General features: G+C 43.1%; 1 protein-coding gene across 2 annotated transcripts; it reads right to left on the bottom strand.

Annotated features, from left to right (window-relative positions):
- Positions 1-561: 561 nt before the first annotated feature.
- Positions 562-43,165, bottom strand: ADGRF5 (adhesion G protein-coupled receptor F5). Of its 2 annotated transcripts, XM_027641061.1 has the most exons (23): positions 42,802-43,165; positions 27,207-27,339; positions 26,912-27,012; positions 25,731-25,858; positions 23,508-23,568; positions 22,587-22,751; positions 21,136-21,315; positions 19,512-19,639; positions 18,983-19,041; positions 18,180-18,322; positions 17,142-17,348; positions 15,287-15,514; positions 13,729-13,893; positions 13,379-13,597; positions 12,900-13,118; positions 11,569-11,730; positions 10,137-10,333; positions 9,361-9,540; positions 7,209-8,579; positions 6,197-6,238; positions 6,040-6,099; positions 2,616-2,700; positions 562-1,569 (listed from the first exon to the last, which is right to left on the bottom strand). In XM_027641061.1, the coding sequence occupies exons 4-23, from the start codon at positions 25,830-25,832 to the stop codon at positions 1,490-1,492; spliced, it is 4,053 nt and encodes a 1,350-aa protein (XP_027496862.1). In that variant the 5' UTR covers positions 25,833-25,858; positions 26,912-27,012; positions 27,207-27,339; positions 42,802-43,165; the 3' UTR covers positions 562-1,489. The 2 variants fall into 2 exon arrangements, with proteins under 2 accessions (XP_027496862.1, XP_027496861.1); XM_027641060.1 differs by lacking the exon at positions 26,912-27,012.
- Between the last annotated feature and the right edge of the window lie 12,537 nt (positions 43,166-55,702).

The following is a 55,702-nucleotide window of genomic DNA, read 5'->3' as shown; positions in this document are numbered from 1 at the left end:
ACTTATCAGATACCTGTCACAAGGGACGGCAGTCAAAGCAAAATGCACTCTCATGGCAGTAGTAGTACGCAGAGGGCTGTTTTCCACTTGGGTTCATCCTGGTGCTCAGAGCAAGCTTGTGAATAGGGACAAGCCATCCATTTAAATGAGGGATTACCAGCAAGTTAATACTCTGCATTTGGAATGAAATCAAAACAAACACTTATATCAATTTTTCTTGCAACGCACCTGACTGGCTGGACTCATAACAGGCAACAGATAATTACAGATTGGATTACCTTCTGCCAGATTCATCCCAAAGTTCTGGGAATAACTTCACCATTGGTAAATATAGGCTTGATTCCCTGACAAGCAAATGGGGCTGTACCACCTCACAGCAGTATTTGAAACTGGCCTTAAATCTAAATCTTCATGATTCCATCTATCATATTTTACATTAAATTTTGTACATTTGTGTGTGTTATAGATACTTTGCAGGCTCTCTTATGGCCCTCTGCTTAAGACAGGAATCCTGCCTTTAAAGGTATAAAGGTTTGGAAATAACTGGTTCCACAAATGCAGTGTTAGAGCAATAATTTATATCAAACCATTCATCCTGCCTGGCACATAGTGATTTATATTCACTGCAGAGCTGACTCTCTGAGCCCTCCAAGTGTGATTCTCCTCTGAGAGGATACCCAAACATACAGACTTTATACAAGACACTCCTTGTAGACTTAACACTACTATGCATTAAATAAATGCAGTCCTCTCTGTGGTAGAGGGCAGCAACCATCTCTGTCTTATCACATTACATATCAAGGGAAATATACAGGACAAATATTGTTAAGGATATAAAGCTTCCTTTTCTTCAAAAATATACCACATATGGCTTTCAGTACATTCCATCTGAACGAAGACCACGCAGGAGTCATCACGGTCTTCACTTTAGCTCAGTCAAAAGTGAAGATCTGAAATGGACCTTCTCAGTTGGGAATTTTTGGTTCCAGAAAAGTCTTAAATAGAAGGTGAAGACTACTATACCCTGTGGCCTTTCCAGGCTGTAATACAAGGGCAGGAGAGAAGCTATGAGGTACTTGTGTATCTACACAGGCCTTTGGGATCATTCAGAGGGTTGACAGGGGAAATACCCAAACCACTGGACAACAGCTGTGCATAGCACTGCAATTCATGGCTCAGTACTGCATAGTGCTAAGCACCCGCTCAAGGGCTGAGAATTCATCACTCCCAATGTCCTTTCTTGCACTTGAAGGCCTTCAAATCTTTGTCATCTCTTCTGAGAGATTGGCAGACCCCGTAAAATTCCACCTCTCACAGCTTCCCTGCCTTACACATTAACGAGAAATGATTGTTCCAGAAGAACGCACCAAGGCACAGTTTAGTCAAAATGAAGCAGTCCACTTCTCCATGACTCCCAGGTACTTTTTGTGTGTGTCTTGGAAAGGGCAGAGGTCCTTTCAGAGTTATGTGATTTAGCATTTGCAGTGCTTCAGTTAAGCAAAGAATATGCCTTGGAAGTGTTTTCAGAGGAAGAGGTGGATGGCTCCGAAGAAGATACTCTGTATTTTCCTGTAAAACAAAGCACAGTGATAAGACATTAGGACAGATACTCTGGAACCTGCTGGCAGTGTAAAGTAGGGATAGTTACCCTTGTGCTGATGACCCGGGTGGCTCGGCTTTGCCCTGCAGCCCTGACACTGCCTGGATTACAGCAATACCAGCAACCACAGAACTCACCGTGTTTGGTGACACAGCCAGGATAAGTCACCTTGGATGGCCACTCAAGTCACAGGACAGTGATTTACTCACAAACAGAGGGACTTAGCGGTCCTCCTTGAGCATGAGGGTGCATCCAGAACACAGGCTCTTGAGATGAATCCCAGCTCACTCCTCTTGTGAGCACAAGGCTACCTAAGACCCAAGTGCATGGAGCCTGAGAGCAGAGTGTGGAAGAGGTATAATAACAGCGGAGTTTCAGGTGGCAGAAGCATGGAAAGCAGTTGTGGGCAAGTCTCATTCTTCTGGTGGGAGGCTCCTGTGTCTGGCTAATGTGCTCATGTCTCCTTGTTCCATTATCTGACTAATAAACGGGCTTTTAAAAAGCACATGCTTGTCTACAGTAAACTACTTCTTATCCTGCTTTGACCTTATCTCACCGTCTTCTCTGGACAATGTTTGGTTGCAAAGACTACCCACTTAGGAATGAAATTATATTTCCAGCAATGCTTTTTGCAAAATAAAGTCATAACTGAAATGGTGATGTCCATAAAATGATAGCCAGAGAGCCTTTGCAGAGGTACAACTTTAGGGTGGTGAAGAGTACATGAATAATAAATGAACTGTGTCACAATCTTATTAAGATTAAAACAAAGCTCAGTTAGTGGGTTTTAGAATTGGTGAAACATGCCACCTGTTTCAGAGACAGACAATTATACTGCTATCATTAAGCTACAATTGACTTCTTACAGCTCCTTTGCATTAGAAGATTAAATACCATTTATAGATGCATGGAGAGACAAACAGGCTGATAGATATCAGGACAGACAGACTGACAATGAGAACACAGGCAAAGCCCCTTGTCTGTGCTTCAGTAAGGGAGGTCTATTGTCACATACCTGTTTTCCCACATAAGTTGTTAAAGGTTCTTGAAAACGGGTAGCTCATAGCAAGCATTGGTGTCACCAGGATCAGGGAGGATGACTGTAAGAGAGAAAATTGTTCTTCGTCAAAAGCCTAGAACTTTTTTGTAGCTGCATTTGAGGAAGAAAAATAAAAGCTTCCAGTAAACTGTTGCTCAGTAGTACAAGCAAGCAATTCACAGAGGGCCAAGTTTGTGAGGCATCAAGGTCACACATTTGTGTGTTTATGGTGGTGATGAAGGAGATCAACTTTAAAAGAAACTACAGGACACAAATAGCTTGTCTCTAACTTTTGGCCAGGGAAGACATCTTAGGCTCCAGAGCTATATCAGGTAGTACGGGGTTCTGGTCCCTCATCTGAGGCAGTATAGCCATTAAGATAAACAGAAAAGCTAAGATTTATGTGAATGGGGATTGTCCTTGATGGTCAACAGCCTGAGATAATCCGAGGCAAGTTTAATTTGACACACTAGAGGGCATTAGAACACAACTCACTGCAGTCCTGATGGGAAGGAAGAAAGGAACTTTTTGCTGCTAAAATGAAGTTTCTTTTTAAGTTCTGGAGTGGTTTGAGAATTTAATTAGATTCCTCCAAAAGTTGTGTTTAAAAAAAGGCACGGAAAACACATCTTTTTCTGTTCGGTCCCTCCTCGTTTGTTAGTTGTACCATGGTGGGGAATTGAGGCAGTGTTGTGTATTGTCACATATATCATAAGGTGGTAGAGGCAAAAGGTAAATGAATCAAGTATAAAAAGTTCGACAAAAGACTTTACTATTGTTTTATTTGTTAATTATCAGACCTCAACAGGCTGGAGAAATAAGATGACATGAATCCTATGAAGTCCAGCAGAGGGAAATGCAAACTCCTCCTGCCCCTGGGGAGGAACAAACCCACATACCAAGACATGCTGGGGGCTCTGTGACTGGAACAGAGTGAAGGTAGAGCCAGACTTTTCTCCTTGGTGCCCAGTGAAAGGACAAGAGGTGCTGAAACAAATAGAAATACTGGAAATCCCACTTAAGAGGAAACTTTTCCACTGTGAGTGTGGTCAAACATAGGAGAAGGCTGCAGAGAGAGATTGTGGTGTGTCTATCCTTGGAGCTACTCAAACCCCAACTGGACAGAGCTCTGTGCTCTAGATGACCATGCTCTGAGTGGGAGGGTGGTACTAGATGATCTCTGGAGGTAATTTCCCACTTCAGCCATTCTGTGATTCCTGTGGAAGCTGGAGTGATTTGATCCAATGCTGCTCTTCTGAACTGACAGTTCAACCTTAATGGACTCCTTAATTCCTTTCAGCCTATATACTCATCTTCTTAATTATCCTTGCTTTTAAGTCGGCTTCCTAGTCCTTTAGCAATACCTGTACAGGCTCTTCTGAATAAACCCTGTTCAGATACCAATATAAAATTAAGCTTTATTGTCATATAAGAATGATGGTAACACCATTGGGGGAGAGGAGGAGGTGGGTGTTGGAACCAGATGATCTTTAAAGTCATTTCCAACTCAAACCATTCTATGATTCCTTCACATCCTGGCATCTTTGGTAAATGCAGAAGAGCAAGTGGAAACAAACACTTCTGTGTCAGAATACACAGTTTACCCATCCTCATGCATCAATCTCAGATAAAGGTACTTTATTCCTGTCGGCTGAAACTTTTCTACGATCTGTGTCTGGGAACGTGGCTCCTTTTGTGCAGAACCGGAGATGAACACACCTTTGGCATCAGCAAGAAGAGGACAACGAACAACTCTGCGGGCAAAACATGTCCTCAACCAGCAGAGCTCTTTGTGAGGTGAATATCAGTCCACAGCCTCAGCTCTTGGCCCTCTCCTTGGGCTGTAAGACACATCCTGGGTCACTGAGGACATGAGCTCCCTGTGTGATCAACCTGCCATATTCTGCTTGAAAAGTTTTCAAGCCTTATTGTAAAAGCCTTTAATTCTGTGCTTTTACTCCTTTGCTCACTCCTCTCTCCTTTGGGAGACCATTCCCCATCCTTTCTAATGGGTAGTAGTTGCTTAATGCCATAAGCAGATTTGCCCTTGGTTGGATCCAAGGATCATCCAGCCAAGTTGTCCCCATGCCAGCATTTTCCTGTGGCTTAAACAGCTCAGCTTCCCTTTAGTTATTTTGGATGAAAAGCCTATGGTGCTGTGAGATCTGTGGTGGTGAAGGACACATGGAGAGAGGAACGAGGAGCTGCTAAAGTTGGAAGGTGTGAAGGGAAAAACATGTGACTGGCACAGGACAGTCCAGCTCCAAGGTTGCCCAGTAGCCTATAGCAACTGAGCCTTTTCAAACAGCTATGGGACATTTTTCTCAGAGTCTTGACCTCTGCAGTACAAACCAAATGGAAGAAATTCCCCTCAATCATAAGAAAAAAATTAATATTTTTTTATACTGAGGGTGACAAAACACCATAGTTTTTGTGTCAAAAGAGTTAGTGTGTTCTCCAGCTTTAGAGATACTGAAAACCTGATGAGACAATGTCCTAAGCAACCTGCTCTAATTTACCTTCCTTTGATGAGTGGCCAGCTATTTTCCTGAGGCACTGTGTAAACTTTATTTTTCTTGTAAAGATGGTAGTGGAACTGGTTTCCCCCTTTAATGTGAATGCCTATCCCAAGCAGAGGTATTTTCAGATGCCTGTTCAAGCTGTGGTTCAAAGCAGGGAGGAATGCAAGAGCCACTGGGCCAGAGAAACACTGTGGATGGAAGAGAAGCCTTCCAGGATCTTCCTTAAGAATCCAGTCCTTGTTTGCAACATTTTTTTTTATTTTTTTTTTTTTAGGCACTGAATATTTTGTGTTAAACTAGGGAATTTGCAGGGTGTGGGACCAAAGTCTCTCCTCTTCCAGAAGCACATTCATTTACATTCTATCATTTGCTCATTAAAACATGAGTCTTTGCAACACATAGACATGCTTTGACAAAAGATTCATACTTTCTCCTGTTTTCTGTTCCCAGAAAAAAGGGGAGGCTAATCTGTCTCCTTGTCTCATGAGTTCAAGTCACAGTAACTCCATCCTCTCCTGCTCATAGGTGAAGGGGATCTTACCCAAGAAGTCCCCTTTGCATTTCTCTCACATTGTGAATAAGTAATAGAGCCACATAAATTTTCTGTTTACTATCTAAAGTTTCAGTTACATTTTATATTTTTTGTTGTGGAATTTAGAGCAAATGTCCACCAACCTCCTTCTTATTTTTTACCAATTATAGGTAAAATAATGAACTTTGAAAAACAGGTGTATGTTCGTATTTATGTTGTTAGTGTCTTCTCTGACTAGTTCTAATAAAGAATCCAAAATATAAAGTGCATTTGACTTAAGAGACACTTGGAGAATGTTAGACTATTCAGCAGTAACTGAAATACATTCTTAGGTCTAGGTTCTAACCTTTGATTGCTGTGAACTCCATTTGGACGTTGAATTCCTCTTCAGCAGGGCTTCTTGTATCTATTTGTTAAAAAATTAATCAATCAGTAAATACAGAGAATCTGTTCAAATTCCGACAGTATTTTGACATAATTTAGGAAATAGTTTGAATCCTTACCTTCTTGTCCCAGAGAGTCCCAAACACCAAAATGAATAATCCCTAGGAAACAGATAATTACATGCAGTTTGATGACACCAACCTTTAATTGCAGCACCTCATAATTATCTCAAACATTGTCCATGGTGACTATTTAAACTCTGAACTCTTTCATAGAGGGCATTTTTCTAACTTCATATTACATAGTGGACTGCTGATGTGGTAGGAGTTCACCAGGCCTGGTCTATTTAAATTCTGTGTATATCTGGTCTACGAAGTAATACAGACAGTTTCCTTGCACTAAATATATTTGGAAGAAGGAACCTTTGTTTATGGAAGACATGTCCTGACTATTCTTCCCAGACGAATCAGCAGGTTCACAATGTAAAAAAAGCAGGTTCACAACGCAAAAGGTCAATGAGTCTGGTTTGAAGCACACAGTTTTGATGCCATTCTTAAAGAGAGAGAATAGACATAACTATTTTATCATCAAGAAACCTTGTTGTATTGGGATCCTACTGGCCACCTAAATAGGTTGTTGTAAAAATCATACGGACAGAAAACTCTCAATCATGTGTGTTTTGGTTAGTTCCCCTCTTTATTATTAGTACTGCTCAACTGTTTTTGGTGACTTTTATGTTGTTTATACTTGAACCCACAGCTGTAAAGAGTATAATATGATGCCTCCAGGTGCACTGTAAATGAGACCAGAGATGCTCAAGCTTGCCCACTTGAACATAATAGGGCTATTTCTGAACTTCAGAAATTAAGATCTTCCCAAAGCTACTGGCAAAGTTGGAAGTTATCTTTAGGTCAGCTTTATCTATAAGGCACATCTGATAAGGCAGATGAGAATATGAAATACTGCTGAATTCCTGGAATGGGTTTCCCAAAGTGCCCTTTTGGAATAAGGATGTGTAAGGCAAATCTGAGCATTTCCTCTGAGCTGGTTTTATGCCCTGCCAAGCACAGCACTGCAATAATGTCACTATATTAAATGATCACAGAGGAAACAAAAATATGTCTAACTCACCTGCAAAGCATTGAGCAGAGCAAAGAGGATGTGGAAAGCTCGATGACTGTTTTTGATGATGGTGGCAAGGCCAAACCCCCAGGTGAGGCCTAACAGTGGTGTCAAGATGGCCACACTTTTGCCAATTTGAAACAAAGAGTTCCTCTCCTGCCTGTTTGACCTATCCCCAATAGTTGGCCTCAGTATTTTTATTATAACAACTGCAGTGATGGACAAATTCATGGCCACAATGATCAAGGCAGGTATGACGAAGGCCAAGAGAGCTTTGCTGTCCATCCAGTTGAGCCAGCAGACGTCCTTTCTGGTGTAACTGTTCCTTGGCAGTGTGACAGCGATGGTGATGACTGCAATGACAAAGGGGCACACGTATCCCAGGCAGAATGCCACTGCTTTCTGAGTAGTCTTACTTGTGTTATGCAAGATGAACACCAGTCTGTAGAAGAGAATGAGGCCCAGGCTCAGCATCCAGAAAAAGACACACAGGTAGAATAAATGGATGAAGAACGTAGCCATGACGCAGATATCTCTGCTCAGCTGCTGGTTTTGGTCATTGAGGGAGGCAGTGACAATGAACCACACGTCAGCAATGAGGAGGGATGCAGCTATGTTGACTATACAGACGTGGCGCATGTAGGAGGTTGTGTTGTTTGTCACGTATTTCCAGACCAAGGATTCAATTATAATGCAGATCACCAAGCTCAAGATCGAAATAGCCAGGCCAACGTAGGAAATATAATCTTCAAAGATTAGCTGGGAGGATTTATCAGGTGACATCAGAATGGAGAATGATGTCAAGTGACTGCAGGAGCAAATGACATAATCTTCTAACTCTGTGGGTGTGCAACCACGAGTATCCCAGTCCCCACCATGTTTGTTGAGTGTGAAGTTCCAAAAGACACATTTGGGCATCTTTAGAGATGAGTTTTTCTTTGCAAATGTCATATTAACCTCAAACTTCTGGCTTCTGTTGCTGCTCACAGTTGTTGTTACCAATAAGCCGTTCACATATTCAGACTCATTCCTGGGCAAAATATGTCCAAGTTTTGAGTACATCACACTGACAATGGTTGAATTTTGGGTTAGAGTTTGAATTTCGGTTTCACCAATGAGCACATTAACCGTGAGGTTTTCTGTACTGCGGAAGCCCTTACTATAACCTGTGTTGCTGTTTTCTTGGATAACTGTGCCTTGCAGCTGCACGGTGTTTGCAGAGACAGAAGGGATGGTGTTATTAACTGGTCTGAGGTGCAGGGAAAAGTTTTCTACTGACTGCAGTAACAAAGAACTTTTTAGCGTCTTCTCTTTATTCAGCTCTTCCCAAGCTTCAATTGTGGAATCACCAAGAATTAAGTCCACTGTGGAGAGGAAATTCTGGAACAACAACAGAATAATGTAGTTACTGAAATGCTACACAAATCATTGTTGTTTCTGATGGTAATTTATGCATGGTCCTAGAATTGCCTTTTGAAAAAGCCCAGCACTTTCTTATTTTGCTCAATACATGTGAAACCTTCAGTTGTTAACCCTCTGCATGCTCTGTTTTCAAGTTAAAGTTTCCAAAAGCAGATCTGTATGACTATTTCTTTCTACATATTACTTAGTATTTTTTCTTCTCCAACCTTCTTTCCCTTCTTTCTCAGCCTCTGTGCTATCTTTGATTTCTTGGTCTCTCTTATGTAGGGTTCTCCATCTACAAACTGCCAAGTCCCTTTGCACTTTTCTGTTCAGAAGGACGGTTCTTTTCCTCTGTACCTCACAATCAAGGTTCTCAATTATTTCTTAGAGTTCTTTTGTTATTCATTTGTTGTAACATCCGATTTCTTTTCCTTGCTTGATCTTGGTTCCTGGAATTTAATATATAATCTAAACCTACCCTCTGTCTTAGAATGCTGGAGACTTTTGTGGGTCATTAGAACATTTCTAGTTGCTGAGCACACAGCAGTCTCTCTTTCATGCATAGGCTGCTTGTCCTCATAATTTTGACTTTTTATAAACCCCTCTGTATCTTTGCTGCCATTTTACCTCATTTCCTTCCTTTCCTGCTCCTGATGCTAACTAATTGTGAAACTTCTTCAGGAAGAACATCATCCCCTGTGACAAAAGGAGTCAAACGGCTTGGTAAGTGTAGGTAAGACTTAAAATAAAACGTTACCTGAATAGTGAGCTCGTCTGCATCTGCCGGGATAGAGGAGACCATATCCAGGATGGAAACGACTGCACCTAAGTTTGCAGGAGAACTGTTTATTGTGTTTAGCTCCTTTCCAATCTGTTCCTTAAGCTCTGCAAGGTAGTTAGGCAGTTTTGTTTTTGACTCAGGGCTGTTGACCAAGGACTGGAACAGAAGATAACAGTACATCACATATGTGAAATTTGTCTCTCTAGCCTCACTGAGAGAAAGGTAACTCTGGATGAAATAAAGAGTACTACGGTAGGATACCAAGGCTGAAAACAGAAGCCTGGCACCTATCCATAAAGTGAAGTGACCAAGAGAGTGGGCATTGTAAACAGGGCCTGGGGACAAGGTTGGGCAGTAGCCTGGAGTTGTTGGTGTGCTCTGCAGCTTGCTCTGGGCTTGTGCCAACCAGCGTTCATCGAGGCAGTCCCTGAGCATGGCTCAGGGAACACTCCAGGTCAGCAACTGCTCCTTATGGATGCTATGAACAAGGTCACCTTGCCTGGGAGACAGAGCATTCATGTGTGTGCATATGAGCCATGCAGTGCCACACGGCCTCTGGGCCAGAGGAGGGGGACCTTGCCTCTTCCACTGACTTGTGTAGATATAGCCAAACATTCCTTAGCTTTTAAAAGAAAGTTTTAATGCTTCATATGTTTTAGATTATGATAAGAAAAACCAGGCAACAAAATTTTTTGCTCTTTCTTCTCCCCCCACCTCTCCACCCCAAACTCTAGAACACCCATAAATGTTACCTCGGCTCTACTCAGCAGATTGTTTACTGATACGGACAGGCAGTCATTCCTCGCAACCTTCCATGAGTTGTTGATGCACTTGTAAGTTGTACTGCCTCGGGTAAAACCATCTGGAGTATCTAACTCACGGCATGGCTTTATCAATGTGCCCCTTTCTATTCCAGTGCCTAATCTGTCTAAGCAGGAAACTTGCTTATCTGTACAAAGAAAAGTCATAAAGGCAAAAAACAAGAAGCAGAGAGATTAATAAATTTCCCCCATCAAACCTGTGACTTCCTGAAGTTCAGAGGTCTTTAAATCAGGACTTCAGCTACCTCTCTTCATTAATTACGACCTTTCAGGATGTATATGTCTTGCATTCCAAATTTTTTTATGAATAATGAAGTTAAAAAGGATATCTAATAAAGCTCCAGTTTTTGAGTACTGAATCAAATCAACAGACCAATACCAAAAGTTTTAGGATTTATCTGTTAGATTACAGGGTTGGACAGAGGTGGAGTGAGATTATATTGACCACTAAGTGAACAATAATTCATACAAAATTTGTTCTGCTAAGGGACTCAATGCTGCTGTAGCACTAATAGGAAATTCATTAAGACCTTGATAGTGAGGCCTCAACGCCTTTTTGACGAACAGTGAGTCTTGCTAATTGGCCTTGATTGGGTTAGTCTGATTAAAGTAATTAAATTGTCTGCATATTTATTGCCCAAGAGAGTGAAATCTGGCAGATACACTGATTCAACTGTAGGCACCACTACTGCGGAAAAAACAAAATTTCTGCCTTATGGGAATGGCCAACATTACTTTCTTTCCAATTTAGAATAAAAAGCTGAAATATCCAAACACTTGTCAGAACTAAACATCAAAGCTGGATTTAGTGATGCCGAATTCTAACCATCAAACATTCCCTTCAGAGCTGAATGCAAGCTGGGTCTGCCCTGGTCCCTGCAGCACCTCATGGAGGTTGCCCTTCTTGTGTTCCAAGTGGATATGCTCTCCCACAGGCTGATCTCCTGAGTCAGATGACTTCTTGAGACACCAAAACATTTGATCTTTGATAAATTATTGGTGCAAGCTGGGAGATGCATGATCACATTTCAACACAGGGGATGATACTTGGTAGGGCAGCCTACACCAGAAGGAAGCAGGAACAGAAGATGACTAAACTATTGCTGCTTTGAACATACTGGGATCACTGTCAAATACAGCGAAGACAAAATACCTTGTCTATTTATTTTTTAAAGTTACATCAAAACTGATGTTTTCCTCTGTATGTAATAATTTCTCATAAAGAAAAGAAAGGAATTAAAAATTCTTAGCTAACAAAAACTGTTCCTGTTAGATGTCACTGGTGATGAATTTGTGGCATCTGATTTAACAAAGACAATGGGATCTCCAATTTAACAGTTATAAATAGTAACTTTTTCCTTACCAGGTATCAGGTGCAGTCTTATATGTGCACTGTCAACTCCCTGTCGATTTCCAAACTTGTGGTTTTTAAACTTGCAATATGCTGTGAGCTCTTTCTCTTTGCTACAGTCACTTCCTGTGTAATTGTATGTGTAGCAAAACAAATTTCCTTTTTTCTCTTTCCCTGTATGGACGGATGAAGACAGGTTAACACAGATTTGGGGTCAATCAGCTGAAAACAGCAGAAAGCTTCAGCAAAACTTTCCTTTCTGTGGGTCCTACAAAAAAGAATTCCTTTGTGAAAAAGCTCCCTCTCTGTACGCTGATCTCTGTCTCTTACTCTCCACTTAAAAAATCTGGAAGCTGCTGCATGATCAATAAGTTTTCTCTTACTGGCGTATGAGCAAATCCTGCCCAAAGCCTTTTAACTGTTCAGGAACCAAAATTTGCTTTGGAAATTATTTTGGAGAATACTCTTTCTGCCTCTACCACAGGTGTTTCACAGGATAGGATACTTTTTTGCTGTTCTTATGGTTCTTTTGAAGTCAGGATCTGTACCACACTCCTGCTGCTTTTCAGTATGCCTGTGCCTGAGGGCCCCTGGCTGAAGTCTCTTCCAACAAGATCTTGGGATTTTTCTTAGCTACCAAAGGACTCCTCAGTCTCTACCTGCTTTACTCTTCAGCCTGTTGTTTTTGCACTCCTGCATGTTGTTTTCTGGTTTTTTAAAATTAACTGTCTTGTAACTCACTTGAAAACTTCTATTATATAAAAACCAACTCACTCAAAAACTTACAGTATATAAAAATATGTGAAAGAAGCTGCAGAATTGCCCTTAATTTTCAGATGTAGAAACTTGGGTTTTATGCTGTTAAAGACCATGTTACCTGCATCCTTGAAGAAAACAGAACAGTCCTTGAAATTGCATTCTTAATGGATTAGTCTATATTTTTTGTGAAGTAACATGTTCTCAATACTCCGTTCAGAAAAAGTGGCAGAGTGGAAGATAAAAGTGAATAAATGGAGTTCAGCAATTTCTAATCTGAACACGGGTAAGAATGCCCACTTCTCCCTGCCTGGTAAGTCAAACCAAGCATTGAGTTTACCCATTATGTCTTTATCACTACAGCAGTGACTTCAGTTGCTCTTCTATTAATCCCAGCCACGTTCTTCAGGCATGCTAACCATCCTACAAAAAAGTCCATTTCCCTTTTTTTACACCCTCAGGAGTACTTGTGGGTTGTCCTAAAAGCAGTAAGTATGAACTGTTTGCACAGCTGAAAACTAAAAACCCAGAGACTGGGTTATAACATACAGTGAAACTAATGATTCTGCAAGTTTATTGTATCTTACCAACTGGAAATCCATTTTGTCCAATCACAAACGTAACAGAGAAATCTTCCATGGTGTTCGCACTTAGGCAGCACTCGAGGGCTTGTGGCTTTCCACAAGGTATCGATGCTGCAATGGGGTCTATCAGGATGTTCTGCTTCAGGGGTAAGGAAATAACCTCGATTGTCATATTGGCAGAGCTCTCCAAGTTTTGCTGGGAGACTGTGCAGATGTGGGTGCCTAAAAGAAGTGGTACAAAGAAACATGTCTCAGTCGACAGAAGTGCTCCTCAGGTTTTGCAAGGTGATGAGCCCTAATGCTGGACAAGTAGAGTGCTATTGGCAGCATCATGCCTTGCTGTCCTCCAACACTTATAATTTTAACTGTGGGCTTTTTATTTACTGTGGCCTTCACACTGATTTGCAGGGCTAGGGATGCTGTGAAAGATCTGGCACAGAAATTTCATCGCCTTTGCAGCCATTAAGACCATATTCACTCACCGCTCCAGTCCTGTGTGGCAGACTTCACTGTGAGCACAGATGTGGCTGGGAATTTGCTATTTTTGATGCACATATCGCAGTCTACTGTTTTTGTGTCACTTCCAGACTGGATTTTCCAACTGATACTGTCATAACTGCTCGCATCACTTTCGCACGTTAGATTGAATGGATATCCCTCGGGAACTGGTGAGTTTGTACTTGAAGATATTGTTACGTGGGCTGAGACAACACAAGACAAAAGTCACATTATCGAGAGTCACTTTTAATAATTTTCTTGCAAATGCCATGTGCCACAGAGGGCACCTACATGTTAAAGAGCTGCTGGTCTGTCACAGCCACCTGACTCTCACCTTTCCAGAGGTACGTCACTCTGATGGTTTGACTGGCCCTGGCTCCGTGTTTAGTCTGCAGCTCACATGTATATGTTGTCACTGTACCTGACTTCTCAGGTGGGCATAGTGACTCCTCGATTTTGAGCTTGTATTCAGTGCAGTTTCCACTCGAACTGGAGACTCCTAGAGACAAATAAACATCCCCTGAAGGGTTATAGATGTCCAAAAACACCTCTGGAAATTACAAGCAATCACTCCAGGTAAAGAAACCCTCACGGGCTTCTATGTAATTGACAGCATGGCACTTTTAACTCCTCATTGCTGAAGTTCATTCACATCTTTTATTCTGGCAACACTCACAGTGGTTTTCCAAGTACGTGAAGACGAATTTCAGCACAGTGCTGGGCATCTACTGCCAAAACCAGTCAAAGAGTAACAGCATTGCTTGGAAACCCCAGGGTAAGACAAAACAAAGAGCATTTTGGTTTAGCCTAACCTCATTATCTGTGATATTTAGGATGAGTAAAGGTAAGTAAACCAGGAGTAAATATTGCAGATGTCAATGTCATCTAATTTTGAAATAAAAATTTGTAGGTACTCGACAGTCATTTGACTTTAAATCTGAAGAGTGATGGTTTAGCTGGAAGCACTAAATCTGTCCTATGCTGCAGCTGACAGTGCATCTGGCATGAAAGAACAGCAGAGTTCCTGAGGGAAAGCCTGGCCCAGGGAATTAAGGGCAAAACAGCTCATTGCAGAAGGCCAGGATCTCCTCCTCTCTCTGCAAGCACTGCTGTACACCAGTACCTGTTCTCTGTGGAAATGACTGTGTGCATGAGCTTTGAAGGTTTTCTCTCATTTTGCTGTCCTGCTTTCTGCTAAATTTCATTTATAGCAAACAGTTAACAATAAACAGTTAATTTATACACATAAAATATTAAGAAGGCAACGGACCATTTAGGATGATGGTTCAATAGACATTTATGAGCATTTCTGTTTATGTCATTTTGTAACTCTTTGTAGCACATTTACTTGGTCCTTTATTAAATCTTTATATTAGAAGTAAAGCCTTATGCAATGCCACTGACACAACTGGTATGTGCTGAATCACAGCTACAGGTGGAGAGGGAAACTGTGCTCTCAGTATTTAGCTGTGCTGCAGCTGTTTCAAAGCACCTCCCTCTCTTGGTTGCCAAATCATGATATATAGTACACAGAAGCTCTTTGTACCCCAAGGGTGATCCTGGAGATAGTAGTAGAGACTGATGCACCCATCCTTGCTCCCAGAATTAGACAATGCAGAAATAAGCTTTTTGGAAGAAGTTGGTGTGATTTTGGTCCAGGGAGCTGTTTCCATCCAGGATGTCACAGTTTAAAGTATCAATGTCTGCACAGTGCATGGAGATGCCGAGAGCCCCACTGGCACCTGCATGGCACATGTGGAGTCTGCACCTCCTCCTGCCACATCTTTGGAGCACACCCTATATATATCCTAGGACTTTGTGGTAGCCAGTTAGGAGGAGATTAAATCATGAACAAACTCAGCAGGGGAAAGACAGCCTTTTGTTAATCTTACCTGTAATATTGATTGTTCCATTTACGTTCCAGGAAGCAGTAAGTGATGGTAAGTATCTGTCAATGCAACAGGACAGCTGAGGACTGTTCTTTTGCGTTTCAGGACTGTTACATATAACTTCGATGTCCTTTACATTTGGAGTGATATGAAGTGGAAAGACAGATATTGTTTCTGTGGCCTTCAATCTGTAAGACTGACTGCCATTTGTGAAAGTGCATTTATAGGAACCTGTAAAGAATAGACAGTATCTTAGCACTGAGAACAGTTCTTTTGGTTTTGCCTCTATATTTGGAATTAGGATCTACTTCCATATCTAGTTTTCACATCTCCCTACTCTGCAGTGACTTTGCTACTTGCTGATCAACATGTACCCTCAGGCCACCTGCAGGATGCTTTCTGCAAACTTCTGGTGCCAAATACATCTAGATTAGGAGGGGTAATGTTGAGGGATACTTGAAAAGAGACCAGTGTTCTGGGACTGAAATACTTAAAATCTTGTGGACTTGGTGCTTTTGAGACCTGTATATTGCCCATAGTCCTTCTGACATCAATATGTCATGGTAAGAACGCAGACCGTGCGAAAGTCTCCTACACAGAATGGGTGAGAGATTAAGTGCCCAGGGTGGACTCCACTAGAACTGGCCTTGGAATGCAGGTTCTTAGGCTGCTCAGAAGGTACTGCCAAAGAGAGTAGAGTATTTATCAAAGAATGCCCCGAGCAGAAGAGACCCATCAGGATCACTGAGTCCAACTCCTGGCCCTGAGCAGGACCATTCCTAGGAATCACACCTTGTGCCTGAGAGTGTTGTCCAAACGCTTCTTGAACTCTGTCAAGTTTGGTGCTGTGACCACTTCCCTGGGGAGCCTGTTCCAGCGCTCAACCACCCTCTGGATGAAGAACCTTTTCCTGATATCCAACCTAAACCTCCCCTGATTCAGCTTCATGACTTTTCCTCCAGTCCTGCTGCTGGTCATGAGAGTGAAGAGATTGGTACCTGTCCCTCTGCTTCCCCTCACCAGGAATTTGTAACTCCAGTGAGGTCTCCCCTCAATCGCCTCCAGCTGAACAGACCAAGTGCCCTCAGCCACTCCTCACACAACTTCCCCACAAGGCTCTTCACCGTCTTCATTGCTCTCCTTTGGACAGTCTCTAATGGCTCAATATCTTCCTTATATTGTGGTGCCCGAAACTGCCACAATATTCCAGGTGAGGCCGCCCGAGTGCAGAGCAGAGTGAACAATCCCCTCCCTCACCCAGCTGGTGATGCTTTGCCTGATGCCCCCCAGGACACAGCTGGCCCTTGTGGCTGCCAGGGCACTGTTGACTCATGTCCAGCTTGCCATCGACCAGGACCCCCAGGTCCCTTTCCCTTTATCAGTCACTCTCTCAGGCACAAGTGCCCTGAATGCAGCCTGCCTTGTTTTTGAAACTGGCAATCAGGGCTCCAAACTTCCTTCATACTTTAGGTATGTGGTTCCCCTTCCCCACAGGAGTAGCCAAGTGAGTAGGCCACTTAGATAGGAATAGAGACACCAATGTTCAGGGCATCCTCAGTCCAAAGACTTTTGGACTCATGATTTATACCTCACATATGTGTGCCCGAATACCTGACCACAGGCTACCCTTTTTGGAGTTAAGCGTATAATTCATGGATCAAAGAGAACTGAGCGGGAACTTGAGTCCAAACTCTGATAATACATAATAATTCCCCTAATAAGTCTTCCCAGCAAACTGCCACCAGTTTACATGTTTCTGATTTTCAAAAAACCCTAAATGTCAACACATGTAAAACTGTAACTCCGAACTGGCCCCACTAGAGGCTACATCTGCTGTTTTAATGATATAAAATCATACCAGAATCCTCCATCGTAACATCGGTGATTTTAAGAATCGACCTTCTGGTTTCTACAGTCATCTCTATTGAACGCCGGAAGCTGGATGAGATGATCTGATCCAAGTGATACCAGGTCGCACTGTGAAATGCTGAATTTATCTCACAGGTCAGTGTCACTGTATCCCCTTCAAAAATGTTCAAGGGTTCCACGTTGAAGTTTACCTGATCTGGGAAAACAGAGAGAAACATTCTGCATTACTGTCATTTCATCTCACGACTATGTGGTGTCTTTCATCTTATGGGGTTCCCAGGTGCTTCACAACTAATATGCACCCAGCAACAGTTGCAGGGCACTACCTCTGATACAAGCCATGAGATTTTCCCTCTATGTATTCTTTTCCTATCTTTTTCGGCCAAAGATATCAGCAGGTTTTATGCAGAGAGCTAGAAATATCACCACCACTGCTTTCTAAGCAGATAAACTGGGAGGAGAAGCAACCAGGTTGAAGTAATCCTCTGAGACAGACATTCCAGCACTCTGAGAGTACAGCACCTCTGGAGCACTTGATAAAGCAACTAAATTGTAACACATTGTTCAGCAGCAGTATGGAAAATGTGCCAAGGAAGCCAAGGGGAATGTGTTCTCATGTAAACTGCAAGAGGTTTTCATTTTGCTCCAAGGAGTAGGAAGTGCTGGCAGCCTGACATGCTAAGAGCTGTCTCAGTTCTGGAGGTGAACTTAAGGGTGTTCAATTTCTCTCCCTTTCAGAGAGACTGCATCAGGGATCATCGAATAGTTTAGGCTGGAAAAGACCTCTAAGATCATCAAGTCCAGTGGAGTAGCTGGAAGGCTTTGGTTTTTCATGGAAGGTACTGCATGCATGGTCCTCTCATGAAAGTCCTAAATTTTGATGACAAAGGATGAAAAACAGCCAGAGAAATAAATGGTTTTGAAGGCCATGTACCAAATAATCAACAGTATAAGGAAGCTACGTGATTTAGGCTAAAAATACTAAAGTAGAAGTTGAAGAAAAGTACTGAGAGAGCTTTAAACTTACAAGGCACTTCTGTTGTGAAGGTAGATGGTTTTGGCTGGTAGAACGGTTCTAGAACTTGTAGTACAGCTCTGTTGGAACTATCAATCTGACTGGCGCTTGCTGGTCCTGCTTTTACTTCATATTTCACAAAAACACTTCCAGGACTAAACAGATACAAGAATGAGAAAAGCATCACAATTAAATATTCTTGTCTGTTAGTGGTTTTCTATTTGTGGTGACCCATCTTATATGGCTGGGAACGCTTCACTGGGCTCACCTGCGAAGGCTTCTGTTGGGACTCAAGACTTGCTCTGATATACAAGAAGGTTGTGCTACAGCTTTTTCCTAAGAACAAACACCTTTATGTGACATCTTCCTTGTCTGGTGTTTATTTCTAGTAAACTCCCCTTAGAAAACCTAAAATACAGCTGCATTTAAATATCTGTGGGCACAAGTAATATGTCTTTTACGCAATGTTGCATCCAGAGTCAATGTACTAATTCATCTTCCTCATGACCTAGGAAAGGATGTGAAGATTACTCGCATCCTTTTCCCCTTTTGGGTGGAACTCAGTCTTTCCCATAAAAGGCTTTGAATTAGATGGAGAATGATTATGCTTCTTGGACTCTTGCAGAGTGTTGAATTTTACCCTATTTCCAGGTTCATAGCTAGGCTTTCCTTTGCAGCATTTATACTGTTATTCAGTCTGTGTATAATAGGAGTGGGTTCTAGCCAGAGTGAATGTAGCCTTTGCCAACTCGTGTCTCCTTGAGACTGGACAGAAAGATTGGTATCTTCGGGAAAAAATGAAACTATTTACTTACCTGAAACCAGTTACTGTTGCCGATACAAAGCCTGGTAAACACCTGTAGCTGGCATTAAACTGTAAACAAAGACATATGACATGAGGTAAGTGCTTTGTATATTACTCCAGTGTGCTTAAAATAGGAAACCCTCCACTCAAGACTGATATGAGTATGGGCATGTAGCATATCTGATAGAACGGGCCTGATGCTCTCACCACTGTCATGGGGTAAATGTCTGTTGATGGTTTCATTCCATGTGTGTTCCCATGGATTTAATCTTGGACAAATAACGTGATTTTTTTTCATGCTTTAGATAGAAAAGATCCCTGAATACTTCCTGGTTGGCCAGCGTATTAAAAGCAATGGAAATACTGTTATTCCTTTCAATGGAGTCAGCTTTGGCCCACCTTGTATCCCCCACTGCTGCATACTTCCCAGTTCCCCACAGAGACAGTGACAGGCCACCCTATGTCCCAGACACTTAGGGTAAACACCATACTTCTTAGAGGGCTCTCTACCTTCAGAGATGAAAAACTAAAGTCATTACCGCTTTTTCAAGGTCAGCTTTGTATTTTTGGTATAATACAGAGGAAGAATCCCTGAGATCATCCAGAAAGTCTATGTCGAGTCTGACTGACATATACATTACAATGGGCTCTCCCATACCACATGAGTCTGTAAGGAAAGACATAAAAATAAAGGTAAAATAACCAGAAGCAATGCTTCCAGAGTGATTTCTTAGCTTTTTTTTCTAACTTAATAATCTTAGAATCATATAATGATTCTGAGTTGGAAGGGACCTTTCAAGATCATCGAGTCCAACCCCCCAGCTTGGCCTTGAACACTTCCAGGGATGGGGCATACACAACTTTTCTAGGCAACCTGCTCCAGTGTCTCATTACTCTGATCTTAAAAATTTTCTTCCTAAATTTAATCTAAATCTACCCTCTTTAAGTTTAAAATAATTGCAACTTGCCAAGATTCATCTGTATAATAAGAAAGTTGTGATTCTTCTAATTTTCTATGTCTAATTTAGGTGTCTGCCATCTGCTAGATACCTAGACTCCCTTTCCAGTCGATGCAAAGCTGTAGACATCTTTAGAAGATTAAACATTCAGAAGATGATAGCTTTCCTGAAATGGTTGAATTCCTAGATTGCTCTAGATATGAGGATGTTATATGGAAGAATAACTGATCAGAGACTTAACTTTTACATAGTGAAATGTACACAGGATGAATCTCCACCCATGTTTCCCTGCAACGAATGGAAAAACCCCCAGTGCTTTGGGAGGGTAATATTCTGGGTGGAGACTCATCAGTGAGCACAAAATAATATAAAATGCTTAGAGAGATACTGGAATTTTCTATGCTGGGTTCATTTAAGGACATGTCCATACCACATGTGAAGGAGCTCTGGATCCAGAGGCCTGGACTTCTAAGGGGTGTGCAACCTCAACATGAAACAGGTGTTAGCTCTAGTACTGGAAATAGTAGGTAATATGGATATGGGACTTTCAGTAATAGAAGCATTGCCTACAAGCAGAATTAATTAGAATGGGCATGCTGACAATATTGGATTGCTTCCATATCTAGTGCTGCCTCAGGGTGTCTCTGCGTGCTGCTCCATCACAAATAAGAAGCAGAGCCTCGTGGGTGTTTGTCTTGGACTGCAGAGACAACATGTAGTGCTCCACCCCAGTGCTGTCAGGCCTAAGTGTCCATCCTTTTGTCACCAGTCATCAGTCAGGTTCCTAAAAATTCCTGGGCACCTTGTCACGGGACTCATGAAACAAAATCAAACACATGTGCTGGGCTTTTTAGTTCCCTCTCTTCTCTTGAGCACTATGGCACACTTTGGTCACATTTGTGAAAATCTGATGAGATGAAACTTTCTTTGCTTGGCAAAAGCAGAAAGTCACAAAGAGGTATGTGATGACTCCAGGAGCTGGGGCTCCAAATGGCACTAAATATCTGCAAGTAAGTCGGGTCAAGGTGGGCCCATATCACAAGGAGAAGAGCTCTAGACCATCTCTACAGTTTCCACCTTCGCAGGCAATGTAGTAGCCAGCTCAGTCCTGACATGCTGCTTTATCCCATCTTTTAGCACTATTCTGACTTCTAACCAGTATATGAGTTGTACAGTGATGGAGTTCAGCACTGTGTCCCCTTACCTTCAGTCTGGGGCTCACAGTAAGGTCCATAGAAAGGCATCTTCTGTATGTAGCCACAGGGCAGGGCAGGTTCCAGGCTGAGAGAAGGGCAGGGTATCATGTCACTGCACACCCTGCTCGGCCAGGCATATCCCTTTTCACAGGAACAACGGCTGCTCTTCTCACCACTGGGCAGACAGACTGTCAGACAGACAGACAGAGAAATAACATGAGAATGGTGATAAGTATTTACTCTTCTGTATCTTCATGACAGTAGTCCCAATTAAATGTTGCCCTTCTTGTGAGTTCACTTGAATGATGGAAACAGGATGAGCAGAAGACTTGCAAATCTTACTCTACTGATTGCAAATCACTAAACAGAAATGGGAACCAGACTGGTACAGTGATAAGCCTGATCAATAACTTTTAAGTAACTGAATGGAAATGTGAAGCCCGATCCTAAAAATTTACTTGGCATACTGACCAGGGTCCTATGATACTTTTCAGATTGGATATTTCTGTGTTACTTGGGCTGAAAGCAAATATATCAGCTTTTAAAGACTTTAAGAGCAAGATCATTCAGAATGCAGCTGTTGTGTTGTTCTGACTATGTCCCGACAGATGCTGTGTGACAGAAGGTAACATTATCACAAAATGCTTTAAAGCACTACAAAAAAGAAACCAACCAACAAAAAACCCCCAACAAAACGCTTGACTGTAACTTCTTCTGCTCCTAATGTGTCATTTATAAAGCATGATATTAACAAAATTACTTTTACACATTGCATGTGACCCAGAAGGCCTTTAAAAGATCCATTTGCATGTTGTTTTGGGAACTGCTAAACACTTCCTTTCACTGCTTTATGGGCCAGCGATAAGGAGGTACCAAATCTCCCCTACTATTGTAAATGATTGGTGTGTTTGTACTAGTTACTCAGATATGATGTTGCACAACCCCAGCTTATATAATAAAACCTGCCTGATATCATGCCCTGTAAGAATAAGTTAAGTGAGTTATACAGGAAAAGACTGCATCTCATGTAGCCTGTCTCTGTCAGGGTCAGAGTACAGCCTCTTGCAGCGAATTACGTCCCAAATACAGGAGGACGGAAGTAAACAGTCTGATAACCACTGTCCCAGCTTCCTGAAACTTGAAAGTAACTCAGACTGCTTGTTAGTCAAACTGGAGCAGGATCCTTTGGCTCAGGTTTCCTCTGGCTTTGTCCCTTCCTTAGGAAAAGAAAAGCATTCAGAGCTGTTCCTAATGCCAACATTATATAAAGAGCACTGGTAAGACACAGATAACAAAACATGCTGCTGTGTGCTAGAGCTTCAGTCTTGCTGGGTCTTTCAGTAGCAGAGATGGTTCAGTTTTGCTGATTTCTAAGTGTGCTGGGTGGTAGAAGTGGGAGACATCAAATACTGACAAAATAACACATCATCCAGAATATTAAAATCAATAACCAACGCACCTGTTGTAACGTGGATGTTTGAAATTGTTGTTTGTATATTTGAAATGTTTATTGGAACTGTAAGATTTTTGAAATACTCTTTGATTGGCTGCAGGTAAGATGAATCTGTAAGGCTTACTTCAATGTCAACTGTGTACTCTGGAAGGGGAACGTCAAAAATATACTCTGGAAGAGAAATAGAATTTCACTGCAAAGCTGTGTTTAAAGGTAAATCACAAACTGATTTGACATTTGGGCTCTCGGTTGCTATTTAATGGTAACTTTGGTGGTATTCCGCTTAGAGAATCTTCATACTTCCCCCTCAGCAGACATTCTGTTTTATCTGCTACTTGTCTGAGAAAAGTCAGACTTCTTTGGTCTCAGAGCAGTAGGAAAAGGATATAAGTGGCATAATATATACAGAGAAAAATTGTCTCATCTCGTCTCTCCTTTCAGTCAGTAAGTGGATGAGCTGTCAGCCACAGACTGAGGTGATATAGGATTATCTTGTGGCCCCTGTCCTACTAAGAAGCTTGGGGAAGGTATTTTCTACACTGGTATTTCAATTGCAGAGAAGCTGTGCTGATATATGTCATCAAAGGGATACCATTCAGAGGGACCTGGAGAGTTCTGCTTTCCTGGAAATGATTGAACACCTGCCCGAAAATGGGAAGTAGCAAATGAATCCTTCTTTTGTTTTACTGAGTAAACTGTCATTATCTCAACCCATGGGTTTTCTCACTTTATCCTTCTGATACTGTTCCACATCCCACTGAGGGAGAGTGAGTGAATGGCCCTGTGGTGCTTTGATGGGGTTAAAGCACAACACCACCTCCCCCTTGATGTTCCCAGTTCAGTACATCAATAGATGCTGTCCCTAATAGTGATTTCACCCTTGGTTTACTAGAAAACTGCTCTATTATCATACATTTGTGTACGTACCGTTTCGCTTCTGCCTTTGCATATCTGGGTGGAAGCTTTCCTCTCCTAGTGTGCTGTCAATCTGTGGAAAAAACAGAAAGTGAAGCTCTGTGAGAAAAACAAAGTAAAGCTTTAGCTGCCATTGTTGGCAAAAGAAATTAGTGAAGAAGATACTGACATAGGCAATTTTTTCCCACCACTCTTGGTCCCAACTCTCCAACCTCCCACCCCATCTTCCTCTTTAAACAGAATATTTCTATCTTCCTAGCACGGAAGGGTTAAACACCAGCTGAGGGATGTACTGAGTTTGCAGATGCCTCTTTGCATATCTCTGCAAGGCAGAGGCATATCTCTGCCTCAGCTGAAAAGGATTTCTGTGTCTGAGCTTCAGTCCCTGCTATGGTGCAGATACGTGCCCTAGGCCTGGGCCAGACTTGTGCAGGTGGTCCCACTGCTTGGGAAACCCAGCCACTTGGCCTTTGAATTCAGAAACCAGACTCTCATCACCCTCTTCTTTCCTCTTTGCACTGAGCTTCCATGTCTGCAGCAGCAAAGCCACCCTGAGTAGGAAAAGAAAGAGGATTGAAAAGTCTTGGCTCCAGCTCAGTTGCCAGGTCAGCTACTTTGGGGCCATCAATAACACACAGTTGACCAGGGCAGTGGTGGCATAGCTTCAGTATGACTGGTTTATGCAGGCTGCAGCCAAGTGAGATGCAGACCATGTTATCTTTTTCAATCGTGCCCTAAAAATACGTTGGCACCACCGTTAGCAAGAAAGGCTAAAGAACAAGCACAGACGCAGGCAGGAAATTTGCAGCTTTGCCAGTTTCTTGATTCCTACTGAAACCTTTATTTACAGAAAGGGTGAATAGCTTGGCAACTCTTAAGTCATCTCTTTACATAAAGGAACCATCTGGTGTGTGATTAGAGCTGGGCTTTGTGCCGCAGCTGTGCCGGAGTGAAGATCCCAAGGCACTCTGGCAGTCTTTGCACTGCCGGGGTATGACCTCTGTGTTAGAGGTTGGCTGCAAGAGAATTACAGAAATCCCAGTGCAATCCATGTCTTACTCCAGGTTTGGACTCAGTGGTTTCCTTTTTCAATTATTCTCCCAAATAATTGAAGGGTATTGCTACATTCCTAAATACTTCACATATTTCACACCATTAAATAATGACTCATTTGCAGGGTGTACCATGGATGATTAAAAAAAAAAAAAAAGGTTCTGCTTTTTTCATGAAAACTCTTAAATGCTGAGATGGAGACTGCTTGAAAAAAACAGACCAAACAAGATACTTGGTCACTATTAGACATCTGCTGAAGTGCAGGTGAGGCTGCTGGAACCAGACATATCTTGGTTTGCCAAGACAGGAGATAGTGGTAGAAACAGCTTAAGGAGTTTCTATCCTCCTCTTCATGTTTCCACTTTTCAACCTGCTCAATAAAGGAGGTTCTCCCATTCTCTCACAATGGAGAAGACAACCAAAGTATTTTCTGGTCTAACAATAATAGTGATGACCAAGAGTGGGTAGATTTGTAGACTAGTTTTATTTACCAGACTATATTAACTTCCATTAACTTGATTTCTCTGTTCCTCTTTTTGTTAGGGACTACTTGTGCAGAAACTGTCTGTTAACAAACCCATACACAGGATGAAGCACAAAACAGCTTTCCATAATTCACACTACAGATGAAGCAAAAGAGGTATGTGAGGATTATCAAGAAAGTGGGAAACTGAAGCGAAATCTGAGTCCAAGAGCAACATCTAAACACAAATCACTCAGGAGTGGCATTTTGGTCTTGTGGACTTGTCCTGTTGTCAAGACAGTGGTGAGACACCCATCACCCACCTGTAACACCTTTGTGCCTGAGCTAGTTTTGTTGACATGTCACTTCTAGGCAAGATATATTTGGATCCTCATAGGATGGGTGAATTCCATCCAGGAGCAATGCCCACGTAACTGTTACCTAGGCTTAGCTCCAGGGACAGCAATTGAAATCCCTTGCAATACAGGTGAGAAACCAGAAGTGGTTTTTTTCAGTGCCTTCTGGAGAGGCTTTAAGACTGGGGAGCAAGAAGAGCCCAATTTCTGGATTTCTCGATCTCTTTTACACACTCTGGGTTCAGTTTCTCTACCTGGTCTTATCCTGACTTCCTCCAAGGTTTTGTGGATGTGAAGGAGAGCATCAGGGTGCTACAAGCAGAGACCAAATGAAAACTAATGGGGCTGGGAAAGAATACTCACTATGTATCGGAATGGTTTGAAGTTTGAGTCCTGTGATGTCTGGCAGCAGGCTGAGACCAGCAGAACCAGGCAGTGGAGACCTGCAGTGATTGGGGATGGCATTTTTTCCAGTGACCTTGCTGTGTGACCTGAAAAGATAATGAAACAAAAGGGAATTTTCAGCTGACTCACACAGTAGGAAATATCAGCATACTCTACAAAAACAGTGTGTTCAGATTCCTTAGCACACTCTGCCTGTTCACGCCATCCAAGACAAGGCATGGAACAAGGCCTGTAATTATTCCTCTGCCACTGCCATCAGATGGTTTCCCTCATATTTCCTTTTTTTCATGTTGGCTGTAGCTACTCAAAATAGGAGAAAGAAATCACTTGGAGAAGGCAGAGTCCTAAGCAGGTTCCTAACAAGAACAAATGAGGTGCTGGAAATCCATCTGCCATGAGGAAAGTTGACTTTGGATCTTCAAGTATTCCTCACAGTGGTACTTGGGAAGTGCACAGCCAGGACATGAGGGAACAACTAGAAATGTTGCTGTAAGTGAGGGCCTGTCCTGTTGCAGTAGGGAGAGCTCTGCTACTGGCTGTATCTCACTCAGGAGAGGGCTGTAGCAACACCTTGGACTCAGTTAGAGATTTCTGCATGTTTGTTATGCCTTGGATAACAATGGAAACAATGAAGAGTGGTATCTCCTTGGAAAAAAATACCTGTTATCTTGAGTTTTTAGTATACATCTCCATTAATTGCACTGGAGTTAATAAATAAGTAACCTAGAACCCAAGAATACTGACACACCAGAATATAATGTGGTGCCTGAAATCAAAACTCAGAAAAAAAAAATAACCTTTTCCAGCTCATTAATACCTAAGCTAATTTACTCACACAGTAGATCAGACGATGAAACACAAAGGAAGAGGTAAAACAAGCATGGACCCTCATAACAGATGCTGACACATTTATGCAACCAAAGGGAATAGAAAAAGGGAGGTGAAGAATACATAAAAAAATACATATTTTGCTATGAATATGCACTTTCTGGCTATTCCTAACAAAGCACTTCCCTACCTTGAGAATTAATGGCTAGTAGAGAGCTACAGAAAAAGGCAGAACCCAGGCAGATTGTGAAAATCATTTTGAGAGAGGAAAGTACTGAGAAAAGACTCTTAAGAGTAGTACTGGACAGTACCTGAGTGGATAACAGCAGTCTGATTCAAGTCATGAGCTTTTGTAAAATTATGACCTTTTTGCACTGAAGAGGCTGTTCATCCAAACTCAGGCTTTGCAAGGCTGTGAATTATAAGGTGAAAGCAGAAAAATCAGCACCTCCTGAGATGATAATGAACATTGGCAGTGGCTGCTTACTGCCACTATTGCATATCAGAGCTGGTGCTCCCAAGCAATCAGGACACTTTGCTGTGACTTTCTAGCTCAGAAGAGCCCATGACAGAAAACTGTAATATCAAAATGATCTCTGGTCTCACCTTGGGAATTGAAAGAGGATGGCAATGAGTTATAGTACTTGATGTCACCAATGTGGGTATCCAGCAGGGATTTATCACCGCATGTGGTTCTTAGGGAGATCCATCTGGAGTGAGACTTCACCTGGATACTGACCTGGTTGAAACATAGGAGACAAAAGTAGGAATAAATTATTTTCTATTCCAATATAGAGATGTCATCACTAGAGCTCTGCAGGAATGTGGTGTAAGCCTGTATCTTACCCTCTGTTCTCAAGTGATGTGGAAAAGGCAGTGGTCAGTGATACAACACTGTGGAAAAATTTACATGATTGAGAAAGTCTGCCTGTGAAGATCTGCACTGAAGCCACAGGATACTGAGTGACTCAGTCATGAAGTTCATGAAATTCAGCACCGGTAAGTGTAAGGCAGAAAGAAATGATCGTGACATTATGTGTTCTGTGACAGACACTGAACTGACTATTACCACTCAGAAACGGGGTCTGAAGAAATGTCAACTGAATTCTGAGATGTAATTCAAAAAGGAAAACTAATTTTGAGATATTTTAGGATAGCAACAGAGAGAAAAACCAAAACCAAAAAAACCCAACCCAACCCGAACAAAAGCAAACCAAACAAATTTAAACAAAAAAAACAAACACAAACAAAAAAGGCCACTGTTATGTAGACATTTGAGCTAACACAATATAGCTGCTCTTATACTCCTATACAGGTATAACCAGAAAGCAGACATCACAGTGATTCAGAACATCTTCCCACCCCACCCCAAAATCTATTCAAAAAAAGACTGTTACGGGGGGAGGGAGTTCAGTTTCCTGAGCATGTCTGTCAGTATACCCAGCATTCCACAAAAGACACTGCTTTTCTATTTTGGAGACATCATCTGACTCAAGACTTCCATGGATCTGGCTGAACCCAAGACCATGATTGATCGAAGTGGATCAAGAGGGAAACATTATAAGCTGTCCCTGAGATAGTGGTATGACTTAATAACTGAAGCACTAACAAAATAAAGGTTTCTGGTAGCTTTGTATGTGCAGCATATGCTCACAGCATGTGGTAAAATAGCTTAATCTGTACAAAGAACTTGTATTACATAGGTGATAGGTTGATGAAACGGACAATAGAAAGGGGAAAAGGTCATTAAACAAAATTTATGATGAGGTTAAACAATATCTGGTACAGTTTTGCATTTATCTTTTGCACTGTTCCCAGACTTGTGTTCATATTCAAATGTTATGGGTCACCTCTATTTTCAGACACATCCTTTGTGTGACCATGTAGCTGAAAGGAAATGCCCTGTTAATTGTACATGTAAGACACCATATAGAGGACAACTCATGTAAGAACTGTGGTGCTACTCAGGCTTTGATAGCAATTTAAAACTCCAAAGCATCCCAAGCCAGGATCTAGAAAGCCAGAAAACTAGCAAACAAATTGCAAATAGGGAAAAGTATTAATGTTCTTCTCAAGTAATGCGGCTGTCCCCCTCATTCATTTAATTTCTTAATGAATAAAGCACTGCTGTAAATTGTTCAGTCAGCAAATTCCCAAGTATCTATCTGCCTTCAGTGGGTAAAGCAGTTGTGTGGACACATTCCTCATTTTTCATACAAACTGTCTCCTGGGAAGCAATAAGTAACTTCAATTTATAAAGCCTCAGAGAGCTAAAGAAGTCAAGATTTACTACCAAATCTCTTATTCTCCACAGCATTCAGGCTGTTCAAAGTTAATTCTAAAATGCAGAGGATTCTTAGAGGTAAATAGCAAAGTCTCACTTTAACCGAGGACACAGGTGAGCTACATGACCTTCTTTTTACTTTTCCTCTAAGCTTCTCTTTTTCATGTATGTTGTAAAATAATTACACCTTCTCTTGCAAATCCACCCAGCACAATAGTTACCATCACACATGTTTTAGAAAATAAGGACAACACCCAGAGATACAACATGGTTTACCTTCTCAGGTCGTTCAAAGAGATCTTCTAATTGGATCCATCTTAAACATCCTTTGCTATCTACTGTAGCCCAGGCTGCTCTCTCAAAGAGAAATTAAGACACAGGAACTTTCATAATTAGTTGAACAAGTTATCGCTGCCCAGAAAAGAAGTTGTCTCTAGAGCCTGCACTCAAATTTCAAGTGTGTGTCTGAGCAGATATGCCACTGCAGAAAACCCACAAGGCATTTTAAGAGGAGATATTTCCTGATACCATTCATGAGGTAGTACTCATTATTTCCCCCTGCACTCATCTGAGTCCTCCAGTGTCTTATCTGCAGATTAGTGGACTAACTTGTTCCGCTGCTGTTACTCACCTGCTTTGTTCTAACAAAAGAGGGTGTTGAGGACTGAAAGCAGCAAAATCATGTTTTGTAGCTATGGAAAAATGTTTGTGGGCTTTGACTCAAATTATAGAGGAGGAAAACCCTGAAGATTTCCCTGCCTGAGCTGGTAGCATGCTTGCTGTGGGCTATGCCTGGAAAGCTCTGGGGACACACGTTTATGCCCTTGGAGAAGCTCTGCAGAGGTGCAGACCTATGGCTCTGATGGCTACTGTGAAAGGTGGGGAAGAGCAGGAAATTCCAAGAAACCAAGGGAAACTCTGATGTGTTATGTATGTTTCTACCTTGAACAAAATCTGGAGCCAGGAACTCCCTGCACAAACAAGGACCATCTGTCCAAGTAACAATGGGGCCCTTCTCCGTACAGTGTTTGGTCACAGTCAATTCATCAACAGAATTTGTTTCCACAGCAGTGTGCGAGGCAGTGACACATTGAGCTCGTGTAATGTCTGTGGAAAAGCCTGGGATTAAGTTCATGTTGTGGGAGATTATTTTTTAAGCAGTGATTAACTCATGAGATTGGTCTGTTCCATTGTCTGCAAACCTGGTCACTTGCTGCTGCCTGCAATGTGGTGAGTCAGACCTCAGCCTTTTGCAGCAGTTTTAAGGTTATTAAATTGAGACTGATGCTCCCTACGGGAAACTAAAGCAGCAATAAGGTGTCAAGCTTGCTTTCACCTCAGCAAGTCTAATCAGCTTAGAGAAGGAAGGGCCCAGTGAGTGCCAAGGCCAAAGCGAGCAGAGGAGCAGATAAGTGGCCCCAAGCAGGGAAGGGGGAAGGAATAGGGGTTGGCAGATGGGGCAGGATGATAAGGACAAAGAGGACCTCTTACTTTCTGCCCTGGCAAGCTGTTCAACACGAGTCCATAGTCTATCCCTACAGAAAAAGCTGCATTATTTTCACCCAGTGCTGCTCCCTTGGCTGACTGCTTGCAGGTTTAGATAAGCAGCAGTGCCAGTGCAGAGGCTGAGGTGAAGAGGAGGACAGGCTTGGCTTAGACTGAGTTAGCTGTGGTGGATCAACACTTTCCACACTGACAGCGCTTGACTGGAAAACTGGTCTGAGTTAAACTCTCCTTTCCCCTCACCCCCTCCTCCGTTTTTTTGGTGTCTTCTTTTTTGTATTGCTGTGACTTTCAACAATTTTAACCAACAGCACCTTGGGGTGTGGGAATGGGAAAGAAGGTCAGTAAGGCTTTCTTAAAAGAGGGTTTCTGCTCAAGACATTGTACCATTAAACTGCAGCCTAAAGGTATGAGAAATCTTGGTTTATGTTGCAGAAGAATGTGAAAATTACGCAATGCCAGAGCTTTGGGTATGTAATCAACTTGGTATGTGAGCACAGGGGATGTCCTGATCATCCCAATGTTTTTTCCTGTACTTATTAATCCCGTACTGTCATGTCACCAGAAACTGTGAACTTCCTGGATTTTAAAGTTCTAAAGTTTCAACTCCAGAACATTTTTTGTTTAAACATCTGAAAGTGAACTTAACCTTCACAGGCTCAGGAAAGCAAGCAAAAGGTGTGTTAGAGGACAACTGCTCTGAATGAGGAGCACTCATTCAAAACAAAGCAGAGCTACTTGGATCCTGTAATTCAATGGAAACGTGTGGTTACAAAAGCATGAGAACACATTTCATCTGGCATGAACAAAATAGACCAGTATAACGTTCCCACATAGGTGCAACATTAGAGAGACTGTTCAAAGCGAAAGTTAACGAGGAAACAACTTGGAAATTAGGTTAACATACAGCCCTCTTGACTCATCTACCTTCATTCCAGCCCTAGCTGTTAACACTTCAGTTTCATCTCTACAATCCAACCTCAGCAATTTGTGTAACCAAATCCAGTTGTGTATCTAAATGCATAAAAAGATGCCAGAAGCTCTCAGAAGCCGGATGCAACACTGCAGGTTCTTACAGCATTTGCAATTCTTATTAGTTTTGAGTCTGAATTTTGCGTGTTCAGCCACTCAAAGATTGTTACCTAAACTCGCGGTGATGATGTTCAAAATAAGGCAAATCTCATTCTTAGTTTTTTTTTAACAAATATTTTTCATTTAAGACCTGGGAGATAACAGAAGTGCTCTATGTGATGCTGTTGATGTTTTGGCTGGAGCGCTGTGTCCGGATGTTGCTGCATTGGAGAGCATCCAAAGGAGAGCCTTATGAATGCTAAGACATGATCAGAGTATAATCTTGTGAACAGGTTGTTCGGTTTAGATGGGATAAGACTCAAATATGGACACAATTACAGCCTGTCGGTTGGTAGAGGACTGACGTGTGTTCAGAATGACAGCTGGGTGAAGGATGAAGTGAAGGCATACAATCTGAAGCAAAGCTAAATACGCTGGTGATTATGGAAAATGTGTAATTGTAACATTTAAAAGCATTAAATTAGGCCACCCAGGGCATCTGCAAAGTTTCCTTCAGTGGAGGTTTTTAAGAACAGGCAATAAGACTGCTGACATGGAAGAGAGTCTTTGATTCTACCTCCATGCGAGTTTGTGGCAATGGGGTGCAAGGTAGATTGTTGATCTCTTCCAATTACCTCTGGTGGAGGTGGAAGTCAGTCTCTTCTCCCAGGTAACAAGCAACAGAACAAGAGGAAATTATTTCAAGTTGCTTCAGAGGAAGTTTAGATTGAATATTGGGAAAAAATTCTTCATTAAGAGGGTGGTCAAGCATTGGAACAGGCTGCCCAGGGAAGTGGTAGAATCACTGTGCCTGGAAGTACTTAAAAATACATGTAAATGTGGCACTTGAAGACAAGTTTTAGTGCTGAACTTGGCTGTGTTGGGTTAATGGTTGGAATTGATGATCTTAGAGGTCTTTTCCAATGTAATGTTTCTATGATTCTATCTTAGACAAGTTAAGGAATTCCTTTCTGGACCTCTACAGTTCAATATTCCCACTAGTTTAAGCACAGAGGAGGTAAACTGTACCTGTAGCCTTATCTAGGGTTTCCCCAAAACAATATTTCCAGAGGAGGCTCTGATTCACATCCTTTTCTATATCAACTCACATTTTCCATCCTTGTTCATGAAATATATACTTTTTCTTCTTGACCTATGACTTTTCTATTTCTCTGTAAGCTTTCCTGTGAATTGGTGATGACCTTTTTACATACCCAAATAGCCTACATGGAAAATGAAAATAATTCAGCCCCAGCTATCTGCAGATCAAGCTCAAATCATACCATGACCAAGCAGAACTTCCTGCAAGGAGAAAACAGCTCTGCAGGACTCATGTTTGCAGGGAACAGTAGCTGGAATAGGAACCACTCAGCCAGATGATTGAGAGCACAGAAAACACTGCCTGGCTGAATGGCCAAATTATCACATCCTTCAGGCATTCCTAATGCTCTGAGAGCAGCCGACAGAACTTTCCATGAGCATTTTAACACATTCTGGAAAGTGCCAGCCAGCCCTCGAACCTTGTCCTAGCCCTCCCAAAACAGTTCACAGTTGGACTTATTCCTTGTCACTGGAGAACAGCGATCTGCCAAATCAGTGAGGGTATTCTTGCATGAATAAGCATCAACTGCCACAGTTATTGGCTAAGCATTAACTCAGGGAAGGAGGAAGACAAGAAACAGTCTGACACATTTGGCACAAAATTACACTGTCTCAATTTCTGGTCAGCTGTACAGTTGACCTGTCTGGGAAGGTACCACAGCAATGCTAGACCTCTGTCTGGCCTCTCCCCTGGGGCTAGGTAACAATTCACCTGCACTTACAGCCATGTCACTGTGTTTAGATAGGTAGGGCTGCTGAGAACTGACTTTTCTTCTGAGTAAGTATCTCTGTCTTTGGCAGGGAGGTGATGGCCACATACTGCATGGGTTTTATGGCCTCACCAGTGTAGCATGATCAAGACACATCAGAGACAGAAATAACATGTTTCTGACATGCTGTATAATCCCTCGCAGCAGGGTTTGGTAGTCCACATCTGGTGGCCAGGTTGCTTCTATAGACATTCTCACAGACCTGTGGCTCCTTACATGGGTTTCCTAGCTCAGAAAAACTCTCTTCACCCAGCAGAACCTGGCCTATTCCACCTTATCCTTCTGTCTGACTCATCCACTCTCTGTCTCTTACAGCCAGATACACTTGGAAGCCTCTCTTATCCTGTCAATGTCTTCTTTCTAGAGTCTTTGGGACAACATTTCTCATTTCATATCAGACTCAAAGATGAGATTTCCTGGTTCTGGATGCATCTTAAGCACAGTGTTCAGCTCCCAGGTTCCCCAGTACAAGAGAGACAGACACTGGAGTGAGTTCAGTAAAGGGCTACGAAATTAAGGACCTGGAGCTTCTGTCACACCAAGAGAGGCTGAGAGAGCTGGTTAGCCTGGAAAAGGAAAGGCAGAGGGGGATCTTGTCAATGTCTATAACTAACTGATTAGGGGACCTAAAAAAACACTCACCTTGGAGTGACTTCTTTGGTAAGGGGTTATAAATGCAGAAGTTGGAACAAGCACTTCTGTTTTAGAATACACAGTTATCCATCTCCATGCAGCCATCTCAGATAAAGCTATTTTATTGCTGTTGGCTGAAACTTTTCTACATTCTGTGTCTGGGAATGTGGCTCCTTTTGTGCAGAAGTGGAGGCGAACATACCTTTAGCATCAGCAGGAAGAGGACAACGAACAACTCTGAGGGCAAAACATGTCCTCAACCAGCAGAGCTTGCTGTGGGGTGAATATCAGTCCACAGCCTCAGCTCTTGGCCCTCTCCTTGGGCTGTAAGACACATCCTGAGTCACTGAGGCCACCAGCCCCTTATGTGGTCAGCCTGCCATATTCTGCCTTAAAGGTTTGTGTCAAGTCTCATTGTAAAAGCCTTTAATTCTGTGCTTTTACTTCTTTTTTCACACTTGGAGACCATTCCCCATCCTTTCTAATGGGTACTAGTCGCTTAATGCCATAAGTAGATTTGCCCTTGGTTGGATCCAAGGATTCTCTAGCCCAGTTGCTTAATATCCAACATGGGCTAAAGCAGAGGTCCTTGGGAAGAATTTCACAAAAGTGAAGTAAGCTTGGAGCAGCACATCTTCAGAATGTTCTTTCCACTTCTGGCTACCAGAGGTACAGGGACTTCTGGAGGCAAAAGCAAGTCCTTGGTGTTTAACAACCCTAATGCCCTCTCAAGCTGTACAAAGGAAGTACACTGTAAGAAAACCTAGGAGAGTGCCCCATATCCATAACTCCCAAGAGCAAGGAGGTCGGAATTCCTTTGCTTGCTTTGAATCTGCAACTCTTAGGGTCAGGTTTGGTCCTTAATTGTCAAACTGGATGGAGCATATTTTCTCTGTGGCCTCATACCAGCATACATCAAGTTTATATTCCCCATCACTTGTCTAGGCTGAAGAGTCCTATGCCATTCTAGCACAGCAGTCCTCCCACCTCTTTGGTACTTGTTCTGTGTCTTTCTAATTGGGCTTTATATTTTTTGAATTTAATTAATCTCTGTTGTCCCCATGCCATCATTTTCGTGTGGCTTAAACAGCTCTACCTCCCTTTAGCTATGAAAGGCTTATGGTGCTGTGAGACCTGTGGTGGTGAAGGATGCATGGAGAGAGGAACCAGGAGCTGCCAAAGGTTGGAAGGTATGAAGGGAGAGATGTGTGACTGGCACAGGACAGTCCAGCTCCATGGCTGCACAGAGCCTATAGCAACTGAGCCTTAGTTTACCCTTTTTGAACAGCTATAGAACATATTTTCAGAGGCTTGATCTGTAGGACTAAAGCCTTGTTTTCAGTGCCTGTCCTCAGTGCCTGTCTAGTTTGTTATTCCTCAGCCAAAACAGAAGAGCTTTCCTTTCTCTGCATAAAGCATGACCTTTGGGTAGTGCGTAATAAGCTGGATGATCAGACAATGTTTGTTTCAGACAGAAAACATACAATGACTTTAAGAAATACACACCCAGGCACAACAATATTTCATGGGAGAGTTGGCTAAAAGGGAAAGGGGGGACAGGGGAAGTTGCACTGACCTTAGATAACACATCTGAACGAGAACAAAAATAAAATAAACACTAATTAATCAAGGACTCCAAACTGAACTGCTTAGTGATAAGGATTCCAACGGGCCATAAACAGGCTGTTACATGCTTTCTCTGTGATGTCTGAGCAACTGTGCTATTCCAGCTTCATGCCTACTATGGTGCAGGGGGCTGAGCTCGATGGGATGTTCAGGGATCTCTAGGACAGAAGCAGAGGTATTGTTTTTGGGGGGAGTAAGGGGGCAGTTTTTGTTTATGTTAGTTGTATGCAAACAGATGTCCTGGCACATCATAAGTGAAAGGATGAATGCTGCCCATGACACATGGTATGTTAATATGCCAGGCTGAAAACAGTGATAGCTGAAAAGAAAGTGAAAAGGCCTTTAAATCAGTACTTTACTGGAAAAAGAAAGACCTGCCCATCTCTTGTCTTCTTCCTGGCATTTCTTCCTCACCTACACTCAGGAGGTTTTTTCTCAACTCCAGCTAAGGGCTTCTGCTTGACTTCCATGTTGGAGTTTGTAGAAGGAATAATGAAAAAATAAAAAAAAAATGGAAGAAAAAAAAGAAAGCTAAACAATGAGTTCCACCCTGCTATTCCAGCTCTTTGCACGCAACTGAAAGGCTGTGGAAAAGCACCCATCAGAGTACATTTGCTCACCTCTGATGATTGGGATGAGAGAAGGGATGTAACCATGAACTTTCCCTTCTTCTCCTCATGCTCTTTGGAGCATCTGCAGCTAGGTGCAGGCCTATCTCACAGCTAGAAGTAACAAAACAAGATATTTGAAGCTCAGCACTGTCCGAGTACAGGGAAGGTGGAACTCTCCGCATACTCCCATATCAATACAGTGAAAAGCAAGGCCCAACAACATCTGTTGCAGTGGAATTTCCATGGGCTTCAATGAGTTTTGGATTGGGTCCCTAAGTCAGGCCAGACATGGGTTACTTCTATAGACTGGAGTACTAGAAAGTCTGATGACTGCATGCTTCCTGCTCATTTCATTTTATTAACCTCTTGATTTTTTTCCGGTTATTGCTGCAAACACAGCTGGCTGTATAGGAAACTCCTGTAAGTTGTGTAGGTGTCAGCCATTTGGAGTTTGTATAATCCTGCTCTGGACAGCGGGAGTTTCCTGCCTGAGGGCCTGCCCTGTCACACCTAGCAATAAAAATGTAGAAGTACAAAATAGCATCCCCCTTTCGCACACAGAATCATATAAATGGAGGGAAATCCCCTAGAAAGGTGAAGACAGGTCTCTGCTGTCCGTATCTCTTAATTCCCTTCTGTAATGATCAAGCCTGAGAGAAAAAAAAATAATTGTTTATATGTTGTTCCACTGATTGCACTTCCATCCTTACTATTTTTGTACTGGTCTGTCTTCCAGAGCACAGGATAATTTAGAAAGACTAAATAGTGCTAGTATTTAACTTCTTTGAAGCTAAATTTTGTTAAACATGAAGTTAAACGTTGTCTATAATGTTTTCAAAATAATCAGAACTCTTATATCTTCATCATTGGCATTATGTGTCAGATCAAGACAGACTATCATCAAGCCAGATGGGACTATTTTGCTTTACTAATGTTCAGAAGACTTTAAGGAATAATAAACTTCAGTCATGCTTATCCTGGTTCAAAATTACATCACATTTGAGGCTGAGACCAGGGATGATCCTGATTTGTGAATCCCTAAGGTGCTTGTTGGGCTCACACAGCATGAAAAAACAGCAATGCAAAGACAACTTGCACCTGATGGCAGGTTTGCTTATGAGATTCAACACTGAGCCGGGCAGAGGAATGGCATTTCTCCAGCTCCTGGTGCCTTCAGAGAGCTTAAACAAACATGAGATGCAGGGCTGGGGTAGATGACCTGCTGGGGTCTCTGTCTGCCCTGATCTTCTAGGAGATCTAGTCCATAGTCAGCATGTTCCCTGTCTCAGTCAATGCCAATGCCAAGACTCACAGAAATGATTTAAAGAACATTATGGGCCAGGGGCCATTCCCAGTAACGGTACAGCCTGGGCTGCCTTGTTTAGAGATAAAAGGAGACTTCAGGTACATGGAGGTGAGCTGTGCCCTGACAGATGGCCTCATGCTGTGACAGGTGTTTCTCCCAATCCTAGCATGGCCTAAGGTAAATCCTGCATTTCAAGAACAGGAATATTCTTCAGCTCTTCTGCCCTAAATGAGACAAGGTTGGTGCCACTTTGGTGGCATGTCTCTCAGCAAGCCTTCAGAGGCCCTTGTGTTTCTCTCTGCTGACTGTACAGGCAATCTAGGTCTTACTTCAGTAGGAATCTTCTCTGCTTCAGCATCCCCAAAAGCACCTGTACTTACATTAGGGACAAGAGAAGCTTCCATTAACTGCAGTTGGGTGGATTAAGCCTTTTCTAGGTTTGGTACTATGATGCTGGAACCTTGCTGGGGCAACCACTGCGACTCTGTCCATAAATAAGGCATTTAGGAAAAGAGAAGGCAGCTTTTAAGGCAGATTTTCAGTAACAACACAGAGCACCTCTCTTATAAAGACGGGCTGGGAAAGCTGGGTCTGTTCAGTCATGGGGAGGAGAAGGGTTTGGGGAGATCTTGGAGCCCCTTCCAGTACCCAAAGGGGCTCCAAGAGAGCTGGAGAGGGATTTTTGACAAGGTCATGGAGTGATAGGACAAGAGGGAATGGCTTTAAACTAACAGAGGGTAGGTTTAGATTAGATATTAGGAAAAAACTATTTACTGTGAAGGTGGTGAGGCACTGGCACAGGTTGCCCAGAGAAGCTGTGGCTGCCCCATCCCTGGAAGTGTTCAAGGCCAGGTTGGACAGGGCTTGGAGCAATCTGGTCTAGTGGAAGGTGTCCTTGCCATGGCAATGGAGTTGGAACAAGACAATCTCTTTGGTCCCTTCTAACCAAAACCCTTCTGTGATTCCATGATTTTAACATTTTGTGTGTCCCTACTGCAATAAGGGACAGTGGTTATAAACAGCAACTGGACTTTTTAAGCCATAGACTTAAAACAGGATGGATAACAAGGGGAAGGAAGGAAGGAAGTACCATCAGTCCTGCTTTACAGCCAGAGACACTTAAGGCATGCACAGCCTCATCCGGGATCTCAGACACAGGATAAGTCAACCCAAAGTTTAGCAACTCCATGAAGGAATTTAAAGAATTTCTCTCTCAAGAAGGAACAGTAAAACAGTTTCAGGAGCAAGGGACATGTTGTGAATAGCCTGTCATAAGGCACGTAGGGACATCTTTGGAATGAAGATGGTTTTCACACACTCAGCCTGATGGTCATGGAGGGCCAAGCCTCTGGTCACAGGATTGAGCCGAAGCAGGAACTCTAGTAGAGCTTTTCCTCTGTGCATGAACAATTGGGGGAAGCTCTGCCGTTTTGAGGAATTTCCGAGGACAGTAAATTACATACTAGATCACAGCTCTATTATGTTTTGAGGGAAGGCATTTGGAAATTAATATTTCGTATTAAGATTTAAATGGGGGATGCATACAGCTCTGGTACTCACAGGCATCCTCAAACCTGGCCTGCCACAGCATTTTCTTTCCTGTTGAGGTGGGTTCAAGCAGAACCTGAGTTGGTAGCAGCCAGCCTTGTAAACAGACCCTGACTATATCTGTGCTTCAGTGCTCTGCTGCCAAACAAGGGTGGAATTTGCTGTCTCTGCTTCACAGGGTGTTTAGAGAGACCCTGGTGCAGGAAAAAGCCATCAGTGCTTGCACCAGTGGCCTCATAAAGCAAGACCTGTAGAAATACCTAAAAGGCAAATGAGACTCAGCTCCCCTTTCATCCAGAATGGAGAACTTCAATGCCAGGAGTGGTCAATATTAGGTGACTGACCTTTGAGTTCTTCCTGAAACAAGTATTACTTTGTGCAACTCAGATGATTGAGAAGGCACAAGGGAGTTAAAGGGGCTTTTTTCTGGGCTGAGAAAAACCTTCTGTTTGTTCAAAAGTGGTCCGCTGGAAGGCGTCTAAAGGGTGGGTTAGATATTCTGTTGTGCTGGCTTGACCCTGGCCTGAAGCTAAGCACCCACATGGTCACTCACTTACTCCTCACCTGCCAGCAGGATGGAGAACAGAATAGGAAGAGAAAAACTGAGAAAACTATTGGGGTGAGATAAATAAATGTTAATAAGGGAAAGAAAGATGAAAGTGAAAAAAAAGGTGATATGAAGGCAATATCTCACCACCTCCCACAATCACAGGTATACACAGAAAGTCTCCAAGCGATGGCCACCTTGAAAGACCACCCTGACCCCCATCACTCTTTTTTATTGCTGAACATGACGTTATATGGTTTGAAACATCCTTTCTGTGAATTCAAGTTAGCTTTCCCAGCTGTAGCCCCTCCCAACCCCCATCCCACTCACTACAGAGCCAGCGGAAAAAAGAGAAATCTCTGATGCTCTGCAAGCACTGCTCAGCAATAGCCAAAACATTGGTGTGCTATCAACACTGTTTCAGCCACAAATCCAAAACACAGCACCTTACGAAGAACATCAGCTCCATCCCAGCCAGACCCAGCACACCTATCTTGTTTGTCTTGCTCAGGTGGGAATTATGATGGAGAGGGGAGGGCTTTGGGGCAGAATCCATTGCAGGCTTCCACAGGAATAAACTGAATTTTGGAGAAAAGGTATGGACTATGTGCAGAGACAGTGGATTAAGGTTACAACATCCATGTCATGTCATAGGATGGTTGTCGGAGTGAAACATCTCCCACCATGCAAGCAGACAAGCCCTCAGAATAGCCTGTAAATGTAGTCAAAAATTCCTTAACAAAGTCCACTGAGGTAGCATTATAACAGGCAAATATAGCACTGTAATTACTATACAACCTGCTACACTGAGTTAACTGCTCTGCATGAGCTGCTCTTTTCTGAAAAAAAAAAAAACAAAAACCACCATCAAACCAAACACGGACTGGACCATATCTCCATCAGAGAGAAAACAAAGGCACTGTAAATCTTTCTTTTGAAATCTGTTTTCCCCGTTTTCCCTGTTCCTGCACTCCCACCTTGTGCCTTCTCTCTCATTCACGTTCCTAACACAACCCCACCGGGGCCACTCTCACACCCTCCACAGCTCCTGCCCTCACCCAGTGCTGGCTCAGTCCTCGTTCAGGATGTTGCTGAGCACAGATAAGGGGGACAAGCTGCTGCTCCATTACCAGCACAGCAGGTGCTGGATCAGATTAGTTGAAGGGTGGTAACTGCCCATAGGCAGGATGAGCCACATGCAAGATCATTTAAGAAATAAACTCTGCATAATCATGCAGTTATGTCGGATCAGCTCATGAATGGCAATTGAACCTCTCCTGGTGATCACAGTCCTAAGAAGCTGTTTCATGGAAAACTGGAAATGGTTTTCTGCAAGGAGTTTGGTTTTATTGTAGGTTCTTCCCACTTGCTTTAAAAAGCCATGATTCTTACACAAGGCTGAGATTAATTCCAGCAACAAATAACTTCAGCTTCAAATGCAAGGGCACTTCATTTATGGTGTGCAAAGACAGACCCAAAACTAATGATGTCCTCATGGATGATGCAATTCACATCCACGCTTGTCTGCTGTCTTCTGGCAAACTGCGAATCACAGCCCTGAGCAGTGGCAGCAGCAGAGAAGTTTTCTTGGTCAAGATGAATGGGTTAAAAAAGGAACTCTAGTAAAGGCTGCACTGGTCCTTTGTGTTACAACAATGAGAGGAAGCTCTGCCTAGTTTGAGGAATTTCCCACGTCTCCAATTCAGATGTCGGAAAACTGCTTTATTAAGCCCGTCTGAAAGGTGTTAAAAAAATAAAAATAACCAGGAAGATCAGGACACAGATATCTTCCAGAGCCTACGCATGTTCTGTTTGTTTGTTTTTTAAACCTGGATCACCAGAGGCAAACTCAGATGAATCTAGGGAAACTAAATAATGACAGATGCCAGATACTCTCGCCAGGTTCCTTCTGAGCTGGCTGAGCCATCACTGAGTTCAGTCAAGTGTCACTGCTGTGCAGATGCTAAAGATTTGCCCCTGAATTTCCTTAAATATCACTTTGTTCTGCAATGTTGCCAGACATCTCAGGACAGGTTAAGTGATGATGAGGAATTTTCTGGATGAGAGGAAAATCTATGGGTTGAGAAATACCATTTTCATTATGCAACAGCAAGTGATGGAGGAAGGAAAAATGGAGCCTCGGGCTTTCAAATTCTCAACATTCTTTCCCTTGCTATTCCCTTGCCTATTGCAAGCTCATTGCCTCCCATAAAACTGTCAACACCTTTCTTCCCCAAATCCAAAAGTTCCTAGGGCATTACTGTCCCACTGATGGGAAGAGAGAAATAAGGTTGTACAAGGTTACACCACAGCCGTGGACTTTTCTGAATCATGACCATTTAAGCAAACAGTGGGTACTGCTCGGAAATGTAAATGTTTGGAAAGAGAGCAGAGCTTTTGGGGATCTAGGAATCAACAGAGGTGAAAGCATCAGAAAGCATCCCTGTATCCCCCCTGACACAGAGCACTGGCAGCAGCACATCAGCACTCCAACAGAACACCATAAAACTGGCTTTCATTTAAGCAGCTCAAAACACTGATAGAAAAGAATGGAAACAAGATAAATGTGATGCTTGAAGACTTGTGGCCACAAGTGCCCCAAGTCCCTTTTCCCTGTCAGCGAATGTCACCTAATATGAAACTGAAGGCAGATGCAAGAGATTGCTCTTAAAAGAAACAAACCCACAGCTCTATAGAGCTGACAAAATTACAATGCCTGCATTTGCATTGCAAATCCCAGCCACTGTAAGCATAAAACGAAGTGGAAAAAAAAATCTGAATGCTATTGCAGTTGATTTTTTTTTTTCTGAAATTCTGTAGCACGATTTAGGAGGTAATAAATGCAATCTGGATCAGCACGGCATTTCCGTGCACGTCCCTCTTCACCTCTGCAGCCCCGAGCTTAAACTAATCACAGCCTCTATTAACATTCATTAGCCAAGCGAATAGGCAGCACCACTTTGTCAGAGGCTTGAATGGCTTAATTCACACCTTGAAAAGCCAAAAGTTTCCTACAGAAAATTGCCAGCTAATCACCACAGAACGATACACCTGCCGATCACAGTCCTCCCGCAGCAAGTTTACTGCTGATGCAAAGCTCACACCACATTGCCTGAATTTGGCCCTGAAAATTCCTTCAAGCCTCCTTCACCTGCCCCAAATGGTTAAAAGAATGCCGCATTTCACACAGATTATCCATACCTGTAGGATAAGTGCTGGTCCTGTCCGAGCCTTTTCCAAACTTGTCCTCTTGTGCTGGGATGGGAACTTCCCATCCAAGTGACACTTTCTGCCTCAGTCTCTGCCCTTTGTTTTCCCAGGATCTTGAGACACACCTGCTTTTCCGTGCGTGCTGTTGGTGGTTGGGCTTGGGGTTTGTTTTTTTGTTTTGCTTTTCTTTTTGGAACAAATTAAACAACCTCTGAGCAATTCTCAGTGAGAAGAGAGAAAAAACCTTTTAGGTTGTGGTGATTTAATCAAGCAAACCCCGTGACCTCCCTTTCCTGCGATCAGTAGGAACTGATCCCTTTTCCACCAGCACGGGGTGGAGTTGCAGCTAAAAAACGCGAGCTTGAAAGCACTGTGCTGGATGGGCAGGACAGATCTTCCTTCTCCGGTGTTGTGTCAGAGAACACGGTGATTCCTGCTGGTCCGAAACACGGAGATGACCTCTGGCCAGGAAGGAACCTGGGAAATGTTTTCTAAGTGATTTCCTGCCTTTAGGGGGAAGGTGGATGTAAGGAACACTTGGGCGGGGGTGCTAACAGAGCTGCTGGGGAGTGTGATTTCAAGATGAGCAAAACACTTTTTTGGTCATCAGGGGTGTGGAACTAAAAGAAATTACTTTTTTTTTTTTTCTTTTTCCCTAGGGTAAACTGTTCTGAGAGCCTTAGTTGTCACTATACTTAATGATCTGGAGCCCAGGTTGTGTAGATGCTCCTCAAACTTTCAGCTACGGTGCATTTCATGCTAAGAGGTGCTGAGATACTCTGCAAATTAATATAGGAGAGCCATTTCACAAGGAGCTTGTCTTCATCAACATCCCAGCAGTGCATCTGTGGCACAAGGGCTCTTTGTCAAGGTGCAGAAGAAATCTGGGCAGGCTCATGCATCCCCAAAGATAACTACCCCTGGAATAACCCATAAACTCTGCTGCACAGGTCCTTCTGCCTCACACTGGAACTCCCAGAGTGGGTTTTTTAAGCACCAGCCAAATGACTGCACCTCAGGAAGGTGGGGGTGGTGCCCCAAAGCTCAGTCCTGGTTATGCTGATAAAATGAAGGACAGTGTAATGGCTTCCTTAGAATCACAAAATCATAGAATTGTTTTGGTTGGAAAATGCCTCAAAGACTGCAAAGTCCAACCATTAACCCAGGACTGCCAAGTCCACCAGTAAACTGTGTCCCCAAGTACCACATCCACACATCTTTTAAATCTCTCCAGGGAGGGTGACTCAATCACTTTCCCAGGCAGCCTGTTCCTTGCTGTTGTCTTTTCTGGCTTTGCATCATCTCTGATGTTATTGCAGAGTAACTAGAGCACCTTGGCCCAACATCAACCCATCAGATGGCCCAGGGCATGTGCTATCTGTGATGAGTATTGCTTTCTGGAGGTATCAGCTTCTCCCTCTTGACTGTACAAGTAGCTGAAAACAGCCTGCCTCTCTCTGTTTCAGGGAGACATGAGTGGGGTGTATCTGAAACATCTTTCTGAGGATGTCTTAGGATGGAAAATTGTATCCAGGATTCCAGACTCTACAGCTAATAGCATCCTTCTTTCTGCACACAGCAAGAATTAATTTTAACAACTTGCTATCTTCACTCAGGATCACTTTTTTGTTCTTCATGATCCAGTTCATACTGCAAAAGCAAGAAGGGACATTTGGACATTTCACTACCGAATACACCTCACCCACATGCTTGTTGACACATACTTTTTCTAGCAACAGAGAGGGAGAGAAAGAGACAGAAAGGGAGCCTGGACCATGTACCCCTTTTTTACACGCTTTTGATTAGTGAGTATATTTACCTGCAGCCTCTACATCTAACAGCAGTCACTTCATTTCACTGGGTTTTCAGTTTCATTTCCTTCTGTCTGCCTAGTGCTGGAAGTTTTATTCCTATTTATCTCCTTTTGCTGTCTGGTATAAGTAAAATGTGATGTTTGGGATATCTAGAAAAGCAAATCCTGTTGTGATACTTTGATAAAAGTGACAGAATGATTACTCCTTTAAAGTAGAGAACCTGAGTGATTAATTTTCAAAGAATATAGAAAGTGTTAATAGTATGTTTATTGCTCAGTCTCGTTCTCCCAGCTTCTATTCACATCTGTATTTTTTTAGTTGGATTGCTTTCCACCTCCATGGTGTTTTCCAAGGTTTCAGAACTGTTCCTGTTCAACACAGAGATAAGTTTAAAATCTTCAAGAAAGCCTGGGGCAGGTTTTGCTGTCACATCTGGGAAGTGGAGAGAAATGAGTGCTCTAGAGAACAGTTAGATAAATACCTAAAACAGTTCAGAAGAAAGTATATAAATCAGCTCAGACTAGAGATGCTCATTCTCTCTGTTGACTAATGGGAGCCTTGAAGACCAAGTCAAGGGCAGGTATTTACCTTGCTGGCCTTTCCAGTGAAGGGAAATGAATGCTGCTCTTTTGAAAAGACCTTGCTGCAATCAAAGTGTTGTTATATTGTGCAAAATGGAATGGCTCTTGGGACGTCAAGGTAAGAGCTGACAGGTACAGTTCAGAAACTGCATCATCCAGCAACAATTCGATTTACCAGAGTCCAGAATGGTGCTTAGGCTCGACATACAAATTTTGAAAGGAATAAGGAAAGCTTGAACTCTGGATATTTGAGCAAGCATGAGTAAATGCAAGTTATGCCTCGGTTTGGATTAATCTGTTTTAGAGATTGGGAAAGTCTTGCAGGACCTCAGAATAATCCAATCACCCTCTTTTATATATCCTGTGCTCTGTCTTTGCATCGCAAACCTTAGTCAGTTTGTACAGCACTGAGCACTATGGGACTCTGCAGCTGGCTGGGCCATCTCAGTACCTGTATCCAATACAAATCATTAATGCCATGGGTCACTAGAGGGATGAGGTAGAAGATATTTTGGGATATCACAAGCTTGTCCTGTCATCAAGGAGTGTCATGACATCAATGACTTGCAATACTCTAATGTGCAGGGGGACAATAAAGGGATATTTCAGCTGTCCTGGCTCTCCTGGCAGAGAGCAAAGAATTAACCTTTGCTCATATCGGGGAGAGCGAATCCTGGCTCACTTTGCTCTAAATGTGCTGAGAAGGAAGGAAGTAATGAAATGTCTCATTATACATTGGACTTGAGGAATATATTTAGAACTCACTGTAGAGCTGAAGGCTGCATGGTTTCACACCAAAAGGAGTGACATGCTCTGGTCTGTCTCACTGCAGCCAGTGGTCAACTGAAACTATTTACTGCATGAACAAGGACCCTGAAGATGATTTTTTTTTTATTTCCCTGAAGGAATTCATTGCAGTGACGGAACAATCAATTTGGGTATTCAGAGTACTTCACTTGCATACTGTCATTGCCCAGCTTTAAGAGTTTCTTTCAGGTTTAAGTGATTTGGGTTTATAATGACTTTTTTTAAGGCTAATTACCCCATTTGTATGAATTTCATCGTAGGAAGATGATGACTACAAAAATGTGCAATGTAATCATCTGGCTGAGAATGCACAAAAAGCTAAATGGATATTTAATCTTCTAAAAAAAAAAAGCACAGAAATAAAATGTAAGAAACTGAAGCTGGAAAATTTAATTTAAAAGCAAAGGTCCATATTTTTTATCATCCCAGCAGTCAACCATACATTTAAACCTCCATGTGATTCACTAATACTTGACATATTTGTATCACAGCTGGCTACTTTCCTACATGAAGCACTCCACTTTTCTTCATTATTGGACTTAGACAGAGATACAGCTATCTGACATCCCTAATAAAGGACCTACTCTTTCAGCTTTTAGACTTACTGGAGCTCTCTTATTACTAAATTAGGGATCTGGGTGCCTTAGTGGGCTGTGATTTTAACAACATGTTTTATCTGGGATTATAAAAAGCCTCATCTGCTAAAAGCAGTTATTGACAATAGGCAACCAAGGGCCTTTGTAGCTGGTAGGAAATCCCAGTGCAGAGACCCAGGACAAAGCAGGGACTTCTGCAGAATGATGGAGAACTCATTGGGCTCCTGTGAAAACCAATGGAGGAAGTGGGAAAGGCCTGTTACTGGTAGCCTTTGTGCTCATGCAATTGCTGGATTTCCCTAGCAGAATACGTGCAGTAATTCCCCCAGGGATTTTTGAGTCCCTTCCCACAAAGCACAGCCCACCCATCCCTTTCTGGAACTTCAAACAGCTTCCTTTGGGTTATCTGAGCTCTGTTTAAAATGGATGGGTCCAGGCAATGCACTATTTTCCCATCATTTCTTCTGACAATGGACAATGAAAGAAACACTTTTCACTGGTGCACTACCAATAAGAAGTGATCATCACCCAAGAGGTGTGGGTGTGGAGAGCTCTGCAAAGCTGTATTCTACATAACATGAGGCTTGAAAATAACTGGGCAAAGCAGAAACTTCTGGCTATACAGAAACCTTTGTACTTGGTACAATTCCACATGAAAGGCACTTTTCCTGTGTGAATCTGGTCTTTTTTCTACTTTGCAGACATGAATGAGATCATCACAGGTCCAGCTCCCAGACCTTTTTTTTTATTAAATCTAATTATTCTTTGCTGTCCTTCCTTTGCTCTGGGACAAGAAACACTCTTTGTCCTGTGAAGAGAAAGAAACATTGTCACAAAGGCCCTCAGGTCTTTGGGAGAAGAAAACTGATTTGAGGAAGGAGATTTTTATCCATGAGTGTGTTTTGTGTAATATGACATTTGTTAATTCCTTTGTTAACACTTTGTAGACTGATCTCACAGTTTCTCTGAGAGACAGAGTGGGGCAAATGAGTGTTTTAATGTGAATGGGTCACTTCACCACCACCAGAGATATCAGCAAAAGTAGGTTCAATAAAAAAGTGAAAGCATGACAGAGTTCATTGGCAAGGGTTACTCTACTACTTACTGGATGGTTAAAGCCCACAGAGAAAAAGAAAACTGAAGTCTAAAATCAATCCATCTAAGCCTGAAATTCACCCAAAAATTATCTACATGGAGGCTGGCGGGCGTGTGGGTGGCTAAAGGACAAAGATGGGACAGGGTAAGGACAAAAAGAAATAAGGAAAACTCTCCCGTTGAGTCACAAGGTTCAGAGCAGATCCCCTTGCAAAACTAAGTCCCAGACTTGACCAACAGTTTAGGCCTAAAGTTTTAACAGCACTTAAAACTTAACAACACTTAACTGATAGCTTAAGTTAAGCAATTTAACAGAAGATTCATATAGAATTTACTATAGGCACAACAGTAACTCACAGGACTAACTTACTTACAAATCTAAAGAACTTCAAAATCTAGGACAGCAACATTCATAGCACATTTGCTATGGCATATTCACACTCATACTCACAGACCTGAAGGATATGCAAGATATACCTGTGAAAATTTCCCGTTGGATTCAGGATTTCCCCTTGGATTCACATCAGATGTCTTTGCATCCTCTCTACTTGGGTTGTTATTCAGGCAAGAAAACTAAGTTTCTGAGGCCTAAGGAGCATTTCTGAGATCATAGTATGGCCCAAGGAGCAGTGGGGGAAGAACCACCATGCCATGCAGACATTTTGCCATTTCTTGTAATCCTGAAGTTAATAAATACCTACATGTTTCCTGCCAGGGGCTGGACTAAAGGACAAACACCTAAAGGACAAAAACGTTTTGTTTGGCTACTTAGCAGCTGGAAAAAGCTGTCCAGATAGTCAAACACCAGTGAAATGGTTGCCAGCTATATGGTGAAGATATTTGTCAGTCCAACAGCCAGACTGAGCTAGGTAGGAGACACTTGAGTTGAGTGATGGTGTTAGGAAGGGATGGAGAGTACGGAAATGAACTGGGGACACTATGGGGAGGCAAGGGGTAGGTCTGTTGGAAATGCAGGAGAGAATTAGGAACACAGAGGCATAGAGAGGACACAGAAGGACTACAGTAGGGTGTAGGGCAGGTGAGGTGGCCTGACTGCTGCTATAGTGAGTATTATAGGGAATATGGTAGGACTCTGAGATCTTGCAGTAGAAGGTTTTGGATAGAAAGCTGAGGAAAAATTAGTTACTTCTATGATTTATAAGATAGTTTTTTCTTTTTACAGTCCTACGCTAAGCAGGTGGGAGGTTGCTGAAGAGTCCCAAAGGCTCCTGCACCTTAAGGACTCTGGAGAGAGAAGCTCAGGCCAGTAACCAGGGTGAGGGGCACAGCAATTAGCCTGGAGCCAAAGCAATGGGTAAAGACATCCTGGCTCTATTGGAGAAGCATTTAAGCAGGCTTTTGTCAGTGTTACTGGAAGGAAAGAGGTATTCACCTGAATTCCCATCTTCTAATAGAGATTTCCTTGTTTGCTTATAGCCCTATGAAATGAGGAAAGTCTGCCCTGTAACAGCATTAAGGAAGGGTAAAGTTTGTTTTCTGGGTAAAGTGAAAGCAATCTGGTACAATTGAGTTGCTTATCAGGGGAATGCTGACAAATGCCACTCCCATCCCTCACAAGATGGGACCATCTGGTAGAATTTTTGCACTATTAAGTTCTTGTGGCAGTTGGATAAACTTCCTCCAAGCGTCTTTGCTTTGTGCCTGATCCATGATGTTCATCAGTCCATTAGCTGATTTTTACTCAAGATACATGGGTCGTAAGGAACTGAATTCTATTGCAGATCAGAACCACCAGCAGATATCCCAAATGCACAGGTATAAGGGTGAAGTGCTGTGTCCAACAACAGTTTTGGCTGGAAAGTCCTTGTGCTTTTCAAAGGAGACAAAACTAAGTGTCCATAGGGACGTCAATACTTAATCACCATTTCACCTGCAAATTTGTGTGTCCATTGTCAGTCCCTTTCTTGAGTACTCTAAAAGTCTTCATCAGCCACTGTCTAAGTCTACAGATAGCTCTGCTTGCTCAGTACTTATTTGGGTAAATCCATGTTCAGCTTTGCAGGTTTCTGAGTCCCCTCCTGAGGACCTCAGCCTGCATCAGGTCCAGATATCATCCACACAGGGAGCCTGCCCCGACTAAGTTAAAGATCTGGGGCTGCATCTTCCAGATAGCCTTTTGGATCTCACCAATAGAAGTTAAAAAAAAAGATTGTGGAATCATAGCCCAGTACATACATGTCACCTGTAGAGCAGATCTGGAAGGAAAACTCCTGCTGCATATCCTAAAACTCCTTCAAGAGAGGAAGAGGAACACAGGACAGGACAATACCAAATTATCGGGTTAATGCATCCTGAAAATGCCATGTATGGATTGAAAAGGTTTGTTTGTTTCTTAACCAGCACACCTACTTCTTTTCTTAGTGCAACACAAAGGTGGTTCTTTCTGAATGGTTAGCACAGAAATGGAGAAAAAAATATGAACAGTGGACTGTGTACATGAAAATAAACCCAAATCTTAGATTACCGTGGGCATTCAGCAAGCGCAGCTGATATTGAGCATGGGTTTGACCTTCTCACTGGTCCCAGCTGAACAGAAAGGACAGAAATGTTTAGCTTGAACTTCCTGTCACTCCACTTTTGTGCCAACATAACTTCACTGGCATCAGTGTAAATCCTCTCTTGACAGGGGTGGATGGAGAGCACTACTAGACCTGTGGACTGGCAAGTGGAGCCCCTCCTCTGGTACTTTTCCTCATCAAATCCCAGATCACTGGACATGCTGATCCTTACAGGAGGGCTGATGCATCACAGGCTCTCTTCTGGTCCAATTTTTTGCGTGTCCAGTCTGTCCAAGGAGCTGGAGAATGGAGAATGAAAATAGACAAGATTAGAGGTGGCTGAAAGCTGGACTTTCCCTCCAGCTGAAATTCATCACATACTGCAAAACATATATCCTGCTCTGGGACCTTAAATGAGAATCTCTAGTGGGGTCTCTAAGAGAAAGAAATATAGGAAAAATATTTTGAAACAAAAAAAAACCCCTTCATTTTAATTATCTAATAAATGATACTAGGATTGAAACATAGGTTTACCCAAGGTTGTTGATGGTTTCTCTCATCTTTTTTAGCTGGTTTCTAGCACATGTAACCCTGTCAGTGTTCCATCCACAGTTTTGTGGAGTCAGACACCCTTCCACAAGGCTTTATTTGTGACAAAATGGCATTTCTCAGTTAAAAAACAGCCTATGAAGATGAATCACCAGTTTCCAGCCCTGGCTTTTCTCCTTGTTCCCATCTGCACACAAGGCTGATCCAGAGCAAAGCTTCTACCTTTGCCTGGGTCAGCTGTACATTTCCTGCATTTATTGTTTGCCTGCTATCCTTCCTGTTACGAAAGGGAAGCTGGCAAGATAAATTTATTGGGACTAGTCTGCACTTGAAAGCACTGTCCCTGTCCTAACCCCATCGAGGAATGCAGGAGGACACATGCTGTCCCCTGACACACCTCGGAGGGATCTTACCGGGGGTGCTGCTGGCAGCAGGTGAAAGAGAAACAGTGTAGGATGACTTCGTTGGGTGGAGGTGGCACATCCTCTGCTCTCTCCTTTTCCCAGAGCCCTTGCACAGCCCCTGGCTCAGCACACTGCAGGCTCATCCAAATCCACTATCCTCATGGTCCCAGCATCAAGGGGCAGGGGACAGTATGATGCTGCTGACACACACAAGGGAGTCTGTGGGCATGACCTTGGGAGCCATGTGGGCAAGTGACTCGAGCACAGGCTTCATTAAATGCTTCACTCTGGCCCTGCTGATTTTGCAGGGTTGTGTTCCCGTGGTAGATGGGCTGTGGGTGCTGTGGGAACTCTCTCTCCTGCGTGTTGCAGGATGTGTCCAAAAGGAAAAGCAGAATTTCTGCTCCCACCAGCCAGCACAGACCAGAGCCACTCACCGCTGGTGGGTTTTACTCCTGCCAAGGACTTCAGACCACTACCACACCCTTCCTACCCATTTAATCCCATCCAGCTGCAAGGGGCAGTGGGGCAACACCAATCTGTGTACACATGGCAACAATATCCATTCCCATGGCCAAATATTAAGGTTGGGTGGGACAGGCGCCAGTCCCTGCTGCTTCCTGGGGAGAGCAGCTTTTGCTTTCTCCTTCTGTTCCAAGTTGGTCAGGTGCTCCTGTGGAGCACAGCCCAGCTTTCACATCGGTTCTGCATAGAAACACGCATTGATACAGCTCAAACCACGGCAAACCTGACCAGCCTGAACTGTGTGTTCATGGGGTTTTGGCTGCAGGTCGTCTGGCTCCCACTGCAAAGGATGCTTGTAGGATGTCTCTGAGAGGCATCGGACGAGCAAACTCTGTTTGTCTTGTCTTGAGTAAACAGGTGACATTCCCTGATAAGTAGACAGGATAGAAGCAGGAAGGAAAACCTGAGGTATGGGTATCCAGCAGCATTGCTCGGCTGAGAAAGAAAATAAACCTTGCCTTTTTATGCAGTAGGGAGAGCCAGGGAAGCCTTTCATCCCGCCTGCTCTTTTTAAAGGGAAATGGTTCCAAGAATGCAATATTTACTTAGTATTAAATGCATTCTTTGCCAAACATTGAAAAGGATAGGTCTAGCTCTCACTGTAGTTGTGTAGCGAGAGCCTGCCTGACCACTTTTATGTTAGAATTACTGCAGAAACCCTGAGAGTTTTGTACCAGGCTCAAAATCTGCTGGGCAACTCCAGCCAGCCTTTGGAAACCTTTTTAATTGAGGAAACTAAGACATGGAGCACTAAGTCCTCAGCAATATTCCATGTCTTTGGAACATATTCCAAATAGCACAATCATTGCTCGGTCCTTCCTGGACCCTCTTCCAAATTTTAAGAAGAACTTTTAGCTGGCAAAAGCCCCAGCAGAACTGCATGGCATGCTCCAGTCAAGCTGCCCTAGCAGCTTACCCCTGCCCTAAGCAAGTCTGACTGCCCTTGCTGCTTGCATCTTCACCTTCCTTTGCACCCCTTGGATGCCCTGCTGGGGCAGCAGGTTCAGCCCACTGAGCTGACAGGAATCCTCACAGATGTTTCCTGAGCTAGTTTGTAGCCACTGTGGTGGGATGAAGCAAAGTGGCAAATGGAGGAACTGGTTGAGCACTGGAGATGCCACAGGGCAGGGACAAGAAGGGGACACAGTTAAGACCATGAGGAGAAGAGACAATCATCTCCATTCATGCCTTCATGTGTCACATAAAGGAGAGGAAATAAAGTCAAAGGGACTCACCCACATGAATTTTCCTGTTTGGGTGGTTTCAGCAAGAAAATTCGTATTCTCACAGTTAAATATTATATTTAGAGAGGAATTTTGCCTGGTCCCACCAAGAGTCCTTGTTTTATTCAGACAAGCAAGAGATTCACACAGATATTTCTCATGGGACCTCAGGAACAGCTCCAAAGACTTTCTCTAGATGTGAAGGACAAATCCTTTTAAACCAGTTCATTCCTCCCTGTTGGAGCTGTGTAATTCCATTTTGCTCCCTGAGCAGATGAAAAAACGCTCTGTGCTGTCAGCCCAAGGGACTGCTTTGTACTGCAAATGAGTTTTCCTTCAAGAAGGACCCTCTAACTCCCTGTTCACATGGGAAGCATTAAGGGAATTAATGAACATCTCGTTTGCACAAGTCTCTGAGCAGTGGCTGCTCCCTGCTACCCAGGGCTGCTCCATTTGCCCTGTGCTTTCTGCAACGATCGAGCAGGAGCTCCGGCTGTGCCTCCAGGTCTCATCCTGCTCCATGGATGTAGCTCCTGGGAAGCTGCATGTGGCTCAGTGCAGCTTTTCTGTTCACAATACGAGCAGGAACTGGAGCTTGCCTGGTGCTGCAAGTCCATGAGCAACTTCGGGCACAGAGGGACCCTGGGGACAGACCAGGTCCCCCTGGGAGTCGCGTGAGCTGATTCGTGTTTATGCAGCAGCACAGCTGTGCTTGGGCTCTTGTGTTCAGGGAGCAAAGTTCTCATTAATTTTATTAGTGCAGCAGCTCTTGGCATGCCAGAGCTAAAATTCTCTGAGCACTCACAGGGAGGGTGAGTTTCGCAGGCTTTAGGGCAGCCAGCAGTTAATAGGATTTAATAGGTAACCACTAGAGGTGGGCTCAGATGGGGGGGATCTCTAGGAAACCACCCATTTTGAGTCGTCCCAGCCAAAAATCTGGGAGAAGGAAACCAAACTGGGCACTGCTCCTCCAGTACACTGGCAGAGGATGAATCAGTTGATTTAACAAACAGTGGGTTTTCAAAGGAAGAAAAGGAAAATGTTAACAGGAAGATAATGAGTAACACAGGATACCTAATCACTTCTGCAAAGCTTGATCATAACTAGTGACTGTCCTTATCTCAGTGTCCCCAGGGAGGCAACTGCAAGATCAAAAGCTCTGGAAGTGAGAAGGTGGGTTTCCAGTGCCATAAACTGCACAGGTCTCTAAGGACTCACACAGTGTGCAGGGGCTGGAAGGCATGAACAAGCTGAGGCAGAGAGAAGGACAGACCCAGCACAGGCAAAATCTGCAGAGTCTCCTCCCAGAGAGGGGTATGTGGGGAATGCAACCCCTGCGAGCAGTTACACATCAATTCTCCATCAGTAAGGGGCACTTGTGCCTCCTCTGCTGCCCACCCTGACACTCCAGCTGGCAGACAGAGATGGGCTTGGTCCAGTGTGTTTGTTCCAGTCTGCTTAAAACAAGCCTTGGTATTTATGGCTAATGCAGAGCCAAAAATATGTCCAACACTCAGTCAGCTGGCTTTTCTCTGAGCGACACAAATCAAATCAGCTCTTAATTGAATTTCCCTCTGTTGAGGCAAACTGGAGCTCGAGCACTGGGATTTCCTTGGATTGTTCCCTCCAGTGAAGCTTTCATCCAGTTTCACTCATGTGCCTGGAACTTCTTAATGACTTCACACAGAGCTGTATGCAAATTGGCTTGATGAGCTGAGGATGCTCTCAGCTGGGCAAGGGGAAGGTGAAGCATCAGGTCAATTAGTGTGGTGTGCTCAGGTGCCAACACCAGTGTCAAAGGTAGCTCACTGGTCACCTAGTGCCAGCAGCTACTGCAGATGTGAGACTGTTGGGTTAGACTGCCCTTTCCACAGTCCCACCGTGCTTAGTCATTCCCTGCAATGTCATTGAAATTACCCTGTGAATAAAATTCAGGGCAGGGAGCCCCATGAACCATGGTAAGCTTCTGCTCCAGCAGGAGCTCTGTGTTCCATGTGGGTGCTGTGCTCCTGCATCAGTGGATGGTGGGGAGCACCCAAACTCTCATTTCTTCCCTACCAAAATGGCTGGTGCAGATTTGCTGCAGGCCCAGGAATGGTGGCCAGGTCCAGAGTCCAGGTCCTCAGGAAATGTTGAGGTGATGAGGCAGGCTAAAGTCAGCCTGTGGGTCAGGATCAGGATAATCAGGCTTAGACACAGTCTGGTGGTCACCAGAGAAGTCCATGGACTCATAGAACCATTAAGGTTGGAACAGATCTCTAAGGTCGCCATTAACCCAGCACTGCCAAGCTACCAACAAGCCATGTCCCTAAGCACCACATCCACAAGCCTTCTGAACACTTCCAGGGATGGTGATTCCACCACTTCCCTGGGCAGCCTGTTCCAACGCCTGACCATCCTTTTCCTGAAGCAATTATTTCCTAATATCCAATCCAAACCTCCCCTTGCACAACTTGAGGCCATTTCCTCTTGTCCTGTTGGACAGTCACATGTGTGAGGCAGGTCCAACATCTGGAAGCAGCTCTTGACTGTGCTTCTCCAGTCTGGCCCCAAATCCTGGTAGCCAAACCAATAAAGTGGATGAGCTGAGGGTGCTACCAGTACCTAATTTCCAGACAGCATCCCACCGTCACCACAAACAGAATGTGAGCATCCCTCCCTCAGTCAGCATTCTTTCAAGCTGGTAGGTTGTTTTGGGCAAGATCTTTTCACATCTTTTCACAGTACGTGATCATTCACCACATACTCCTCCCCCTAAGTCACTCCAAGCCCCACAGGA

Source organism: Corapipo altera, unplaced genomic scaffold (genome assembly GCF_003945725.1).
Source record: "Corapipo altera isolate COAL_440 unplaced genomic scaffold, ASM394572v1 46, whole genome shotgun sequence".
In the NCBI taxonomy this organism is placed as follows: Eukaryota; Metazoa; Chordata; class Aves; order Passeriformes; family Pipridae; genus Corapipo; species Corapipo altera.
The sequence above is the reverse complement of the archived record's forward strand: the minus strand, read 5'-3'. Positions and strand labels throughout refer to the sequence as shown.

What these genes read in the sequence shown, in the direction of transcription:
- ADGRF5 (XM_027641061.1), bottom strand. Translation starts at nt 25,832, where the DNA reads ATGCCATCCCCAATCACTGCAGGTCTCCACTGCCTGGTTCTGCTGGTC. An exon ending in TGTTACGATGGAGGATTCTG is followed by an intron (nt 15,515 to 17,141) that starts GTATGATTTTAT and finishes TATTCTTTACAG; the next exon opens with GTTCCTATAAATGCACTTTC. An exon ending in TGCCACACAGGACTGGAGCG is followed by an intron (nt 13,119 to 13,378) that starts GTGAGTGAATAT and finishes CACTTCTTTTAG; the next exon opens with GCACCCACATCTGCACAGTC.